Source organism: Bombina bombina, chromosome 5, assembly GCF_027579735.1.
Source record: "Bombina bombina isolate aBomBom1 chromosome 5, aBomBom1.pri, whole genome shotgun sequence".
Lineage (NCBI taxonomy): Eukaryota > Metazoa > Chordata > Amphibia > Anura > Bombinatoridae > Bombina > Bombina bombina.
This window is the reverse complement of record NC_069503.1, coordinates 840,374,776-840,446,864: the sequence shown is the minus strand read 5'-3', so window position 1 is coordinate 840,446,864 and position 72,089 is coordinate 840,374,776.

Genomic DNA, 72,089 nt, shown 5'->3' with positions numbered 1-72,089 from the left:
TTTACTGGACTGGGCACATTGCAGTCTTTGCAGAAGAGTGGTATTTAGTTGAGCAACCACACAGGAGGGAGTAATGATGTGTTCAATAGGAGCTTCAGAAGAATTACTTGAGTGAGGGAACTGACGGGAAAGGGCTACTGCCTTCTTGTTCTTGGTCTCAGGAAGATAAGAGACCACAAAGATAAAATGGGAAAAGAACAAGGCCCACCTGGCCTGTCGAGGATTGAGTCGATGAGCAGTCTCTAGGTAACTCAGATTCTTGTGGTCGGTGAGAATCTGAATAGGATTGGTGGTGCCCTCTAACCAATGACACCATTCAGTCAAGGCTATCTTAATGGCTAAGAGTTCACGATTACCCACATCGTAATTCCTCTCTGCAGGAGTATAGTGTTTAGAGAAAAAGGCTACAGGGTGTGACTTGGAAGTCAAGGGATCCCTTTGGGTTAGAACTGCTCCAGCCCCTATCTCGGAGGCATCAACCTCTAAAGTGAACTGTAGGTCAGGATCAGGATGGTGGAGCACAGGAGCAGAACAGAAAACGTTCTTCAGATGAGAGAAGGCATTAATGGCTTCAGGAGGCCAATGTTTACAGTCTTTGTTCCGTTTTGTCAATTCAGTGAGTGGAGCGACTGTTTGAGAAAAGTTCTTTAAAAACTTGCGGTACTAATTAGAGAACCCCAAGAATCTCTGTAATTCATTTAATGAAGTAGGTTGAGGCCATTCTAGAAATGCGGTGAGTTTAGCAGGATCCATGGCAAAACCCTCCTTCGAGATGATATAACCTAGGAACTGGATCTGGACTTGGTCAAACTCACATTTTTCTAGCTTGGCTACCAAAGAATTGTCTCTGAGACGTTAAAGTACCTGTCTCACATGCTTATGATGCTCCTCCAGAGTGGAAGAGAAAACAAGGATGTCATCCAGATAGACGATGATAGTGCGGTTGAGGAGGGCACGGAAGACATTGCTGACAAATGCCTGGAAGACTGCTTGCTGGGGCGTTACACAGTCCAAAGGGCATTACAAGGTATTCGTAATGACCTTGTCTTGTGTTGAAGGCGGTCTTCCATTTGCTGCCTGGGAAGATACAAATCAGGTTATATGCCCCATGTAAGTCTAGCTTGGTGAAGGAGTGAGCATCCTAGAGTGAGTGATACAGTTCGGTGATCAAAGGAATGGGATAGTGATTCTTAATAGTTATGTTGTTCATGGCCCTGTAGTCAATGCAGGGTATGAGTCCACCATCCTTCTTATTGACGAAAAAGAAGCCTGCCCCAGCAGGAGAGGAGGAAGAGCGAGTTAAACCTTTAGCTAGGTTCTCTTGGATGTACTCCTCCATAGATTTGGGTTTAGCTTTGGAGGGTGGATAAGTCCTCCCTTTAGGAAGTGGGGCTCCAGGAAAGAGGTCGATCTTGCAGTTATAAGGACGGTGGGGTGGCAGCATTTCGGTTGCTTTTTTCTCAACACACATCTGCGAAGTCCACATATACTGAGGGAAGGTTTGGAGGAGTCTTTATACTGGCTATGGGAATGCAGAGCAGAGGAGTAACTTTAGCAAGGCAGGAGTGAAAACAGGAGGTACCCCAGGAGGCCAGTTCTCCTTCCGACCAGTCGAACTGTGGATTGTGTATCCGAAGCCAAGGAAGACCAAGGATGACAGGCTGTGCTGGGGAATGAATGACCTTGAACTGCAGCTGTTCGGTATGAAGGACTTCCACAGTCAGGGTCAGGGGTGCTGACTCAAAATGGATCAACCCTGAACCAAGGGGGGTGCCATCCAGAGTAGTTATTTTGAGACAATGTCTTTTCTGCGGAAGAGGCAAGCCAGCTTGAATCATAAAACGGTGATCCAGAAAATTTCCAGCTGACCCCTTAATCAATGAAGGCTTGAGTGTGGACAGTATTCTGAAGGACGGTAAGGGTAACAGGTACCAGAAGCCGAGAGGAGTCAGGGGATTTAGTAGAGATCATGCTTAGAGGTACCCCAGTGTTATCCCCTAAGCATTGGCTTTTCCTGGACGAATGTCACAGTTCTTTAGTTGGTGGGAGATAAAACCGCAATAAAAGCATAGTCTCAATCTCCTCCTTCTCTGTCTTTCAGACTCTTAGGGTTTAAAGGAGGAAAGATCCATGGGTTCTTCTACAGAGGTGGTTGGAGAAGTTGAAGGGGTAGAGGATACTGCAGAAACCGGACGAATAGAAGGACGGAAGGGAAGGACTCTCTGAGTTCTGTCTCTCTCAGCTTGTCTTTCCTGGAAGCGAGAGTATAGACTGATGCAAAGTGTTATAAAGTCATCCAAAGAAGAGGGAATATCACGATAGGTGAGTTCATCTTTGATACTTTCATGCAGACTCCTCCAAAAGGCTGCCTTGAGGGCACTGCCATCCCAACTGGTCTCTTGTGTCAAAGTGCGAAACTCGATGGCAAATTGTGCCACAGTTCTATTGCCCTGGTGGAGCTCTAGGAGAAAAAATTCTGCAGCAGAAGTACGGCCAGAAGTCCCAAACACAGAAGCAAGTGCAGAAATGAAGACATCAGCGTCATTCAGGAGTGGAGCGTTCTGTTCCAAAAGGGGAGAGACCCAGGCTTGGCCCTTGTCTTTCAGTAAGGAAATGATAAAGGTGACCCTTGACTGGTGAGACTGAAGATCATTGCGGAAGTGCAGCCTGCATTGGTTAAGAAAACCCCTGCAATCAGTAGTACCCTTATACTTGTCAGGCAATGGTATCCGGGATATACTTTCAGAAGCAGAGGAAGAAGCCGCAGTACCAGGAGCAGAGACTGGTGGTACAACAACAGGGGCGTTATTCCTCGTTGTAACTAGTAAAGAGAGTTGAGCGGTTATAGCCTCTAGCTTGGAATCCATATTCTGCAACTGTGTGGTATGGGTTCCCAACATCTGTCCCTGAAGATAAACTGCTCCTGCCACCTCATCTGGCTCCATGGCCCAAGTATAATGTAATGTTCATGGGATACTCCACTATCAGTCCGAACTCTGCCAGTAGTCTTCTTATCCCGGCGTTGAGCCGGAATGATAGGGAATATCCCAGAGCAGAGAAAGTTTGCAAGACGAGAAAAGTTGCACTCACCACAGGCAGGATAGTCTTCAGCGGAAACGGTAAAGCAGTCCAAAGGTAAACCACTAGAATGGTCAGGCAGGCAGGGTTTGGCAACGGTAAAGCAGTCCAAGGGTAAACCCCTAGAATGGTCAGGCAGGCAGAGTTTGGCAACAGAGAGGCAATCCAGAACAATAGGGGTTAATCAAGAGAGTAGTCAGACAAGCAGAGTTCAGTAGCAGTATATAAATCCAGCAAATTAGGGGTTAATCAGGCAGAGTAGTCAGATAGACAGAGTTCAGTAGCAGTATATCAATCCAGCAATTCAGGGGTTCAACAGGCAGGGTTCATCAACAATAAAGCAAATAACAGTAATGATCTAGCACACCCAGGAGCACACAAAGTAACACCTATACATGGGCAGTGATAGATCGATTTGAAAACACTTACATAGGAGCAGGATTCACGCCACAGGCGTCAGGACCGGCATCGGAAAGAGAGAGGAGCGTGCGGCGATGACGTCAGCGCTGCACGCATCAGGACCCGACACAGCCCCTGGCAACGAGCAGGGAAGGAGAAGCCGCGCCCCTAGCAATGGATAGAGTGGCGCGGCATGACACATATATTATAGTATTGTGTACAGGAATAGCATATAATGTCTTGCATATCTATAGAGACAGAAGTCCTGCCTATGTAAAAATCTTAATGTATGCTGCTGAACATAAAATAAACATAAACAGCTTCTAGAGATTTGCATATAATAATAGTGTCCATAACCGTACAATGCTTTATTGACTAACAAAGAAGTATTAATAGCGCAGATAGTTATAATAAATGATAATGGTATATGTCATTATGTTCAATATATATTTACACATATTATAGTAAATTGTGTACACTGTAGATCACATAAGAATGTGCTGAGGTGTACAGCTGCTTAAAGGTCTTTCAAAAAACACCTGCATAGAGGATGTTATCAAATCTGAATCCTTAGGTTATCAGCAGAGAGTTTAATAATAGTATAAATCTCAATAATAATATCCACAAAATGAGCTGACATAGCCTTGCTTGCTACTCTTATCTTCAGTGGTAAAGTGGGTAGGTCCTGAGCAACATAGACAATATATGATTCCTTAGAGGAAGAAAAAAGGCTGTGGCTCAATTACATGCTCAATTTGAGGTAAATAACTCTCAAAGGGTGTATTGACCTGAGATATTGGAACAAGCTTGTAAAACAAATGTAATGCATGTACATGGAGGGTTATCAGTAAATGATTCCTCTAATGTGCTAACATTTATATTTATATAAATAGGGACATAAATTTGTTCCATATTGTGCAATAGCAGAGTATGTATAAACACAGACATACACATAAACAATAATTGGTAGAGAAAAATCTACACTAAACATAACTCCTTTGACACTATTATTTTGAAACTGCATTAAATGTTCCCAGACTCCAGACCCCAAGTAACTTTCCTGGCCGCTCTAGTAAGGGGAAGTGCTTAAATTTTTTTTATTACTCATTAAAAAGTTTATAAATTACTGCCCTCCCTATAATTTCCTTAGTTGGTTTTTGCCTAGTAACAGCAGGGAATAGGAAGCTGAGGAGTCAGGGCTACCACCTGGAGAAAAACCAGTACCTCAGCGAAGGCTAGAAAGGCATTTTGAGTGTAAAATGTGCAGCAAGCATAATAAATACTTTTCCCTCCTAAAAACATGCTGTCCTGCCTAACCAGAGTTTCCTCTATTGATCAGCTAACTGCACTGAGCAGTCAGCAGTTTTCTTAAAGCGCAAGGCACCTATTTTATAAAAAGTGCCATAAATATTCCCCTAGAGCAGCCAGAGGGCTGTAAAAGGCAACAGTGTTACCTGGCTATGTCCCTGATAAGAATATGGTAGGTAGGGACCTGAAAAAAATGAAAAATGTGTGTCATAAGGAGGGCAAACTATGCTGTAACTGTGTCAAATAGTCTCTGGGCTGTGTGTGTGTTCTATGTAAAGTCACATACCTTATGCAGCACCCCTCCACTGGCTTACCAGGTATGTCAAATCCTTGTCAATGCAGCTGCAGCAGTACCCAGTAGAGAGCCCATCCAGTGCAGGTATCGGGTACCGCAGATTAATGCAGTAGGGAATACCTGTGTCCCTCAGGGGGAGGCTAAGGACAAGTCCCTGTAACACCTGAGGGTAGTTATGGCTGAAGCCCCATAGGGAAATTCTGTTCACACAAAGTATTCATATGTCCCTGTATAATTTTTCTGCTGTGAAGTTTCTCTTCTGTCTTCTTTGTGAATGATAATTCCCAGGGATTATGGGTCTCACATTGGTCTGAGCTCCCAAATTTAAATGCATAAGCAAGCAGATGGAAACACAACTATTCTAAACCAACTCCTAAGAGGCGAAGAACAAAACTAAGAGAGAGATGGGAGGTGGAAGGGATTTTAAACTCTGAAATGGATTCTTGACCTCCTCCTAGTGGCGGGAAATATATCCCATATGTTATGGAGGACTGTGTACCATGATAATTTTACAAAAGAGATATGCGCACACTAAACACAGGTAAGCTTTTAAAAATAAACTTAAGCAAAAACATAAAGCATAATTAGAAATACATAAAAAAGTTTTTGAAAGGGGAAATGATCTAATATATAACTGTCCCAAGGTCATAAACATGTTTAAAAATATATATATATATCAATAACCTAAAAGGCTTATAACGTGCCAGATAATAAGAAAAAAACCATATAGAACTTACCATTATGCACCCTACCACTGGCGGAAACCAGTAGGAAGCCAAAACCAGTGCTGAAACATAACAGCATAGGATCTGGAATAGGAGTATATCAACAAACCTACAGGAAGAGGCAAAGGACAAGTCCCTGTGACATCCACGGAAGGCTTGTAGCTAAATCCCAATGGGTGAAAAAATGTGCCACTACCTATACTCCAAATACATCCCTCTGCTAAAAACTGTACTCGGAGAAGAAATGGGCCTCAACTCAATCTGAGAAACCCTCTCACTGAAGAATCAAACTGCACATCTTAATTCTTCACCTTTCTCCAGCGGAGGCAAAGGCTTGGGGGTTGGGAATCTTTGCTTCCTCCAAGTGGCAGGTAAAGGAAATGGTGGCGTTTGTTACGGTTTTGCATATATTTGGGTCTTTGTATGCCCTCAATGAAGGGGCTTCTTCAAAGCAATGGGGATTCATTTAGTGGGCCATGGTAACTAAAATTATGCTTACCTGATAATTAGATTTTCTTCTTGATAGTGAGAGCCCACGATAACATTCATAACCTGTGAGAATACTATTCCTGGCCACCAGAAGGAGGCAAACACACCCCAAACAAGGCTATAAATATCCCTCCCACTTCCCCTTTCCTCCAGTAGTTCAGCTGAGGATAAGGAAAAGTATACAAGGGGTACAGAGGTGCATAAAACGACTGCTGCCACTACACATTTAACAATCAGGCGGGGTTGTGGACTCTCACTGCCAAGAAGGAATTTAAATTATCAGTCAAGCATAATTTTAGTTTCCTTCAATTGGCAGTGAGAGTCCATGATAACATTCATAACCTGTGGGAATACTATTCCTGGCCACCAGGAGGAGGCAAACACACCCCAAACAAGGCTGATATGAAGATATGCAACCTTTAAGTCTATAGTGGACATGAACTGACCCTCTTTAACTAGGGGAAGAATGGATGTTATTGTTTCCATCTTGAAGGTGGGAAGCTGTACGTATTTTTTGAGTCCCAGAATAGGGCGGTATGTGCCCTTGTTTTTTGGGAACCACAAAGAGGTTGGAGTGGAACCCTTTTTCTCTTTCTGCTGGGGGAACGGGAACCACTAGTCCCATAGTTAGGAGGTTGTCCACGCAATGGATCAGAGTCGCTCTCTTTACTGGATTTCCCGAGACTCTTGACAGCAATAGACGGCCCCTCAGAGGATGGGCCCGAAAACCTTTTCTGTATCCCTAGCGAACAATATCCAGAACCCAAAGGGTCCTGGACAGAGTGAGACCATTCCCTCTGAAAGAAGGAGAGTCTGCCCCCTACACAACCTGCTCCCAGGTTGGGTGTGAACCTGTTATGCTGACTTATTGTCTTGAGAATCTACTTGGGCTGCCTGTTTTTATTCCACCCTTGGGTGGGTTTCCAGGTCGCCATAGGGGACTCCATCTTGGGCATCTCCGCGCCCCTCTGATTCCTGTTCGGACTAAAGGAATGAAAACGCTCCGCTGAACAATTCTTAGGCTTAGACTTCTTATTCTGTGGTAGGAAAGCTCCCTTGCCACCTGTAACTGTAGCAATAATAGAGTGCAGTCCCGGACCAAATAGAAACTTGCCCTTAAAGGACAAGGATAAAAGCAGAGACTTAGAAACGTTGTCCGCAGACCACGACTTAAGCCATAGAGCACTCTTGTCTATAAATGCAAAACTGGCATTCTTAGCATTGATACAAATAATCTGGAGAATAGCATCCCTGACAAAGGCATTTGCCAGTTTCAGAGATTTGATATGATCATGAATCTCCTCTATAGGAGTCTCCATGGATACACACCAGAACTTAGCTGCCACAGTGAGTTCAGCGATTCCCAGGGCAGGGTGAAACAGGGTGCCATACTGGAGAAAGAGACACCTGATGTGTCCCTTAAGTATTCTATCTAGGGGATTATTAAAAGACGTGCTGTTCTTAAGCGGGATTGTAGTGTGCTTGTCCAATGTGGAGATAGCACCATCCACCTTAGGGACACTGTTCCAGATCTCCACATTGGGCCTCTGGAACAGGAAAGGATCTCTTAAAGGCCATCCATGGAGCAAAAGGGGTCCCAGCTTTTCCCATTCCTAAAACATGATCTCTGCAATAATCTTGGGTACCGGGAAGACCTCCAAAATCTTTGGCCTTTGCCTAAAAGCTGATACCAGTTTTGAAGCTGGTCCTCCTCAGATGGCTTAGCCGCCAGAACCCCCAAGGTCGACAGAACCTTCTTCAGCAAGAGCGGAAACTGATTCAATTTTAATCTAATCGTGCCCTTCTCAGAGTGCTGTTCCAACTCAGCATCAGAATGGTCAGAGGAAGACATTTCTCTTACAGAGCTAAACAAAGGTTTGTCTTCAAAAGGATGCCTAAAACAATCGGTTGTGGCCTCTGTTGTTGCACCAGGCACCAACCAATTCCCAAACAGCACCTTCTTCCTGTGATATTTGTTGCCAGTAGAACAGAGGAGACTGCTTTTCCTCTCAAATATCAAAGTATAAGTCTCCACAGCACCAAAACTTATGAAGAAATCTTAGAAGTTTATTCTTGTCTCAGGTACAAACATATGTGACGTTTTGGGAGCCATTCCCTTAATCATGCATAAGCTAGACAGGTGTGCACTGAACCTTTATAGGGGAAAAGGAAATTTATGCTTACCTGATAAATGTATTTCTTCTACGATATGACAAGTCCACGGATTTCATCCTTACTTGTGGGATTTATCCTCCTGCTAACAGGAAGTGGCAAAGAGCACCACAGCAGAGCTGTATATATAGCTCCTTCCTTCTCTCCACCTCCAGTCATTCGACTGAAGTTAGGAAGAGAAAGGAAAAGCCAAAGGTGCAGAGGTGACTGAAGTTTAAAAAATATAATCTAAACCTGTCTTAAAAAAATAACAGGGTGGGCCGTGGACTCGTCATATCGTAGAAGAAAAATTTATCAGGTAAGCATAAATTTCCTTTTCTTCTACAAGATATGACGAGTCCACGGATTTCATCCTTACTCGTGGGATACAATACCAAAGCTACAGGACACGGATGAAAAGGGAGGGACAAGACCGGGACCTAAACAGAAGGCACCACTGCTTGAAGAACCTTTCTCCCAAAACCAGCCTCAGAAGAAGCAAAAGTATCAAATTTGTAAAATTTGGAAAAAGTGTGAAGAGACAACCAAGTCACAGCCTTGCAAATCGGTTCAACAGAAGCATCATTTTTAAATGCCCATGAGGAAGCCACAGCCCTAGTAGAATGAGCCGTAATTCTTTCAGGAGGCTGCTGTCCAGCAGTCTCATACGCCAGACGGATGATACTCTTCAGCTAAAAAGAAAGAGAGGTAGCCGTAGCTTTCTGACCCCTGCGCTTTCCAGAAAAAACAATGAATAATGAAGATGATTGACGGAAATCCTTAGTAGCCTGCAAGGAAAACTTCAGGGCACGGACCACGTCCAAGTTATGCAACATACGCTCCTTCTTAGAAGAAGGGTTAGGACATAATGAAGGAACAACAATTTCATGATTAATATTCTTATTAGAAACAACCTTAGGAAGGAAACCAGGTTTGGTACGTAAAACCACCTTATCAGAATGGAAGATAAGATAAGGCGAATCACATTGTAAGGCTGAAAGCTCAGAAACTCTACGAGCAAAAGAAATAGCAACCAAAAACAAAACTTTCCAAGATAACAACTTAATATCTATGGAATGCATGGGTTCAAACGGAACCCCTTGAAGAACATTAAGAACTAAATTCAAACTCCAGGGTGGAGCAATAGGTCTAAACACAGGCTTAATTCTGGTTAGAGCCTGACAAAAAGACTGAACGTCTGGAACATCTGCCAAATGTTTGTGTAGCAAAATTGACAAAGCAGAAATTTGTCCCTTTAAGGAACTCGCTGATAACCCTTTCTCCAATCCTTCTTGGAGAAAAGACAGAATCCTAGGAATCCTAACTCTACTCCATGAGTAGCCTTTGGATTCACACCAAAAAACATAATTTATGCTTACCTGATAAATTTGTTTCTCTTGTAGTGTATCCAGTCCACGGATCATCCATTACTTATGGGATATTAACTCCTCCCCAACAGGAAGTGCAAGAGGATTCACCCAGCAGAGCTGCTATATAGCTCCTCCCCTAACTGCCATTACCAGTCATTCGACCGAAAACATGCAGAGAAAGGAAAACCATAGGGTGCAGTGGTGACTGTAGTTTAATGGAAAAATTACCTGCCTTAAAGTGACAGGGCGGGCCGTGGACTGGATACACTACAAGAGAAACAAATTTATCAGGTAAGCATAAATTATGTTTTCTCTTGTTAAGTGTATCCAGTCCACGGATCATCCATTACTTATGGGATACCAATACCAAAGCTAAAGTACACGGATGACGGGAGGGACAGGCAGGCTCTTTATACGGAAGGAACCACTGCCTGAAGAACCTTTCTCCCAAAAACAGCCTCCGAAGAAGCAAAAGTGTCAAATTTGTAAAATTTGGAAAAAGTATGAAGAGAAGACCAAGTTGCAGCCTTGCAAATCTGTTCAACAGAAGCCTCATTCTTAAAGGCCCAAGTGGAAGCCACAGCTCTAGTAGAATGTGCTGTAATTCTTTCAGGAGGCTGCTGTCCAGCAGTCTCATAGGCTAACCGTATTATGCTACGAAGCCAAAAGGAGAGAGAGGTAGCCGAAGCTTTTTGACCTCTCCTCTGACCAGAATAAACGACAAACAGGGAAGACGTTTGTCGAAAATCCTTAGTTGCCTGTAGATAAAATTTCAGGGCACGGACTACATCTAGATTGTGTAGCAGACGTTCCTTTTTCGAAGAAGGATTAGGACACAAAGATGGAACCACAATCTCTTGATTGATATTCCTGTTAGTGACCACCTTAGGTAGGAACCCAGGTTTAGTACGCAGAACTACCTTGTCTGAATGAAAAATCAGATAAGGAGAATCACAATGTAAGGCAGATAACTCAGAGACTCTTCGAGCCGAGGAAATCGCCATTAAAAACAGAACTTTCCAAGATAACAACTTGATATCAATGGAATGAAGGGGTTCAAACGGAACCCCCTGTAAAACATTAAGAACTAAGTTCAAACTCCATGGTGGAGCAACAGTTTTAAACACAGGCTTGATCCTAGCTAAAGCCTGACAAAAAGCTTGAACGTCCGGAACTTCTGACAGACGTTTGTGTAAAAGAATGGACAGAGCTGAAATCTGTCCCTTTAAGGAACTAGCGGATAAACCCTTTTCTAAACCTTCTTGTAGAAAAGACAATATCCTCGGAATCCTAACCTTACTCCATGAGTAACTCTTGGATTCGCACCAATATAAGTATTTGCGCCATATCTTATGGTAAATCTTTCTGGTAACAGGCTTCCTAGCCTGTATTAAGGTATCAATAACTGACTCAGAATAACCACGTTTTGATAAAATCAAGCGTTCAATTTCCAAGCAGTCAGCTTCAGAGAAATTAGATTTTGATGTTTGAAGGGACCCTGGATCAGAAGGTCCTGTTTCCGAGGTAGCGACCAAGGTGGACAGGATGATATGTCCACTAGATCTGCATACCAAGTCCTGAGTGGCCATGCAGGCGCTATTAGAATCACTGATGCTCTCTCCTGTTTGATTCTGGCAATCAATCGAGGAAGCATCGGGAAGGGTGGAAACACATAAGCCATCCCGAAGGTCCAAGGTGCTGTCAAAGCATCTATCAGAACCGCTCCCGGATCCCTGGATCTGGACCCGTAACGAGGAAGCTTGGCGTTCTGTCGAGACGCCATGAGATCTATCTCTGGTTTGCCCCAACGTCGAAGTATTTGGGCAAAGACCTCCGGATGAAGTTCCCACTCCCCCGGATGAAAAGTCTGACGACTTAAGAAATCCACCTCCCAGTTCTCCACCACTCCCGGGATGTGGATTGCTGACAGGTGGCAAGAGTGAGACTCTGCCCAGCGAATTATCTTTGATACTTCCATCATTGCTAGGGAGCTTCTTGTCCCTCCCTGATGGTTGATGTAAGCTACAGTCGTGATGTTGTCCGACTGAAACCTGATGAACCCCCGAGTTGTTAACTGGGGCCAAGCCAGAAGGGCATTGAGAACTGCTCTCAATTCCAGAATGTTTATTGGTAGGAGACTCTCCTCCTGATTCCATTGTCCCTGAGCCTTCAGAGAATTCCAGACAGCGCCCCAACCTAGTAGGCTGGCGTCTGTTGTTACAATTGTCCAGTCCGGCCTGCTGAATGGCATCCCCCTGGACAGATGTGGCCGAGAAAGCCACCATAGAAGAGAATTTCTGGTCTCTTGATCCAGAGTCAGAGTAGGGGACAAGTCTGAGTAATCCCCATTCCACTGACTTAGCATGCACAATTGCAGCGGTCTGAGATGTAGGCGTGCAAAGGGTACTATGTCCATTGCTGCTACCATTAAGCCGATCACCTCCATGCATTGAGCTACTGACGGGTGTTGAATGGAATGAAGGACACGGCATGCATTTTGAAGCTTTGTTAACCTGTCTTCTGTCAGGTAAATCTTCATTTCTACAGAATCTATAAGAGTCCCCAAGAAGGGAACTCTTGTGAGTGGAAAGAGAGAACTCTTCTTTTCGTTCACCTTCCATCCATGCGACCTTAGAAATGCCAGTACTAACTCTGTATGAGACTTGGCAGTTTGAAAGCTTGAAGCTTGTATCAGAATGTCGTCTAGGTACGGAGCTACCGCAATTCCTCGCGGTCTTAGTACCGCCAGAAGAGCACCCAGAACCTTTGTGAAGATTCTCGGAGCCGTAGCCAATCCGAATGGAAGAGCTACAAACTGGTAATGCCTGTCTAGAAAGGCAAACCTTAGATACCGGTAATGATCTTTGTGAATCGGTATGTGAAGGTAAGCATCCTTTAAATCCACTGTGGTCATGTACTGACCCTTTTGGATCATGGGTAAAATTGTCCGAATAGTTTCCATTTTGAACGATGGAACTCTTAGGAATTTGTTTAGGATCTTTAAATCCAAGATTGGCCTGAAAGTTCCCTCTTTTTTGGGAACCACAAACAGATTTGAGTAAAACCCTTGTCCTTGTTCCGACCGCGGAACCGGATGGATAATTCCCATTAATAAAAGATCTTGTACGCAGCATAGAAACGCCTCTTTCTTTATTTGGTTTGTTGACAACCTTGACAGATGAAATCTCCCTCTTGGGGGAGAGAATTTGAAGTCTAGAAGGTATCCCTGAGATATGATCTCTAACGCCCAGGGATCCTGGACATCTCTTGCCCAAGCCTGGGCGAAGAGAGAAAGTCTGCCCCCCACTAGATCCGTTCCCGGATCGGGGGCCCTCGATTCATGCTGTCTTAGGGGCAGCAGCAGGTTTCCTGGCCTGCTTGACCTTGTTCCAGGACTGGTTAGGTCTCCAGCCTTGTCTGTAGCGAGCAACAGCTCCTTCCTGTTTTGGTGCAGAGGAAGTTGATGCTGCTCCTGCTTTGAAATTACGAAAGGAACGAAAATTAGACTGTCTAGCCTTAGGTTTGGCTCTGTCTTGAGGCAGGGCATGGCCTTTACCTCCTGTAATGTCAGCGATAATTTCTTTCAACCCGGGCCCGAATAAGGTCTGCCCTTTGAAAGGTATATTAAGCAATTTAGATTTAGAAGTAACGTCAGCTGACCAGGATTTTAGCCACAGTGCTCTGCGTGCCTGAATGGCGAATCCGGAATTCTTAGCCGTAAGTTTAGTTAAATGTACTACGGCATCTGAAATAAATGAGTTAGCTAACTTAAGGGCTTTAAGCTTGTGCGTAATCTCATCTAATGGAGCTGATTCAAGTGTCTCTTCCAGAGACTCAAACCAAAATGCTGCTGCAGCCATGACAGGCGCAATGCATGCAAGAGGTTGCAATATAAAACCTTGTTGAACAAACATTTTCTTAAGGTAACCCTCTAACTTTTTATCCATTGGATCTGAAAAGGCACAGCTATCCTCCACCGGGATAGTGGTACGCTTAGCTAAAGTAGAAACTGCTCCCTCCACCTTAGGGACCGTTTGCCATAAGTCCCGTGTGGTGGAGTCTATTGGAAACATCTTTCTAAATATCGGAGGGGGTGAGAACGGCACACCGGGTCTATCCCACTCCTTAGTAACAATTTCAGTAAGTCTCTTAGGTATAGGAAAAACGTCAGTACTCGCCGGTACCGCAAAATATTTATCCAACCTACACATTTTCTCTGGTATTGCAACTGTGTTACAATCATTCAGAGCCGCTAACACCTCCCCTAGTAATACACGGAGGTTTTCCAGCTTAAATTTAAAATTTGAAATATCTGAATCCAGTTTGTTTGGATCAGAACCGTCACCCGCAGAATGAAGCTCTCCGTCCTCATGTTCTGCAAATTGTGACGCAGTGTCTGACATGGCCCTAATATTATCAGCGCACTCTGTTCTCACCCCAGAGTGATCACGCTTACCTCTTAGTTCTGGTAATTTAGCCAAAACTTCAGTCATAACAGTAGCCATATCCTGTAATGTGATTTGTAATGGCCGCCCAGATGTACTCGGCGCTACAATATCACGCACCTCCCGAGCGGGAGATGCAGGTACTGACACGTGAGGCGAGTTAGTCGGCATAACTCTCCCCTCGTTGTTTGGTGAAATATGTTCAATTTGTACAGATTGACTTTTATTTAAAGTAGCATCAATACAGTTAGTACATAAATTTCTATTGGGCTCCACTTTGGCTTTAGCACATATAGCACAGATATCTTCCTCTGAATCAGACATGTTTAACACACTAGCAAATAAACTAGCAACTTGGAAATACTTTTCAAGTAATTTACTATAATATGAAAACGTACTGTGCCTATAAGAAGCACAGAAAAAGTTATGACAGTTGAAAATTAATAAACTGAAAAGTTATAGCATCAAATCTTTGTAAAAAAAAAAACACAATTTTAGCAAAGGATTGCTCCCATTAGCAAAGGATAACTAACCCTGATAGCCTCCCCCTCACACATAACAGTGAGAGAGATCAGTAAACTGTCATAAATTAAATAAAACGACTGCCAAGTGGAAAAAAATAGTGCCCAAAACATTTTTTCACCCAGTACCTCAGAAAATTAAACGATTTTACATGCCAGCAAAAAACGTTTAACATTAATAAATTGAGTGTTATTAAAAAGCCTGTTGCTAGTCCCTGCAAATTAGGCTAAAGTTTTATGCATACAGTATAATTCCAGTGAAGTGCCATTCCCCAGAATACTGAAGTGTAAAATATACATACATGACAGCCTGATACCAGTTGCTGCTACTGCATTTAAGGCTGAGTTTACATTATATCGGTATGGCAGAATTTTCTCATCAATTCCATTGTCAGAAAATAATAAGCTGCTACATACCTCTTTGCAGATTAATCTGCCCGCTGTCCCCTGATCTGAAGTTTACCTCTCCTCAGATGGCCGAGAAACAGCAATATGATCTTAACTACTCCGGCTAAAATCATAGAAAAACTCAGGTAGATTCTTCTTCAAATTCTACCAGAGAAGGAATAACACACTCCGGTGCTATTATAAAATAACAAACTTTTGATTGAAGGTATGAAACTAAGTATAATCACCACAGTCCTCTCACACATCCTATCTATTCGTTGGGTGCAAGAGAATGACTGGTAATGGCAGTTAGGGGAGGAGCTATATAGCAGCTCTGCTGGGTGAATCCTCTTGCACTTCCTGTTGGGGAGGAGTTAATATCCCATAAGTAATGGATGATCCGTGGACTGGATACACTTAACAAGAGAAAAGATATTTACGCCATATCTTATGATAGATCTTTCTAGTGACAGGCTTACGTGCCTGAATCAAAGTATCAATGACCGAATCAGAGAACCCCCGCTTAGATAAAATCAAGCGTTCAATCTCCAAGCAGTCAGTTGCAGAGAAACTAGATTTGGGTGTTGGAAGGGTCCCTGAATGAGAAGGTCCTGCCTCAATGGAAGCTTCCACAGTGGCAGAGAGGACATGTCCACTAGATCGGCATACCAAGTCCTGCAAGGCCACGCAGGCGCGATTAGAATTACTGAAGCCCTCTCCTGTTTGATCCGAGCAATCACCCGAGGCAGGAGAGCAAACGGTGGAAACACATAAGCTAGGTTGAACGACCAAGGCACTGCCAAGGCATCTATCAGTTCGGCCTGAGGATCCCTTGACCTGGATCCGTATCTTGGAAGCTTGGCATTCTGATGAGATGCCATCAGATCCAACTCTGAGGATCAGAGTGGCAAAGACCTCCGGATGGATCTCCCACTCCTCCGGATGAAACGTCTGTCTGCTTAAAAAGTCTGCTTCCCAGTTGTCCACTCCTGGGATGTAGATTGCTGACAGATAACAAGAGTGGGCCTCCGCCCACCGAATTATCTTGGATACTTCTGTCATCGCCAAGGAACTCCTTGTTCCTCCCTGATGATTGATGTAAACTACAGTCGTGATGTTGTCCGACTGAAAGCGAATGAATTTGGCCGAAGCCAACTGAGGCCATGCCTGAAGCGCATTGAATATCGCTCTCAATTCCAGAATATTAATTGGAAGAAGTGACTCCGACTGAGTCCACACACCCTGAGCCTTCAGGGAATTCCAGACTGCACCCCTAGAAGGCTGGCGTCCGTTGTCACTATAACCCATGAGGGTCTGTGAAAGCATAACCCTTGGGACAGATGATCCTGAGACAACCACCAAAGAAGAGAGTCTCCGGTCTCCTCGTCCAGAGGGGATAAATTTGCATAATCTCCATTCCACTGTCTGAGCATGCACAGTTGCAGTGGTCTGAGATGAAATCGAGCAAACGGAATGATGTCCATTGCCGCCACCATCAATCCAATTACCTTCATGCACTGAGCCACTGATGGCCGAGGATTGGACTGAAGGGCTCGGCAAGTATTGAAAATCATTGACTTCCTGACCTCCGTCAGAAAAATCTTCATGGATATAGAATCTATCAGAGTTCCCAAGAAGGGAACCCTTGTTTGTGGAATCAGTGAACTTTTTTCCTAGATTCACTTTCCATCCGTGAGTTCTCAGAAAGGACAACACTGTGTCTGTATGAGATCTTGTCCAATGATAAGTCGACGCCTGGATCAGAATATCATCCAGATAAGGCACTACTGCAATGCCCCGCGGCCTGAGAACCGCCAGAAGGGACCCTAGGACCTTCATGAAGATCCTGGGTGCTGTGGCCAGTCCGAAGGGAAGAGCCACAAACTGAAAATGGTTGTCCAGGAAGGCTAACCTTAGGTACTGATGATGATCCTTGTGGATAGGAATATGAAGGTATGCATCCTTCAAGTCCACGGTAGTCATGTATTGACCCTCCTGGATCATTGGTAAAATTGTTCGAATTGTTCGAATAGTCTCCATCTTGAAGGATGGGACTCTGAGAAACTTGTTTAGACTTTTGAGATCTAAAATGGGTCTGAACGTTCCAACTCTTTTGGGAACCACGAAAAGATTTGAGTAAAACCCCTGTCCCTGTTCCAGCCTTGGAACGGGACGAATTACTCCCATAGTAGAGAGGTCTTTTACACAACGTAAGAACGCCTCTCTTTTTATCTGGTCTACAGACAATCGTGAAAGAAGAAATCTTCCTCTTGGGAGAACATTTTTGAATTCCAGTTGATACCCGTGGGTCACGATATCCAGAGCCCAGGGGTCCTGAACATCTCTTGCCCAAGCCTGGGCAAAGAGAGAAAGCCTGCCCCCTACTAGATCCAGTCCCGGATCGGGGGCAGCCCCTTCATGCTGTCTTGGTAGTAGCAGCGTGCTTCTTGGGTTGTTTACCCTTGTTCCAAGCCTGGTTGGGTCTCCAGACGGACTTGGTCTGAGCAAAATTTCCTTCTTGTTTCGTGGAAGAAGAGGAAGAAGAGGGTACTCCTTTAAAGTTCCGAAAGGAACGAAAATTATTTTGTTTACCTCTCATCTTAGCAGTCTTATCCTGAGGTAGAAGATGACCCTTACCTCCAGTAATGTCAGAAATGATTTCCTTCAACTCAGGCACGAATAGGGTCTTACCCTTGAAAGGAATAGCCAAGAGCTTTGACTTAGATGACACATCAGCAGACCACGATTTTAACCATAACGCTCTACGCGCTAAAATGACAAATCCTGCATTCTTAGCCGCCAACTTAGCAATTTGAAAGGCGGCATCTGTGATAAAAGAATTAGCCAGCTTGAGAGCCTTAATTCTATCTAAAATATCCTCTAAAGGAGTCTCAGTCTTAAGAGACTCTTCTAAGGCATCAAACCAGAAAGCCGCCGCAGTAGTAACTGGTACAATGCAGGCTGTCGGTTGTAAAAGGAAACCCTGATGAATAAATAACTTTTTTGAAAGACCGTCCAATTTCTTATCCATAGGGTCTTTGAAAGCACAGCTGTCCTCAATAGGAATAGTTGTACGCTTAGCCAGGGTAGATATAGCTCCCTCCACCTTAGGGACTGTCTGCCAAGAGTCCCAAACGGTGTCAGATATGGGATACATTTTCTTAAAATTAGGAGGAGGAGAGAACGGTATACCCGGTCTGTCCCATTCCCTCTTGATAATCTCCGAAATTCTCTTAGGAACCGGAAAAACATCAGTGTAAGCAGGTACCTCTAAGTATTTGTCCATTTTACACAATTTCTCTGGTGGCACCATAATAGGGTCACAGTCATCCAGAGTCGCTAAAACCTCCAGAAGTAACAGGCGGAGGTGTTCCAGCTTAAATTTAAAGGACATGACGTCAGAATCTGTCTGAGGTAACACACTTCCCGATTCCGAAAGTTCTCCCTCAGACAAAAGTTCCCTGACCCCCAACTCAGATCCCTGTGAGGGTACATCGGAAATAGCCAACAAAGCATCAGAGGACTCAGTATTCACATTGATTCCTGTCCTACTGCGTTTGCCCTGTAACACTGGTAACTTAGATAATACCTCTGTAAGGGTAGTTGACATAACTGCAGCCATATCCTGCAGAGTAAATGAATTAGACGTGGTTGAGGAACTCGGTGTCGCTTGGGTGGGCGTTAAAGGTTGTGACACTTGGGGAGAATTTGGCGGCATATCCTGATTCTCTTCAGACTGAGAATCATCCTTAGGCACACTTTCTTTACATAAAATATGCTTTTTACATTGTAAGGCCCTTTCAGTACAAGAGGTACACAAAGTAAGAGGGGGTTCCACAATGGCATCTAAACACATAGAACAAGGAGTTTCCTCAAGTTCAGACATGTTAAACAGACTAGCAATAGCCACAATAGTCGTTTTTAACCTTAATTATTGATTCAAAGAATTTTCAAAAAAAAAAAAAAAAAGTACTGCGCCTTTAAATAATAAAAGCGCAACAATTTTTCTGTATCTCACAAAAAACGATTTTCCAGCAATAAAAACTATAATAAGAAGCTCAAATTAGCTCAATAATATTGCACAATTTTGAAGAAAATGCTAAATCACATTTTAAAGCGTCTTTATTTGTATACCAAGTTTAAAAAAAAAAAAACACGATATCAGCTGTGGCGCCTACCTGCCCCCAGGGTACTCAAGTCTGTGCCAATAATGATCCGGTGATTGAAAAACTAACTTGGGCCCCACCGGAGCTAGGGCTTTGCTGCCTTATAGTGAAGAGAAAACTGCGCGTCTGAGCAAGCAAAATAGGTCCCCTAATTTATAGCCAAAGCGGCTACCCAAACAGCCATCTTTCTAGGCAAAGTAATAAAAAAAAAAAATTTATGCTTACCTGATAAATTTATTTCTCTTGTGGTGTATCCAGTCCACGGATCATCCATTACTTGTGGGATATTCTCCTTCCCAACAGGAAGCTGCAAGAGGATCACCCACAGCAGAGCTGTCTATATAGCTCCTCCCCACTACTGCCCACCCCCAGTCATTCGACCGAAGACAAGCAAGAGAAAGGAGAAACTATAGGGTGCAGTGGTGACTGTAGTTTAAAAATAAAAAACACCTGCCTTAAAATGACAGGGCGGGCCGTGGACTGGATAAACCACAAGAGAAATAAATCAGGTAAGCATAAATTTTGTTTTCTCTTGTAAGGTGTATCCAGTCCACGGATCATCCATTACTTGTGGGATACCAATAACAAAGCTATAGGACACGGATGAAGGGAGGGACAAGGCAGGCGCTTAAACGGAAGGCACCACTGCCTGTAAGACCTTTCTCCCAAAAATAGCCTCCGAAGAAGCAAAAGTATCAAATTTATAGAATTTAGAAAAAGTATGAAGCGAAGACCAAGTCGCCGCCTTAAAATCTGTTCAACAGAAGCCTCATTTTTAAAAGCCCATGTGGAAGCTACCGCTCTAGTAGAATGAGCTGTAATTCTTTCAGGAGGCTGCTGGCCAGCAGTCTCATAAGCTAAGCGTATTATACTCCTTAGCCAAAAAGAAAGAGAAGTTGCCGAAGCCTTTTGGCCTCTCCTCTGTCCAGAATAGACAACAAACAATGCAGATGTTTGACGAAAATCTTTAGTAGCTTGTAAATAAAACTTTAAAGCACGAACCACGTCAAGATTGTGTAAAAGACGTTCCTTCTTAGAAGAAGGATTAGGACACAGTGAAGGTACAGCAATCTCCTGATTGATATTTTTATTAGATACCACCTTATGTAGAAACCCAGGTTTGGTACGTAACACTACCTTATCTGCATGGAAAATGAGATAAGGGGAATCACATTGTAAAGCAGATAACTCCGAAACTCTTCGAGCCGAGGAGATAGCTACTAAAAACAGAACTTTCCAAGATAAGAGCTTAATATCTATGGAATGCAAAGGTTCAAACGGAACCCCTTGAAGAACCTTAAGAACTAAATTTAAACTCCATGGTGGAGAAACAGGTTTAAACACAGGCTTGATTCTAACCAGAGCCTGACAAAATGCCTGAACATCTGAAACCTTAGCCAGACGTTTGTGCAAAAGAATAGACAGAGCAGAAATCTGTCCCTTTAAGGAACTAGCTGACAAATCCTTCTCCAATCCTTCTTGGAGAAAGGATAATATCTTAGGAATCCTGACCTTACTCCAAGAGTAACCCTTGGATTCACACCAATGAAGATATTTACACCATATCTTATGATAGATTTTTTGATAAAATCAAGCGTTCAATCTCCAAGCAGTCAGACGCAGAGAAATTAGATTTGGATGGTTAAAAGGACCCTGAAGTAGAAGGTCCTGTCTCAGCGGCAGAGTCCATGGTGAAAAGGATGACATGTTCACCAGATCTGAATACCAAGTCCTGCGTGGCCACGCAGGTGCTATCAAAATCACTGATGCTCTCTCCTGCTTGATCTTGGCAATCAGACGAGGGAGCAGAGGAAACGGTGGAAACACATAAGCTAGGTTGAAGGACCAAGGCGCTGCTAGAGCATCTATCAGTGCTACCTTGGGATCCCTGGACCTGGACCCATAACGAGGAAGCTTGGCGTTCTGACGAGATGCCATGAGATCCAGTTCTGGTTTGCCCCAAAGTTGAATCAACTGTGCAAATACCTCCGGATGGAGCTCCCACTCCCCCGGATGAAAAGTCTGTCGACTTAGAAAATCCGCCTCCCAGTTCTCTACTCCTGGGATATGGATAGCTGATAGATGGCAAGAGTGAATCTCTGCCCATAGAATTATCTTTGAAACCTCCAACATTGCTAGGGAACTCCTTGTTCCCCCTTGATGGTTGATGTTAGCTACAGTCGTGATGTTGTCCGACTGAAATCTGATGAACCTGACCGCAGCAAGCTGAGGCCAAGTCTGAAGAGCGTTGAATATCGCTCTTAGTTCCAGAATGTTTATCGGAAGGAGGGCCTCCACCGGAGTTCATGATCCCTGAGCCTTCAGGGAGTTCCAGACTGCACCCCAGCCCAGAAGGCTGGCATCTGTTGTTACTATTGTCCAATCTGGGCTGCGGAAGGTCATATCCTTGGACAGATGGACTCGAGATAGCCACCAGAGAAGAGAATCCCTGGTCTCTTGATCCAGATTTAGTAGAGGGGACAAATCTGTGTAATCCCCATTCCACTGACTGAGCATGCAGAGTTGCAGCGGTCTGAGATGTAGACGGGCAAACGGCACTATGTCCATCGCCGCTACCATTAAGCCGATTACTTCCATACACTGAGCCACAAGGGCGAGAAGTAGAATAAAGAACACGGCAGGAATTTAGAAGTTTTGACAACCTGGCCTCTGTCAGGTAAATCTTCATTTCTACAGAGTTCCCAGGAAGGAAACTCTTGTGAGAGGGGATAGAGAACTCTTTTCTTCGTTCACTTTCCACCCATGAGACCTCAGGAAAGCCAGAACAATGTCCGTATGGGACTTGGCAATTTGAAAATTCGACGCCTGTATCAGAATGTCGTCTAGGTAAGGGGCTACTGCTATACCCCGCGGCCTTAGGACCGCCAAGAGTGACCCCAGAACCTTTGTAAAGATTCTTGGTGCCGTGGCTAACCCAAAGGGAAGAGCCACAAACTGGTAATGCCAGTCTAGGAAGGCGAACCTGAGAAACCGATGATGATCTCTGTGTGTCGGAATGTGAAGATAAGCATCCTTTAAATCCACGGTAGTAATATACTGACCCTCCTGGATCATAGGACGGATGGTTCGAATAGTCTCCATCTTGAAGGATGGAACTCTGATAAATTTGTTTAGGATCTTGAGATCTAAGATTGGTCTGAAGGTTCCCTCTTTCTTGGGAACCACAAACAGATTTGAATAGAAGCCTTGCCCCTGTTCCTCCTTTGGAACTGGGTGGATCACTCCCATAACTAGGAGGTCTTGAACACAATGTAAGAATGCCTCTCTCTTTATCTGGTTTGCAGATAATTGTGAGAGGTGAAATCTTCCTTTTGGGGAAGAAGCTTTGAATTCCAGAAGGTATCCCTGAGACAAAATTTCCAACGCCCAGGGATCCTGGACATCTCTTGCCCAAGCCTGGGCGAAGAGAGAAAGTCTGCCCCCTACTAGATCCGTTACCGGATCGGGGGCTGATCTTTCATGCTGTCTTAGAGGCAGCAGCAGGCTTCTTGGCCTGCTTTCCTTTGTTCCAAACCTGGTTAGGTCTCCAGACCGGCTTGGACTGGGCAAAATTTCCCTCCTGTTTTGTATTAGAGGAAGTTGAAGCTGCACCACTCTTGAAATTTCGAAAGGCACGAAAATTAGGCTGTTTGGTCCATAATTTGCTGGACCTATCCTGAGGAAGGGCATGACCTTTTCCTCCAGTAATATCAGAAATGATCTCCTTCAGCCCAGGCCCGAATAGGGTCTGCCCCTTGAAGGGAATGTTGAGAAGCTTAGACTTTGAAGTAACGTCAGCTGACCAGGATTTAAGCCATAGCGCCCTACGCGCCTGAGTAGCAAAACCTGAGTTCTTAGCCGTTAGTTTGGTTAAATGAACAACGGCATCAGAAACAAATGAATTGGCTAGCTTAAGGGCTTTAAGCTTGTCAAGGATATCATCCAATGGGGTTTCTACCTGTAGAGCCTCTTCGAGAGACTCAAACCAGAAGGCCGCAGCAGCAGTGGCAGGGGCAATGCATGCAAGGGGCTGGAGAATAAACCCTTGTTGTTGTTTTTTTTTTTAAAGGTAACTCTAATTTTTTGTCCATTGGATCTAGAAAAGCACAACTGTCCTCGACAGGGATAGTGGTACGCTTAGCTAGAGTAGAAACTGCTCCCTCCACCTTAGGGACCGTCTGCCATAAGTCCCGTGTAGCGGCATCTATGGGAAACATCTTTTTAAAAACAGGAGGGGGAGAGAACAGTACACCTGGTCTATCCCATTCCTTAGTAATAATTTCAGAAAACCTTTTAGGGATTGGAAAAACATCAGTGTAAGTAGGTACTGCATAGTATTTATCCAATCTACATAATTTCTCTGGGACTACAATAGTGTCACAGTCATCCAGAGTTGCTAAAACCTCCCTGAGCAATATGCGGAGGTGTTCAAGCTTAAATTTAAATGTAGACATAAAAGAATCAGAGTGAAGTATCTTCCCTGAATCAGAAAAATCACCCACAGATTGAAGCTCCCCTGCTTCAGCTTCAGTATAATGTGAAGGTGTATCAGACCTAGCTACTAAAGCATCAGAGAGCTCTGTATTTATTTTATTCCCAGAGCTGTCTCGCTTTCCTTGCAATCCTGGCAGTTTAGATAATACCTCTGTAAGGGTATGATTCATAACTGCTGCCATGTCTTGCAAGGTATACGCAATGGACACGCTGGAAGTACTAGGTGTCCCCTGAGCGGGATTTATAGAATCTGACACATGGGGAGAGTTAGCTGGCATAACTTCCTCCCTGTCAATTTCTTCTGGTGATAAATTTTTTAAAGCCAGAATATGGTCTTTATAATTTATAGTAAAATCAGTGCATTTGGTACACATTCTAAGAGGGGGTTCCACAATGGCGTCTAAACATAATGAACAATGAGTTCCCTCTATGTCAGACATGTTTAAACAGACTAGTAATGAGACCAGCAAGCTTGGAAAACACTTTAATAACTGTGAACAAGCAAAAAATAAAAACAATCACAGAAACTGCTAAAACAGTGAAAAAAGCAGTAAATCTTAAGAAATTTTTACAGTGTGTATAATAGGCTAAAAGAGCATTGCACCCACTTGCAAATGGATGATTAACCCCTTAGTTTCAAAAACGGATCAAAAAAACAATATAAACGTTTTTTTAAACAGTCACAACAAACTGCCACAGCTCTGCTGTGGCCCTACCTGCCCATACAACGACTTTGGAAGGCACAAAAACCCTTTAGAGAGGTCCTAAATGTTCAGGGGACTCCTTCAGGGAAGCTGGATGTCTCAAGCTGCAAAAACGAAAATAGGCCCCTCCCAATCTGTACTAACAGTGAGAGGGCCTTAAAAAACTATCCCTAGGCAAAATCTAGACAGCCATGTGGAAAAAACTAGGCCCCAGAATAAAGTTTTAGCACCAATAAGTAAAAAAAAAAAAGTTTATCTATTCAGTAATGTGAGTAAATAATAAAAATATTACCCTTTACAGCAAGCATGATACCAGTCGTTATTAAATCACTGTAATCAGGCTTACCTTAAATAAATCCGGTATTGTCAGTATTTTCTAGCATATTCATTTCTCTAGAAAAATTTAAAACTGCACATACCTCAGAGCAGGAGACCCTGCACGCTATTCCCCCAGCTGAAGTTACCCATCTCTTCAGTAATGTGTGAGAACAGCAATGGATCTTAGTTACAACCTGCTAAGATCATCAAAGACCACAGGCAGACTCTTCTTCAACTTTCTGCCTGAGGCTAAAATAGTACAACTCCGGTACCATTTGAAAATAACAAACTTTTGATTGAAGATAAACTACATTAATGCACCACATCTCTCTAGCTACTTCCATTGTCGAGAGCTGCAAGAGAATGACTGGGGGTGGGCAGTTAGGGGAGGAGCTATATAGACAGCTCTGCTGTGGGTGATCCTCTTGCAGCTTCCTGTTGGGAAGGAGAATATCCCACAAGTAATGGATGATCCGTGGACTGGATACACCTTACAAGAGAAATAGAACAGTCTCTCAACCGCCTCTCCCAGTGTCAAGTCCATATCACATAACATATAGTAATTTCAGTACCACCATCAACCATATAGGTCTACTGCTTACCCCTTCCCCAGTAGGGAATAATGTCAGCCAGTTCTGATATAACAAGTCTCCCCAGAAGTAAAGGACTGAACATACCTCAATGCTGCTTGTAGCATGACACCATTCTCCACACTGAAGATTTTTCTTGCACTACCTTCAGAAGCTCTGTGGGAACCAGAATGGATCTTAGATACTGTTTGCTAAGATCATCAACATCAGGGCAGAAATTAATGTCTCCATTCCTCTTGGGAATCCAGACTGACGATTTCTCCCTGAGGAAAATAATACTCACTGGCACTATTTTAAAATAAAAAAAAATCTTGATTGAAGAATCTAAACTAACACCTCACTTTACCTCTTCCTATTACTAACACAGGCAAAGAGAATGACTGGAGGTGGAGGGAAGGGAGTAGCTATATATACAGCTCTGCTGTGGTGCTCTTTGCCACTTCCTGTTAGCAGGAGGATAAATCCCACACGTAAGGATGAAATCTGTGGACTCGTCATATCTTGTAGAAGAAAACTTAAAGGGACACTAAACCCCAATTTATTTCTTTCGTGATTCAAATAGAGCATGCAAATTTAAGCAACTTTCTAATTTACTCCTATTATCAATTTTCCTTTGTTCTCTTGCTTTCTTTATTTGAAAAAGAAGGCATCTAAGCTATTTTTTTGGTTCAGCACCACGGAAAGCACGTGTTTATTGGTGGGTGAATTTATCCACAAATCAGCAAGAACAACACAGCGTGTTCACCAAAAATGGGCCGGCATCTAAACTTACATTCTTGCATTTCAAATAAAGAGAATGAAGAGAATTTGATAATAGGAGTAAATTAGAACGTTGGTTAAAATTGCATGCTTTATATGAATCACAAAAGAAAAAATTTGGATTCAGTGTCACTTTAACCCTTCATAAAAACATACAATTTACATTACTATAGCGCCACCTGGCTGACATTACAATCTAGTGCATCAATGTCAATGAGAATGTCTTTTCAATACTATGATAATACTAATGAATAATTCTAAAGTGCAAACAAGTAAAAAATACCTATACCAGACTAGAGCTGCAAGATGCTAACCTTAAAGAAACACAGTATAATCTAATTCCCTATACCAATACCATAGTATTAAGCTTATGGATCCAAAAGGACTCTTTTTGTTTCAATAGCTGTTCCCTATTGCCTCCTTTGCATAACCTACCTATACCATCGATAATTTGCCATCTAAGCTGGCTTATATTGTGCCCAGCCTTTAAAAAATGACTGGATATTGGGGCATTAAGATCCCCACAACGAATATTAGACCTGTGTTGACTCATCCTATCTCTTACCTTTCTAGTCGTCTAACCCAAATAAATCCTCGAACAGGGACACTTTATTAGGTATATGACATAAGATGAGTGACACGTGTAATGTTCCTTAATCCTAAACTTTCTCCCAGTTAGGGGATGAAGAAAATATTTGCCTTTAATAACCGCACTGCAACTGGCACACCCCAAACATGGGAACATGTCTGTATTTTTAGATGTGATATAGGTTTGGCAGGGTACTTTTCTGGGGCCCACATCACTCTTGACTAACATATCTCTTAAGTTGGGGACCCTTCTATAGGCCATCATAGGGAGGTCTTTAAAGGCCATAATGTCAGGATTGCAATCTCTTAAAACATTCCAATGCTTATATACAATCTTGGAGATATCCTTGCTATATGGGTTATGTTGAGTAACACATACTATACGTTGTGGCTTTTTTTCTTTTCGAAGATACACTATCATTTAAGTCACCTAGTTTGCAATGCATTGGGTTTTCATTATTTTGAGGATATTGATTAGATTATATAACTATCTACAAAATTATGTCAGAGTTAATCTATCAAGTTGTTACCCTTGGCTATATCGGATGACATATCAATACTGAGCCCATGCACCCTGTATAACAGGTCTAAATATATTAAAGAGGAATTACTGTTTGTCAGGATGCTAAGCGCTGATTAAGCAAAATTCAAAACATTAAACAATCAAACTTTAAACAGTCTGAGCACTTCTTTAAGGCTCCGCTTATATCCTAGGGACAGGGATACAGTTCAGCCAACACCCGTAGCCACCAGGGGTTAGCCACCAGCTAACTAATGTAACGCTACAATACTTTGAACTAACTTGCCATAAGTCAAAACTATGCCATCCTGTGAGTCCAAATGGATTGCCAAACAGCACAAGAACAGACACAAACGGACACAAAGATTGTCAAGAGAGATGTGGATGGCTTTAAATCCAGACTGCAGGAATAATTTTTCCACAATCAGTAGCAGAGCTTCAAAATCCTGCTGCCATCTTGGTATGCCGCCCACCGGAAGCCAGAATAACACATTTATTACATAAATGAGTCTGAGATTAAAACCTCAGCTTATAAACAATATAAACACTTAAAACTAAAGAAAAAGTATACTCAAATGACCCAACTTCTAAGGCAGATTTAGGTTCCATAACTGCAAGGAACTTATACAGAAGTTAAGTGAAGAAAAATACAAGCAAACAGCTAAATGGTTATATTCCCATTACAAAAAAAAAGTCTTAAATAAAAGGAAACACTTACCCCTTCTAAAAAGAACAAAAAAACAAAATTTATGCTTACCTGATAAATTTATTTCTCTTGTGGTGTATCCAGTCCACGGATCATCCATTACTTGTGGGATATTCTCCTTCCCAACAGGAAGCTGCAAGAGGATCACCCACAGCAGAGCTGTCTATATAGCTCCTCCCCTAACTGCCAACCCCCAGTCATTCGACCGAAGACAAGCCAGAGAAAGGAGAAACTATAGAGTGCAGTGGTGACTGTAGTTTAAAAATAAAAAACACCTGCCTTAAAATGACAGGGCGGACCGTGGACTGGATACACCACAAGAGAAATAAATCAGGTAAGCATAAATTTTGTTTTCTCTTGTAAGGTGTATCCAGTCCACGGATCATCCATTACTTGTGGGATACCAATACCAAAGCTATAGGACACGGATGAAGGGAGGCACAAGGCAGGCGCTTAAACGGAAGGCACCACTGCCTGTAAGACCTTTCTCCCAAAAATAGCCTCCGAAGAAGCAAAAGTATCAAATTTATAGAATTTAGAAAAAATATGAAGTGAAGACCAAGTCGCCGCCTTACAAATCTGTTCAACAGAAGCCTCATTCTTAAAAGCCCATGTGGAAGCTACAACTCTAGTAGAATGAGCTGTAATTCTTTCAGGAGGCTGCTGGCCAGCAGTCTCATAAGCTAAGCGTATTATACTCCTTAGCCAAAAAGAAAGAGAAGTTGCCGAAGCCTTTTGGCCTCTCCTCTGTCCAGAGTAGACAACAAACAATGCAGATGTTTGACGAAAATCTTTAGTAGCTTGTAAATAAAACTTTAAAGCACGAACCACGTCAAGATTGTGTAAAAGACGTTCCTTCTTAGAAGAAGGATTAGGACACAGTGAAGGTACAGCAATCTCCTGATTGATATTTTTATTAGATACCACCTTATGTAGAAACCCAGGTTTGGTACGTAACACTACCTTATCTGCATGGAAAATGAGATAAGGGGAATCACATTGTAAAGCAGATAACTCTGAAACTCTTCGAGCCGAGGAGATAGCTACTAAAAACAGAACTTTCCAAGATAAGAGCTTAATATCTATGGAATGCAAAGGTTCAAACGGAACCCCTTGAAGAACCTTAAGAACTAAATTTAAACTCCATGGTGGAGAAACAGGTTTAAACACAGGCTTGATTCTAACCAGAGCCTGACAAAATGCCTGAACATCTGAAACCTTAGCCATACGTTTGTGCAAAAGAATAGACACAGCAGAAATCTGTCCCTTTAAGGAACTAGCTGACAAATCCTTCTCCAATCCTTCTTGGAGAAAGGATAATATCTTAGGAATCCTGACCTTACTCCAAGAGTAACCCTTGGATTCACACCAATGAAGATATTTACACCATATCTTATGATAGATTTTTTGATAAAATCAAGCGTTCAATCTCCAAGCAGTCAGACGCAGAGAAATTAGATTTGGATGGTTAAAAGGACCCTGAAGTAGAAGGTCCTGTCTCAGCGGCAGAGTCCATGGTGAAAAGGATGACATGTTCACCAGATCTGAATACCAAGTCCTGCGTGGCCACGCAGGTGCTATCAAAATCACTGATGCTCTCTCCTGCTTGATCTTGGCAATCAGACGAGGGAGCAGAGGAAACGGTGGAAACACATAAGCTAGGTTGAAGGACCAAGGCGCTGCTAGAGCATCTATCAGTGCTACCTTGGGATCCCTGGACCTGGACCCATAACGAGGAAGCTTGGCGTTCTGACGAGACGCCATGAGATCCAGTTCTGGTTTGCCCCAAAGTTGAATCAACTGTGCAAATACCTCCGGATGGAGCTCCCACTCCCCCGGATGAAAAGTCTGTCGACTTAGAAAATCCGCCTCCCAGTTCTCTACTCCTGGGATATGGATAGCTGATAGATGGCAAGAGTGAATCTCTGCCCATAGAATTATCTTTGAAACCTCCAACATTGCTAGGGAACTCCTTGTTCCCCCTTGATGGTTGATGTTAGCTACAGTCGTGATGTTGTCCGACTGAAATCTGATGAACCTGACCGCAGCAAGCTGAGGCCAAGTCTGAAGAGCGTTGAATATCGCTCTTAGTTCCAGAATGTTTATCGGAAGGAGGGCCTCCACCGGAGTCCATGATCCCTGAGCCTTCAGGGAGTTCCAGACTGCACCCCAGCCCAGAAGGCTGGCATCTGTTGTTACTATTGTCCAATCTGGGCTGCGGAAGGTCATATCCTTGGACAGATGGACTCGAGATAGCCACCAGAGGAGAGAATCCCTGGTCTCTTGATCCAGATTTAGTAGAGGGGACAAATCTGTGTAATCCCCATTCCACTGACTGAGCATGCAGAGTTGCAGCGGTCTGAGATGTAGACGGGCAAACGGCACTATGTCCATCGCCGCTACCATTAAGCCGATTACTTCCATACACTGAGCCACGAGGGCGAGAAGTAGAATAAAGAACATGGCAGGAATTTAGAAGTTTTGACAACCTGGCCTCTGTCAGGTAAATCTTCATTTCTACAGAGTTCCCAGGAAGGAAACTCTTGTGAGAGGGGATAGAGAACTCTTTTCTTCGTTCACTTTCCACCCATGAGACCTCAGGAAAGCCAGAACAATGTCCGTATGGGACTTGGCAATTTGAAAATTCGACGCCTGTATCAGAATGTCGTCTAGGTAAGGGGCTACTGCTATACCCCGCGGCCTTAGGACCACCAAGAGTGACCCCAGAACCTTTGTAAAGATTCTTGGTGCCGTGGCTAACCCAAAGGGAAGAGCCACAAACTGGTAATGCCAGTCTAGGAAGGCGAACCTAAGAAACCGATGATGATCTCTGTGTGTCAGAATGTGAAGATAAGCATCCTTTAAATCCACGGTAGTAATATACTGACCCTCCTGGATCATAGGACGGATGGTTCGAATAGTCTCCATCTTGAAGGATGGAACTCTGAGAAATTTGTTTAGGATCTTGAGATCTAAGATTGGTCTGAAGGTTCCCTCTTTCTTGGGAACCACAAACAGATTTGAATAGAAGCCTTGCCCCTGTTCCTCCTTTGGAACTGGGTGGATCACTCCCATAACTAGGAGGTCTTGAACACAATGTAAGAATGCCTCTCTCTTTATCTGGTTTGCAGATAATTGTGAGAGGTGAAATCTTCCTTTTGGGGAAGAAGCTTTGAATTCCAGAAGGTATCCCTGAGACAAAATTTCCAACGCCCAGGGATCCTGGACATCTCTTGCCCAAGCCTGGGCGAAGAGAGAAAGTCTGCCCCCTACTAGATCCGTTACCGGATCGGGGGCTGATCTTTCATGCTGTCTTAGAGGCAGCAGCAGGCTTCTTGGCCTGCTTTCCTTTGTTCCAAACCTGGTTAGGTCTCCAGACCGGCTTGGACTGGGCAAAATTTCCCTCCTGTTTTGTATTAGAGGAAGTTGAAGCTGCACCACTCTTGAAATTTCGAAAGGCACGAAAATTAGGCTGTTTGGTCCATAATTTGCTGGACCTATCCTGAGGAAGGGCATGACCTTTTCCTCCAGTAATATCAGAAATGATCTCCTTCAGCCCAGGCCCGAATAGGGTCTGCCCCTAGAAGGGAATGTTGAGAAGCTTAGACTTTGAAGTAACGTCAGCTGACCAGGATTTAAGCCATAGCGCCCTACGCTCCTGAGTAGCAAAACCTGAGTTCTTAGCCGTTAGTTTGGTTAAATGAACAACGGCATCAGAAACAAATGAATTGGCTAGCTTAAGGGCTTTAAGCTTGTCAAGGATATCATCCAATGGGGTTTCTACCTGTAGAGCCTCTTCGAGAGACTCAAACCAGAAGGCCGCAGCAGCAGTGGCAGGGGCAATGCATGCAAGGGGCTGGAGAATAAACCCTTGTTGTTGTTTTTTTTTTTAAAGGTAACTCTAATTTTTTGTCCATTGGATCTAGAAAAGCACAACTGTCCTCGACAGGGATAGTGGTACGCTTAGCTAGAGTAGAAACTGCTCCCTCCACCTTAGGGACCGTCTGCCATAAGTCCCGTGTAGCGGCATCTATGGGAAACATCTTTTTAAAAACAGGAGGGGGAGAGAACAGTACACCTGGTCTATCCCATTCCTTAGTAATAATTTCAGAAAACCTTTTAGGGATTGGAAAAACATCAGTGTAAGTAGGTACTGCATAGTATTTATCCAATCTACATAATTTCTCTGGGACTACAATAGTGTCACAGTCATCCAGAGTTGCTAAAACCTCCCTGAGCAATATGCGGAGGTGTTCAAGCTTAAATTTAAATGTAGACATAAAAGAATCAGAGTGAAGTATCTTCCCTGAATCAGAAAAATCACCCACAGATTGAAGCTCCCCTGCTTCAGCTTCAGTATAATGTGAAGGTGTATCAGACCTAGCTACTAAAGCATCAGAGAGCTCTGTATTTATTTTATTCCCAGAGCTGTCTCGCTTTCCTTGCAATCCTGGCAGTTTAGATAATACCTCTGTAAGGGTATGATTCATAACTGCTGCCATGTCTTGCAAGGTATACGCAATGGACGCGCTGGAAGTACTAGGTGTCCCCTGAGCGGGATTTATAGAATCTGACACGTGGGGAGAGTTAGCTCGCATAACTTCCTCCCTGTCAATTTCTTCTGGTGATAAATTTTTTAAAGCCAGAATATGGTCTTTATAATTTATAGTAAAATCAGTGCATTTGGTACACATTCTAAGAGGGGGTTCCGCAATGGCGTCTAAACATAATGAACAATGAGTTCCCTCTATGTCAGACATGTTTAAACAGACTAGTAATGAGACCAGCAAGCTTGGAAAACACTTTAATAACTGTGAACAAGCAAAAAATAAAAACAATCACAGAAACTGCTAAAACAGTGAAAAAAGCAGTAAATCTTACGAAATTTTTACAGTGTGTATAATAGGCTAAAAGAGCATTGCACCCACTTGCAAATGGATGATTAACCCCTTAGTTTCAAAAAAAGATCAAAAAAACAATATAAACGTTTTTTTAAACAGTCACAACAAACTGCCACAGCTCTGCTGTGGCCCTACCTGCCCATACAACGACTTTGGAAGGCACAAAAACCCTTTTAGAGAGGTCCTAAATGTTCAGGGGACTCCTTCAGGGAAGCTGGATGTCTCAAGCTGCAAAAACGAAAATAGGCCCCTCCCAATCTTTACTCACAGTGAGAGGGCCTTAAAAAACTATCCCTAGGCAAAATCTAGACAGCCATGTGGAAAAAACTAGGCCCCAGAATAAAGTTTTATCACCAATAAGTAAAAAAAAAAAACGTTTATCTATTCAGTAATGTGAGTAAATAATAAAAATATTACCCTTTACAGCAAGCATGATACCAGTCGTTATTAAATCACTGTAATCAGGCTTACCTTAAATAAATCCGGTATTGTCAGTATTTTCTAGCATATTCATTTCTCTAGAAAAATTTAACATACCTCAGAGCAGGAGACCCTGCACGCTATTCCCCCAGCTGAAGTTACCCATCTCTTCAGTAATGTGTGAGAACAGCAATGGATCTTAGTTACAACCTGCTAAGATCATCAAAGACCACAGGCAGACTCTTCTTCAACTTTCTGCCTGAGGCTAAAATAGTACAACTCCGGTACCATTTGAAAATAACAAACTTTTGATTGAAGATAAACTACATTAATGCACCACATCTCTCTAGCTACTTCCATTGTCGAGAGCTGCAAGAGAATGACTGGGGTGGGCAGTTAGGGGAGGAGCTATATAGACAGCTCTGCTGTGGGTGATCCTCTTGCAGCTTCCTGTTGAGAAGGAGAATATCCCACAAGTAATGGATGATCCGTGGACTGGATACACCTTACAAGAGAAATAGAACAGTCTCTCAACCGCCTCTCCCAGTGTCAAGTCCATATTGCTCACATAACATATAGTAATTTCAGTACCACCATCAACCATATAGGTCTACTGCTTACCCCTTCCCCAGTAGGGAATAATGTCAGCCAGTTCTGATATAACAAGTCTCCCCAGAAGTAAAGGACTGAACATACCTCAATGCTGCTTGTAGCATGACACCGTTCTCCACACTGAAGATTTTTCTTGCACTACCTTCAGAAGCTCTGTGGGAACCAGAATGGATCTTAGATACTGTTTGCTAAGATCATCAACATCAGGGCAGAAATTAATGTCTCCATTCCTCTTGGGAATCCAGACTGACGATTTCTCCCTGAGGAAAATAATACTCACTGGCACTATTTTAAAATAAAAAAAAATCTTGATTGAAGAATCTAAACTAACACCTCACTTTACCTCTTCCTATTACTAACACAGGCAAAGAGAATGACTGGAGGTGGAGGGAAGGGAGTAGCTATATATACAGCTCTGCTGTGGTGCTCTTTGCCACTTCCTGTTAGCAGGAGGATAAATCCCACACGTAAGGATGAAATCTGTGGACTCGTCATATCTTGTAGAAGAAAACTTAAAGGGACACTAAACCCCAATTTATTTATTTTGTGATTCAAATAGAGCATGCAAATTTAAGCAACTTTCTAATTTACTCCTATTATCAATTTTCCTTTGTTCTCTTGCTTTCTTTATCTGAAAAAGAAGGCATCTAAGCTATTTTTTTGGTTCAGCACCACGGAAAGCACGTGTTTATTGGTGGGTGAATTTATCCACAAATCAGCAAGAACAACACAGCGTGTTCACCAAAAATGGGCCGGCATCTAAACTTACATTCTTGCATTTCAAATAAAGAGAATGAAGAGAATTTGATAATAGGAGTAAATTAGAACGTTGGTTAAAATTGCATGCTTTATATGAATCACAAAAGAAAAAATTTGGATTCAGTGTCACTTTAACCCTTCATAAAAACATACAATTTACATTACTATAGCGCCACCTGGCTGACATTACAATCTAGTGCATCAATGTCAATGAGAATGTCTTTTCAATACTATGATAATACTAATGAATAATTCTAAAGTGCAAACAAGTAAAAAATACCTATACCAGACTAGAGCTGCAAGATGCTAACCTTAAAGAAACACAGTATAATCTAATTCCCTATACCAATACCATAGTATTAAGCTTATGGATCCAAAAGGACTCTTTTTGTTTCAATAGCTGTACCCTATTGCCTCATTTGCATAACCTACCTATACCATCGATAATTTGCCATCTAAGCTGGCTTATATTGTGCCCAGCCTTTAAAAAATGACTGGATATTGGGGCATTAAGATCCCCACAACGAATATTAGACCTGTGTTGACTCATCCTATCTCTTACCTTTCTAGTCGTCTAACCCAAATAAATCCTCGAACAGGGACACTTTATTAGGTATATGACATAAGATGAGTGACACGTGTAATGTTCCTTAATCCTAAACTTTCTCCCAGTTAGGGGATGAAGAAAATATTTGCCTTTAATAACCGCACTGCAACTGGCACACCCCAAACATGGGAACATGTCTGTATTTTTAGATGTGATATAGGTTTGGCAGGGTACTTTTCTGGGGCCCACATCACTCTTGACTAACATATCTCTTAAGTTGGGGACCCTTCTATAGGCCATCATAGGGAGGTCTTTAAAGGCCATAATGTCAGGATTGCAATCTCTTAAAACATTCCAATGCTTATATACAATCTTGGAGATATCCTTGCTATATGGGTTATGTTGAGTAACACATACTATACGTTGTGGCTTTTTTTCTTTTCGAAGATACACTATCATTTAAGTCACCTAGTTTGCAATGCATTGGGTTTTCATTATTTTGAGGGTATTGATTAGATTATATAACTATCTACAAAATTATGTCAGAGTTAATCTATCAAGTTGTTACCCTTGGCTATATCGGATGACATATCAATACTGAGCCCATGCACCCTGTATAACAGGTCTAAATATATTAAAGAGGAATTACTGTTTGTCAGGATGCTAAGCGCTGATTAAGCAAAATTCAAAACATTAAACAATCAAACTTTAAACAGTCTGAGCACTTCTTTAAGGCTCCGCTTATATCCTAGGGACAGGGATACAGTTCAGCCAACACCCGTAGCCACCAGGGGTTAGCCACCAGCTAACTAATGTAACGCTACAATACTTTGAACTAACTTGCCATAAGTCAAAACTATGCCATCCTGTGAGTCCAAATGGATTGCCAAACAGCACAAGAACAGACACAAACGGACACAAAGATTGTCAAGAGAGATGTGGATGGCTTTAAATCCAGACTGCAGGAATAATTTTTCCACAATCAGTAGCAGAGCTTCAAAATCCTGCTGCCATCTTGGTATGCCGCCCACCGGAAGCCAGAATAACACATTTATTACATAAATGAGTCTGAGATTAAAACCTCAGCTTATAAACAATATAAACACTTAAAACTAAAGAAAAAGTATACTCAAATGACCCAACTTCTAAGGCAGATTTAGGTTCCATAACTGCAAGGAACTTATACAGAAGTTAAGTGAAGAAAAATACAAGCAAACAGCTAAATGGTTATATTCCCATTACAAAAAAAAAGTCTTAAATAAAAGGAAACACTTACCCCTTCTAAAAAGAACAAAAAAACAAAATTTATGCTTACCTGATAAATTTATTTCTCTTGTGGTGTATCCAGTCCACGGATCAACCATTACTTGTGGGATATTCTCCTTCCCAACAGGAAGCTGCAAGAGGATCACCCACAGCAGAGCTGTCTATATAGCTCCTCCCCTAACTGCCAACCCCCAGTCATTCGACCGAAGACAAGCCAGAGAAAGGAGAAACTATAGAGTGCAGTGGTGACTGTAGTTTAAAAATAAAAAACACCTGCCTTAAAATGACAGGGCGGACCGTGGACTGGATACACCACAAGAGAAATAAATCAGGTAAGCATAAATTTTGTTTTCTCTTGTAAGGTGTATCCAGTCCACGGATCATCCATTACTTGTGGGATACCAATACCAAAGCTATAGGACACGGATGAAGGGAGGCACAAGGCAGGCGCTTAAACGGAAGGCACCACTGCCTGTAAGACCTTTCTCCCAAAAATAGCCTCCGAAGAAGCAAAAGTATCAAATTTATAGAATTTAGAAAAAATATGAAGTGAAGACCAAGTCGCCGCCTTACAAATCTGTTCAACAGAAGCCTCATTCTTAAAAGCCCATGTGGAAGCTACAACTCTAGTAGAATGAGCTGTAATTCTTTCAGGAGGCTGCTGGCCAGCAGTCTCATAAGCTAAGCGTATTATACTCCTTAGCCAAAAAGAAAGAGAAGTTGCCGAAGCCTTTTGGCCTCTCCTCTGTCCAGAGTAGACAACAAACAATGCAGATGTTTGACGAAAATCTTTAGTAGCTTGTAAATAAAACTTTAAAGCACGAACCACGTCAAGATTGTGTAATAGACGTTCCTTCTTAGAAGAAGGATTAGGACACAGTGAAGGTACAGCAATCTCCTGATTGATATTTTTATTAGATACCACCTTATGTAGAAACCCAGGTTTGGTACGTAACACTACCTTATCTGCATGGAAAATGAGATAAGGGGAATCACATTGTAAAGCAGATAACTCTGAAACTCTTCGAGCCGAGGAGATAGCTACTAAAAACAGAACTTTCCAAGATAAGAGCTTAATATCTATGGAATGCAAAGGTTCAAACGGAACCCCTTGAAGAACCTTAAGAACTAAATTTAAACTCCATGGTGGAGAAACAGGTTTAAACACAGGCTTGATTCTAACCAGAGCCTGACAAAATGCCTGAACATCTGAAACCTTAGCCATACGTTTGTGCAAAAGAATAGACACAGCAGAAATCTGTCCCTTTAAGGAACTAGCTGACAAATCCTTCTCCAATCCTTCTTGGAGAAAGGATAATATCTTAGGAATCCTGACCTTACTCCAAGAGTAACCCTTGGATTCACACCAATGAAGATATTTACACCATATCTTATGATAGATTTTTTGATAAAATCAAGCGTTCAATCTCCAAGCAGTCAGACGCAGAGAAATTAGATTTGGATGGTTAAAAGGACCCTGAAGTAGAAGGTCCTGTCTCAGCGGCAGAGTCCATGGTGAAAAGGATGACATGTTCACCAGATCTGAATACCAAGTCCTGCGTGGCCACGCAGGTGCTATCAAAATCACTGATGCTCTCTCCTGCTTGATCTTGGCAATCAGACGAGGGAGCAGAGGAAACGGTGGAAACACATAAGCTAGGTTGAAGGACCAAGGCGCTGCTAGAGCATCTATCAGTGCTACCTTGGGATCCCTGGACCTGGACCCATAACGAGGAAGCTTGGCGTTCTGACGAGACGCCATGAGATCCAGTTCTGGTTTGCCCCAAAGTTGAATCAACTGTGCAAATACCTCCGGATGGAGCTCCCACTCCCCCGGATGAAAAGTCTGTCGACTTAGAAAATCCGCCTCCCAGTTCTCTACTCCTGGGATATGGATAGCTGATAGATGGCAAGAGTGAATCTCTGCCCATAGAATTATCTTTGAAACCTCCAACATTGCTAGGGAACTCCTTGTTCCCCCTTGATGGTTGATGTTAGCTACAGTCGTGATGTTGTCCGACTGAAATCTGATGAACCTGACCGCAGCAAGCTGAGGCCAAGTCTGAAGAGCGTTGAATATCGCTCTTAGTTCCAGAATGTTTATCGGAAGGAGGGCCTCCACCGGAGTCCATGATCCCTGAGCCTTCAGGGAGTTCCAGACTGCACCCCAGCCCAGAAGGCTGGCATCTGTTGTTACTATTGTCCAATCTGGGCTGCGGAAGGTCATATCCTTGGACAGATGGACTCGAGATAGCCACCAGAGGAGAGAATCCCTGGTCTCTTGATCCAGATTTAGTAGAGGGGACAAATCTGTGTAATCCCCATTCCACTGACTGAGCATGCAGAGTTGCAGCGGTCTGAGATGTAGACGGGCAAACGGCACTATGTCCATCGCCGCTACCATTAAGCCGATTACTTCCATACACTGAGCCACGAGGGCGAGAAGTAGAATAAAGAACATGGCAGGAATTTAGAAGTTTTGACAACCTGGCCTCTGTCAGGTAAATCTTCATTTCTACAGAGTTCCCAGGAAGGAAACTCTTGTGAGAGGGGATAGAGAACTCTTTTCTTCGTTCACTTTCCACCCATGAGACCTCAGGAAAGCCAGAACAATGTCCGTATGGGACTTGGCAATTTGAAAATTCGACGCCTGTATCAGAATGTCGTCTAGGTAAGGGGCTACTGCTATACCCCGCGGCCTTAGGACCACCAAGAGTGACCCCAGAACCTTTGTAAAGATTCTTGGTGCCGTGGCTAACCCAAAGGGAAGAGCCACAAACTGGTAATGCCAGTCTAGGAAGGCGAACCTAAGAAACCGATGATGATCTCTGTGTGTCGGAATGTGAAGATAAGCATCCTTTAAATCCACGGTAGTAATATACTGACCCTCCTGGATCATAGGACGGATGGTTCGAATAGTCTCCATCTTGAAGGATGGAACTCTGAGAAATTTGTTTAGGATCTTGAGATCTAAGATTGGTCTGAAGGTTCCCTCTTTCTTGGGAACCACAAACAGATTTGAATAGAAGCCTTGCCCCTGTTCCTCCTTTGGAACTGGGTGGATCACTCCCATAACTAGGAGGTCTTGAACACAATGTAAGAATGCCTCTCTCTTTATCTGGTTTGCAGATAATTGTGAGAGGTGAAATCTTCCTTTTGGGGAAGAAGCTTTGAATTCCAGAAGGTATCCCTGAGACAAAATTTCCAACGCCCAGGGATCCTGGACATCTCTTGCCCAAGCCTGGGCGAAGAGAGAAAGTCTGCCCCCTACTAGATCCGTTACCGGATCGGGGGCTGATCTTTCATGCTGTCTTAGAGGCAGCAGCAGGCTTCTTGGCCTGCTTTCCTTTGTTCCAAACCTGGTTAGGTCTCCAGACCGGCTTGGACTGGGCAAAATTTCCCTCCTGTTTTGTATTAGAGGAAGTTGAAGCTGCACCACTCTTGAAATTTCGAAAGGCACGAAAATTAGGCTGTTTGGTCCATAATTTGCTGGACCTATCCTGAGGAAGGGCATGACCTTTTCCTCCAGTAATATCAGAAATGATCTCCTTCAGCCCAGGCCCGAATAGGGTCTGCCCCTAGAAGGGAATGTTGAGAAGCTTAGACTTTGAAGTAACGTCAGCTGACCAGGATTTAAGCCATAGCGCCCTACGCTCCTGAGTAGCAAAACCTGAGTTCTTAGCCGTTAGTTTGGTTAAATGAACAACGGCATCAGAAACAAATGAATTGGCTAGCTTAAGGGCTTTAAGCTTGTCAAGGATATCATCCAATGGGGTTTCTACCTGTAGAGCCTCTTCGAGAGACTCAAACCAGAAGGCCGCAGCAGCAGTGGCAGGGGCAATGCATGCAAGGGGCTGGAGAATAAACCCTTGTTGTTGTTTTTTTTTTTTAAAGGTAACTCTAATTTTTTGTCCATTGGATCTAGAAAAGCACAACTGTCCTCGACAGGGATAGTGGTACGCTTAGCTAGAGTAGAAACTGCTCCCTCCACCTTAGGGACCGTCTGCCATAAGTCCCGTGTAGCGGCATCTATGGGAAACATCTTTTTAAAAACAGGAGGGGGAGAGAACAGTACACCTGGTCTATCCCATTCCTTAGTAATAATTTCAGAAAACCTTTTAGGGATTGGAAAAACATCAGTGTAAGTAGGTACTGCATAGTATTTATCCAATCTACATAATTTCTCTGGGACTACAATAGTGTCACAGTCATCCAGAGTTGCTAAAACCTCCCTGAGCAATATGCGGAGGTGTTCAAGCTTAAATTTAAATGTAGACATAAAAGAATCAGAGTGAAGTATCTTCCCTGAATCAGAAAAATCACCCACAGATTGAAGCTCCCCTGCTTCAGCTTCAGTATAATGTGAAGGTGTATCAGACCTAGCTACTAAAGCATCAGAGAGCTCTGTATTTATTTTATTCCCAGAGCTGTCTCGCTTTCCTTGCAATCCTGGCAGTTTAGATAATACCTCTGTAAGGGTATGATTCATAACTGCTGCCATGTCTTGCAAGGTATACGCAATGGACGCGCTGGAAGTACTAGGTGTCCCCTGAGCGGGATTTATAGAATCTGACACGTGGGGAGAGTTAGCTCGCATAACTTCCTCCCTGTCAATTTCTTCTGGTGATAAATTTTTTAAAGCCAGAATATGGTCTTTATAATTTATAGTAAAATCAGTGCATTTGGTACACATTCTAAGAGGGGGTTCCGCAATGGCGTCTAAACATAATGAACAATGAGTTCCCTCTATGTCAGACATGTTTAAACAGACTAGTAATGAGACCAGCAAGCTTGGAAAACACTTTAATAACTGTGAACAAGCAAAAAATAAAAACAATCACAGAAACTGCTAAAACAGTGAAAAAAGCAGTAAATCTTACGAAATTTTTACAGTGTGTATAATAGGCTAAAAGAGCATTGCACCCACTTGCAAATGGATGATTAACCCCTTAGTTTCAAAAAAAGATCAAAAAAACAATATAAACGTTTTTTTAAACAGTCACAACAAACTGCCACAGCTCTGCTGTGGCCCTACCTGCCCATACAACGACTTTGGAAGGCACAAAAACCCTTTTAGAGAGGTCCTAAATGTTCAGGGGACTCCTTCAGGGAAGCTGGATGTCTCAAGCTGCAAAAACGAAAATAGGCCCCTCCCAATCTTTACTCACAGTGAGAGGGCCTTAAAAAACTATCCCTAGGCAAAATCTAGACAGCCATGTGGAAAAAACTAGGCCCCAGAATAAAGTTTTATCACCAATAAGTAAAAAAAAAAACGTTTATCTATTCAGTAATGTGAGTAAATAATAAAAATATTACCCTTTACAGCAAGCATGATACCAGTCGTTATTAAATCACTGTAATCAGGCTTACCTTAAATAAATCCGGTATTGTCAGTATTTTCTAGCATATTCATTTCTCTAGAAAAATTTAACATACCTCAGAGCAGGAGACCCTGCACGCTATTCCCCCAGCTGAAGTTACCCATCTCTTCAGTAATGTGTGAGAACAGCAATGGATCTTAGTTACAACCTGCTAAGATCATCAAAGACCACAGGCAGACTCTTCTTCAACTTTCTGCCTGAGGCTAAAATAGTACAACTCCGGTACCATTTGAAAATAACAAACTTTTGATTGAAGATAAACTACATTAATGCACCACATCTCTCTAGCTACTTCCATTGTCGAGAGCTGCAAGAGAATGACTGGGGTGGGCAGTTAGGGGAGGAGCTATATAGACAGCTCTGCTGTGGGTGATCCTCTTGCAGCTTCCTGTTGAGAAGGAGAATATCCCACAAGTAATGGATGATCCGTGGACTGGATACACCTTACAAGAGAAATAGAACAGTCTCTCAACCGCCTCTCCCAGTGTCAAGTCCATATTGCTCACATAACATATAGTAATTTCAGTACCACCATCAACCATATAGGTCTACTGCTTACCCCTTCCCCAGTAGGGAATAATGTCAGCCAGTTCTGATATAACAAGTCTCCCCAGAAGTAAAGGACTGAACATACCTCAATGCTGCTTGTAGCATGACACCGTTCTCCACACTGAAGATTTTTCTTGCACTACCTTCAGAAGCTCTGTGGGAACCAGAATGGATCTTAGATACTGTTTGCTAAGATCATCAACATCAGGGCAGAAATTAATGTCTCCATTCCTCTTGGGAATCCAGACTGACGATTTCTCCCTGAGGAAAATAATACTCACTGGCACTATTTTAAAATAAAAAAAAATCTTGATTGAAGAATCTAAACTAACACCTCACTTTACCTCTTCCTATTACTAACACAGGCAAAGAGAATGACTGGAGGTGGAGGGAAGGGAGTAGCTATATATACAGCTCTGCTGTGGTGCTCTTTGCCACTTCCTGTTAGCAGGAGGATAAATCCCACACGTAAGGATGAAATCTGTGGACTCGTCATATCTTGTAGAAGAAAACTTAAAGGGACACTAAACCCCAATTTATTTATTTTGTGATTCAAATAGAGCATGCAAATTTAAGCAACTTTCTAATTTACTCCTATTATCAATTTTCCTTTGTTCTCTTGCTTTCTTTATCTGAAAAAGAAGGCATCTAAGCTATTTTTTTGGTTCAGCACCACGGAAAGCACGTGTTTATTGGTGGGTGAATTTATCCACAAATCAGCAAGAACAACACAGCGTGTTCACCAAAAATGGGCCGGCATCTAAACTTACATTCTTGCATTTCAAATAAAGAGAATGAAGAGAATTTGATAATAGGAGTAAATTAGAACGTTGGTTAAAATTGCATGCTTTATATGAATCACAAAAGAAAAAATTTGGATTCAGTGTCACTTTAACCCTTCATAAAAACATACAATTTACATTACTATAGCGCCACCTGGCTGACATTACAATCTAGTGCATCAATGTCAATGAGAATGTCTTTTCAATACTATGATAATACTAATGAATAATTCTAAAGTGCAAACAAGTAAAAAATACCTATACCAGACTAGAGCTGCAAGATGCTAACCTTAAAGAAACACAGTATAATCTAATTCCCTATACCAATACCATAGTATTAAGCTTATGGATCCAAAAGGACTCTTTTTGTTTCAATAGCTGTACCCTATTGCCTCATTTGCATAACCTACCTATACCATCGATAATTTGCCATCTAAGCTGGCTTATATTGTGCCCAGCCTTTAAAAAATGACTGGATATTGGGGCATTAAGATCCCCACAACGAATATTAGACCTGTGTTGACTCATCCTATCTCTTACCTTTCTAGTCGTCTAACCCAAATAAATCCTCGAACAGGGACACTTTATTAGGTATATGACATAAGATGAGTGACACGTGTAATGTTCCTTAATCCTAAACTTTCTCCCAGTTAGGGGATGAAGAAAATATTTGCCTTTAATAACCGCACTGCAACTGGCACACCCCAAACATGGGAACATGTCTGTATTTTTAGATGTGATATAGGTTTGGCAGGGTACTTTTCTGGGGCCCACATCACTCTTGACTAACATATCTCTTAAGTTGGGGACCCTTCTATAGGCCATCATAGGGAGGTCTTTAAAGGCCATAATGTCAGGATTGCAATCTCTTAAAACATTCCAATGCTTATATACAATCTTGGAGATATCCTTGCTATATGGGTTATGTTGAGTAACACATACTATACGTTGTGGCTTTTTTTCTTTTCGAAGATACACTATCATTTAAGTCACCTAGTTTGCAATGCATTGGGTTTTCATTATTTTGAGGGTATTGATTAGATTATATAACTATCTACAAAATTATGTCAGAGTTAATCTATCAAGTTGTTACCCTTGGCTATATCGGATGACATATCAATACTGAGCCCATGCACCCTGTATAACAGGTCTAAATATATTAAAGAGGAATTACTGTTTGTCAGGATGCTAAGCGCTGATTAAGCAAAATTCAAAACATTAAACAATCAAACTTTAAACAGTCTGAGCACTTCTTTAAGGCTCCGCTTATATCCTAGGGACAGGGATACAGTTCAGCCAACACCCGTAGCCACCAGGGGTTAGCCACCAGCTAACTAATGTAACGCTACAATACTTTGAACTAACTTGCCATAAGTCAAAACTATGCCATCCTGTGAGTCCAAATGGATTGCCAAACAGCACAAGAACAGACACAAACGGACACAAAGATTGTCAAGAGAGATGTGGATGGCTTTAAATCCAGACTGCAGGAATAATTTTTCCACAATCAGTAGCAGAGCTTCAAAATCCTGCTGCCATCTTGGTATGCCGCCCACCGGAAGCCAGAATAACACATTTATTACATAAATGAGTCTGAGATTAAAACCTCAGCTTATAAACAATATAAACACTTAAAACTAAAGAAAAAGTATACTCAAATGACCCAACTTCTAAGACAGATTTAGGTTCCATAACTGCAAGGAACTTATACAGAAGTTAAGTGAAGAAAAATACAAGCAAACAGCTAAATGGTTATATTCCCATTACAAAAAAAAGTCTTAAATAAAAGGAAACACTTACCCCTTCTAAAAAGAACAAAACAACAAAATTTATGCTTACCTGATACATTTATTTCTCTTGTGGTGTATCCAGTCCACGGATCAACCATTACTTGTGGGATATTCTCCTTCCCAACAGGAAGCTGCAAGAGGATCACCCACAGCAGAGCTGTCTATATAGCTCCTCCCCTAACTGCCAACCCCCAGTCATTCGACCGAAGACAAGCCAGAGAAAGGAGAAACTATAGAGTGCAGTGGTGACTGTAGTTTAAAAATAAAAAACACCTGCCTTAAAATGACAGGGCGGACCGTGGACTGGATACACCACAAGAGAAATAAATCAGGTAAGCATAAATTTTGTTTTCTCTTGTAAGGTGTATCCAGTCCACGGATCATCCATTACTTGTGGGATACCAATACCAAACCTATAGGACACGGATGAAGGGAGGCACAAGGCAGGCGCTTAAACGGAAGGCACCACTGCCTGTAAGACCTTTCTCCCAAAAATAGCCTCCGAAGAAGCAAAAGTATCAAATTTATAGAATTTAGAAAAAATATGAAGTGAAGACCAAGTCTCCGCCTTACAAATCTGTTCAACAGAAGCCTCATTCTTAAAAGCCCATGTGGAAGCTACAACTCTAGTAGAATGAGCTGTAATTCTTTCAGGAGGCTGCTGGCCAGCAGTCTCATAAGCTAAGCGTATTATACTCCTTAGCCAAAAAGAAAGAGAAGTTGCCGAAGCCTTTTGGCCTCTCCTCTGTCCAGAGTAGACAACAAACAATGCAGATGTTTGACAAAAATCTTTAGTAGCTTGTAAATAAAACTTTAAAGCACGAACCACGTCAAGATTGTGTAATAGACGTTCCTTCTTTGAAGAAGGATTAGGACACAGTGACGGAACAGCAATCTCCTGATTGATATTCTTATTACATACCACCTTAGGTAGAAAACCAGGTTTGGTACGTAACACTACCTTATCTGCATGGAAAATGAGATAAGGGGAATCACATTGTAAAGCAGATAACTCCGAAACTCTTCGAGCCGAGGAGATAGCTACTAAAAACAGAACTTTCCAAGATAAGAGCTTAACATCTATGGAATGCAAAGGTTCAAACGGAACCCCTTGAAGAACTTTAAGAACTAAATTTAAACTCCATGGCGGAGCAACAGGTTTAAACACAGGCTTGATTCTAACCAGAGCCTGACAAAACGCCTGAACATCTGGAACATCAGCCAGAAGTTTGTGCAAAAGAATAGACAGAGCAGAAATCTGTCCCTTTAAGGAACTAGCTGACAAACCCTTCTCCAATCCTTCTTGGAGAAAGGATAATATCCTAGGAATCCTGACTTTACTCCATGAGTAACCCTTGGATTCACACCAATGAAGATATTTACATTTATGATAGATTTTCCTGGTGACAGGCTTTCACGCCTGTATTAAGGTATCAATGACCGACTCGGAGAAACCACGCTTTGATAAAATCAAGCGTTCAATCTCCAAGCAGTCAGACACAGATAAATTAGATTTGGATGGTTGAAAGGACCCTGAAGTAGAAGGTCCTGTTTCAGCGGCAGAGTCCATGGTGGAAAGGATGACATGTTCACCAGATCTGCATACCAAGTCCTGCGTGGCCACGCAGGTGCTATCAAAATCACCGAAGCTCTCTCCTGCTTGATCTTGGCAATCAGACGAGGGAGCAGAGGAAACGGTGGAAACACATAAGCCAGGTTGAAGGACCAAGGCGCTGCTAGAGCATCTATCAGTGCTGCCTTGGGATCCCTGGACCTGGATCCGTAACAAGGGAGCTTGGCGTTCTGACGAGACGCCATGAGATCCAGTTCTGGTTTGCCCCAAAGTTGAATCAACTGTGCAAATATCTCCGGATGGAGTACCCACTCCCCCGGATGAAAAGTCTGTCAACTTAGAAAATCCGCCTCCCAGTTCTCTACTCCTGGGATATGGATAGCTGATAGATGGCAAGAGTGAATCTATGCCCATAGAATTATCTTTGAAACCTCCAACATTGCTAGGGAACTCCTTGTTCCCCCTTGATGGTTGATGTAAGCTACAGTCGTGATGTTGTCCGACTGAAATCTGATGAACCTGACCGCAGCAAGCTGAGGCCAAGTCTGAAGAGCATTGAATATCGCTCTTAGTTCCAGAATGTTTATCGGAAGGAGTGCCTCCTCCTGAGTCCACGAGCCCTGAGCCTTCAGGGAGTTCCAGACTGCACCCCAGCCCAGAAGGCTGGCATCTGTTGTTACTATTGTCCAATCTGGCCTGCGGAAGGTCATACCCTTGGACAGATGGACCCGAGATAGCCACCAGAGAAGAGAATCCCTGGTCTCTTGATCCAGATTTAGTAGAGGGGACAAATCTGTGTAATCCCCATTCCACTGACTGAGCATGTCGAATTGCAGCAGTCTGAGATGTAGGCGGGCAAACGGCACTATGTCCATTGCCGCTACCATTAAGCCGATTACTTCCATACACTGAGCCACTGAAGGGCGAGAAGTAGAATAAAGAACACGGCAGGAATTTAGAAGTTTTGGCAATCTGGCCTCTGTCAGGTAAATCTTCATTTCTACAGAATCTATCAGAGTTCCTAGGAAGGAAACTCTTGTGAGAGGGGATAGAGAACTCTTTTCTTCGTTCACTTTCCTCCCATGAGACCTCAGGAATGCCAAAACAATGTCCATATGGGACCTGGCGATTTGAAAATTTGACGCCTATATCAGAATGTCGTCTAGGTAAGGGGCTACTGCTATACCCCGCGGCCTTAGGACCGCCAGGAGTGACCCCAGAAACTTCGTAAAGATTCTTGGTGCCGTAGCTAACCCAAAGGGAAGAGCCACAAACTGGTAATGCCTGTCTAGGAAGGCGAACCTGAGAAACCGATGATGATCTCTGTGTATCGGAATGTGAAGATAAGCATCCTTTAAGTCCACAGTACTCATATATTGACCCTCCTGGATCATAGGTAGGATGGTTCGAATAGTCTCCATCTTGAAGGATGGGACCCTGAGAAATTTGTTTAGGATCTTGAGATCTAAGATTGGTCTGAAGGTTCCCTCTTTCTTGGGAAGCACAAACAGATTTGAATAGAAGCCTTGCCCCTGTTCCTCCTTTGGAACTGGGTGGATCACTCCCATAACTAGGAGGTCTTGAACACAATGTAAGAATGCCTCTCTCTTTATCTGGTTTGCAGATAATTGTGAGAGATGAAATCTACCTTTTGGGGAAGAAGCTTTGAAGTCCAGAAGATATCCCTGGGACACAATTTCCAACGACCAGGGATCCTGGACATCTCTTGCCCAAGCCTGGGCGAAGAGAGAAAGTCTGCCCCCTACTAGATCCGTTACCGGATCGGGGGCTGATCTTTCATGCTGTCTTAGAGGCAGCAGCAGGCTTTTTGGCCTGCTTTCCTTTGTTCCAAGCCTGGTTAGGTCTCCAGACCGGCTTGGACTGGGCAAAATTTCCCTCTTGTTTTGTATTAGAGGAAGTTGAGGCTGCGCCACTCTTGAAGTTTCGAAAGGCACGAAAATTAGTCTGTTTGGTCCATAATTTGTTGGACCTATCCTGAGGAAGGGCGTGACCTTTTACTCCAGTAATATCAGAAATTATCTCCTTCAGTCCGGGCCCAAATAGGGTCTGCCCCTTGAAGGGAATGTTGAGAAGCTTAGACTTTGAAGTAACGTCAGCTGACCAGTATTTAAGCCATAACGACCTACGCACTTGAATAGCAAAACCTGAGTTCTTAGCCGTTAGTTTGGTTAAATGAACAACGGCATCAGAAACAAATGAATTGGCTAGCTTAAGAGCTTTATATATAAGTATATCATCCAATGGGGTTTCTACCTGTACAGCCTCTTCCAGAGACTCAAACCAGAAGGCCGCAGCAGCAGTGACAGGGGCAATGCATGCAAGGGGCTGGAGAATAAAACCCTGTTGAATAAACATTTTCTTAAGGTAACCCTCTAACTTTTTATCCATTGGATCTAGGAAAGCACAACTGTCCTCGACGGGGATAGTTGTACGCTTAGCTAGGGTAGAGACTGCTCCCTCCACCTTAGGGACCGTTTGCCACAAGTCCCATGTAGCGGCATCTATGGGAAACATCTTTTTAAAAACAGGAGGGTGAGAGAACGGTACACCTGGTCTATCCCATTCCTTAGTAATAATTTCTGAAAACCTCTTAGGTACTGGAAAAAATCAGTGTAAACAGGCACTGCATAGTATTTATCCAATCTACACAATTTCTCTGGGACTATAATGGTGTCACAGTCATCCAGAGTAGCTAAAACCTCCCTGAGCAACACGCGGAGGTGTTCAAGCTTAAATTTAAATGTAGACATATCAGAATCAGGTTGAAGTATCTTCCCTGAGTCAGAAAAATCACCCACAGATAGAAGCTCTCCTTCCTCAGTTTCTGCATATTGTGAGGGGATATCAGACATAGCTACTAAAGCGTCAGAGAGCTCTGTATTTTTCCTAGCCCCAGAGCTGTCTCGCTTTCCTTGTAACCCTGGTAGTTTGGACAATACCGCTGTAAGGGTATGATCCATAAAAGCCGCCATGTCTTGTAAGGTAAACGCTATGGGCGCGCTAGATGTACTTGGCGTCCCTTGAGCGGCGTCCCTTGAGCGGGAGTTATAGGTTCTGACACGTGGGGAGAGTTAGTCGGCATAACTTCCCCCTTGTCAGTTTCCTCTGGTGATAAATCTTTTAAAGCCAGAATATGATCTTTATAACTTATAGTAAGATCAGTGCATTTGGTACACATTCTAAGAGGGGGTTCCACAATGGCTTCTAAACATAATGAACAAGGAGTTTCCTCTATGTCAGACATGTTTAACAGACTAGTAATGAGACCAGCAAGCTTTGAAAACACTTTAATTAATGTGAAAAAGCAGAATATAAAAAACGGTACTGTGCCTTTAAGGGAAAAAAAAAACAAACACAAAAACTGCAAAAAAGTGAAAAAAGCAGTTAACTCTATGAAATTTTAACAGTGTATGTACTAGACTAAAATAGCATTACACCCACTTGCAAATGGATGATTAACCCCTCAGGCTCAAAAACGAATAAAAAAAATGGTAAAACCGTTATAACAGTCACAGGCAAACTGCCACACCTCTACTGTGGATCCTACCTTCCCATAAAACGACTTTTGTAGTCACAAAAACCCTTTACAGAGGTCCAATATGTTAGGGGACTCCTTCAGGGAAGCTGGATGTCTCAGAGTGTAAAAACTACTGCACAATTATAGCGCGAAAATAGGCCCCTCCCACCATCCACTCAAAGTCAGAGGGCCTAAAAAACTACTCCTCAAATAACAGCCATGTGGAAAAACTAGGCCCCAAAGAAAGATTTATCACCCTTAGTAAAAAACGTTCCTTATAAATCCTGTAAACGTTTAACATACTAAGCCATAAGAGCAAGTAACATGAAAATTACCCTTTACTGCAAGCATGATGCCAGTCGTTATTAAATCACTGCAATCAGGCTTACCTCAAATATATCAGGCACTGTCTAGACTTCTTATCATCTCTCTAGAAAAAAATATACTGAACATACCTCAAAGCAGTTAATTCTGCAGGCCGTTCCCCCCGCTGAAGTTTTCCCATACTCTTCAGTTATGTGTGAGAACAGCAGTGGATCTTAGTTCCAACCTGCTAAGATCATCAAAAACCTCAGGCAAAACACTTCTTCTAATTTCTGCCTGAGGTAAAAACAGTACAAATCCGGTACCATTTTAAAATAACAAACTTTTGATTGAAGATAAACTACACTAAGTCACCACATCTCTCTAGCTACTTCCCTTGTCGAGAGCTGCAAGAGAATGACTGGGAATTGGCAGTTAGGGGAGGAGCTATATAGACAGCTCTGCTGTGGGTGATCCTCTTGCAGCTTCCTGTTGGGAAGGAGAATATCCCACAAGTAATGGATGATCCGTGGACTGGATACACCTTACAAGAGAAAAATGTATACATTCAAAAATTATAAAAGTAGAGATGCGTTAGAACACAGTTTACTTGCTATCTAATTAGTGTAAATAAGAAAATAGATGCGCCCCAAAAGCGGACGTGTATCAACATGCGTGTGTCAAAAGAAGCACACACTAAAAAAAAAAAAAACAGTGCACATTTAAAAATACAAGCGTACAAAAAAGTATGCGGCCAAAAACATGACACAAAATTATAAATATTTAATAATAAAGGAGAATTATCTAAAAAACACAATTTATGCTTACCTGATAAATTTATTTCTCTAGTGGTGTATCCAGTCCACGGATCATCCATTACTTATGGGATATTCTCACTCCCAACAGGAAGTTGCAAGAGGACCCACAGCAAAGCTGTTATATAGCTCCTCCCCTCACTACCATATCCAGTCATTCGACCGAAAACAAGCAGAGAAAGGAGAAACCATAGGGCGCAGTGGTGACTGTAGTTTAAATTTAAAATTAACCTGCCTTAAAATTACAGGGCGGGCCGTGGACTGGATACACCACTAGAGAAATAAATTTATCAGGTAAGCATAAATTGTGTTTTCTCTAGTAAGGTGTATCCAGTCCACGGATCATCCATTACTTATGGGATACCAATACCAAAGCTAAAGTACACGGATGAAGGGAGGGACAAGGCAGGTACTTAAACGGAAGGTACCACTGCCTGTAAAACCTTTCTCCCAAAAATAGCCTCCGAAGAAGCAAAATTATCAAATTTGTAGAATTTTGAAAAAGTATGAGGCGAAGACCAAGTCGCCGCCTTGCAAATCTGTTCAACAGAAGCCTCATTTTTAAAGGCCCAAGTGGAAGCCACAGCTCTAGTAGAATGAGCTGTAATCCTTTCAGGGGGCTGCTGTCCAGCAGTCTCATAGGCTAAGCGTATTATGCTTCTTAGCCAAAAAGAAAGAGAGGTTGCCAAAGCCTTTTGACCTCTCCTCTGTCCAGAGTAAACAACAAACAAAGCAGATGTTTGTCGAAAATCTTTAGTAGCTTGTAAGTAAAACTTTAAAGCACGAACCACGTCCAAATTGTGTAATAGACGTTCCTTCTTTGAAGAAGGATTAGGACACAAGGATGGAGTAACAATATCTTGATTGATATTCTTGTTAGATACCACCTTAGGTAAAAACCCAGGCTTGGTACGCAGGACTACCTTATCAGAATGAAAAATCAGATAAGGAGAATCACATTGTAAGGCAGAGAGCTCAGACACTCTACGAGCCGAGGAAATAGCTACCAAAAAGAGAACTTTCCAAGATAAAAGCTTTATATCTATGGAATGAAGAGGTTCAAACGGAACTCCTTGAAGAACCTTAAGAACCAAATTTAAGCTCCATGGTGGAGCAACAGGTTTGAACACAGGCTTGATTCTGATTAAAGCCTGACAAAAGGCCTGAACGTCTGGAACGTCTGCCAGACGCTTGTGTAACAGGATAGACAGAGCAGAAATCTGTCCCTTTAAGGAACTAGCTGATAAACCTTTTTCCAAGCCTTCTTGGAGAAAAGATAATATCCTGGGAATCCTGACCTTACTCCATGAGTAACCCTTGGATTCGCACCAATAAAGATATTTACGCCATATCTTATGGTAAATTTTCCTAGTGACAGGCTTTCGTGCCTGTATTAAGGTATCAATGACTGACTCGGAGAAGCCACACTTTGATAAAATCAAGCGTTCAATCTCCATGCAGTCAGTCTCAGAGAAATTAGATTTGGATGGAGGAAAGGACCCTGAAGTAGAAGGTCCTGTCTCAGAGCCAGAGTCCATGGTGGCAATGATAACATGCCCACTAGATCTGCATACCAGGTCCTGCGTGGCCACGCAGGCGCTATTAGAATCACCAATGCTCTCTCCTGCTTGATCTTGGCAATCAGTCGAGGGAGCAGAGGAAACGGAAACACATAAGCCAGGTTGAAAGACCAGGGCGCTGCTAGAGCATCTATCAGCGTCGCCTTGGGGAACCTGGACCTGGATCCGTAACAAGGAAGTTTGGCGTTCTGTCGAGACGCCATAAGATCCAGTTCTGGTTTGCCCCAGCGATGAATCACTTGTGCAAACACCTCCGGATGGAGTTCCCACTCCCCCGGATGAAAAGTCTGTCGACTTAGAAAATCCGCCTCCCAGTTCTCCACACCTGGGATATGGATAGCTGATAGGTGGCAGGAGTGAAACTCCGCCAAGCGAATTATCTTTGAGACTTCTAACATCGCTTGGGAACTTCTTGTTCCCCCTTGATGGTTGATGTAAGCCACAGTCGTGATGTTGTCCGACTGAAATCTGATGTACCTCAGAGACGCTAACTGAGGCCAAGCCTGAAGAGCATTGAATATCGCTCTTAGCTCCAGAATATTTATTGGAAGGAGAGACTCCTCCTGAGTCCACGATCCCTGAGCCTTCAGGGAGTTCCAGACTGCACCCCAACCTACATTTTTTGTATGTGTTGTTTCGCTTTTATCTATTAAACTTACCACATTTTTTTCGAAGTGGCTCGCTGGATTTTCTTTCTCTTACCCCAACCTAGAAGGCTGGCATCTGTTGTTAAACAAACAGTTACCGGTATCAGCGCTTTAGTCCTGGTGGTTAGTAGAAGGCAAACAATAAGCCGGTAATTGTTATTAGGAAATTGGAGGTGCAAGAATCAACAGGATGGCTGGTATGGACAACCCAGCTGATGAACCCGGAACCTCTGCAGTTCAGATCCGGGTGTGCTGCTGCCCGTAGTGGAAGGTGTGTGCTCTCAGGTAACACCCGGTCAGGAACAGAAACTAGGACAAAGTAGAAGACAGGCGCAGCCCAATTCAAGTGCAGGGTAATTTATTGAGACATAAATGCAAGTACACAATACATACTCACAAACGTTTAGAAGATAAAACAGCAAAATAGGTTAAAATGATCCCTCCAGTCGGGTAGTCGTATTTATAGCCCAGGCACAAACATCTCAGTCGGATAATGCGAGGTCTGGGTGAGAGGAGCTGGAACTGTAATTGCTCCTGGTGGTATAGTACAGAAAACTCTACGTACGTTTCGTCTGAGTCCGCTCAGACTTTTTCAAGAGTATAATCAAAATGGTAATAAGCTGACTACCTCACAGGGCTCAGACCTGCTTTATAAAAGAGAGCCACTGTGGGTGGTAAAAGGATTCTCAGCCAATCAAAGACATTGCTAATTGTGCAAACTAATTATGTAAGGCTGAGTCCAATACCAATTGAACGAAGTCCTGATTGTTGCTACTATTGCACACAGTGACTAAAAAACATGTAATAAAAATATTTATAACAGTACCAATTGTATTAGAATGATTATTTAAAAGTATTATTGGCATCTGTTGTTACAATTGTCCATTCTGGCCTGCGAAAGGTCATACCTTTGGACAGATGGACCCGAGATAGCCACCAGAGCAGAGAATCTCTGGTCTCTTGGTCCAGATTCAGTTCAGGGGACAAATCTGTGTAATCCCCATACCACTGACTGAGCATGCATAGTTGCAGCGGTCTGAGATGTAAGCGTGCAAACGGCACTATGTCCATTGCCACCACCATTAAGCCGATTACTTCCATACACTGAGCCACCGAAGGTCGCGTAATGGAATGAAGAACCCGGCAGGAATTTAGAAGCTTTGATAACCTGGACTCCGTCAGGTAAATTTTCATCTCTACTGAATCTATCAGAGTCCCTAGAAAGGAAACTCTTGTGAGTGGGGATAGAGAACTCTTTTCCTCGTTCACTTTCCACCCATGCGATCTCAGAAATGCCAGTACTACGTCCGTATGAGACTTGGCAATTTGGAAGTTTGACGCCTGTATCAGGATGTCGTCTAAATAAGGGGCTACTGCTATGCCCCGCGGCCTGAGGACCGCTAGAAGAGACCCTAGAACCTTCATGAAGATTCTTGGGGCTGTAGCCAACCCGAAGGGAAGAGCTACAAACTGGTAATGCCTGTCTAGAAAGGCAAACCTGAGAAACCGATGATGATCTTTGTGTATCGGAATGTGAAGGTAAGCATCCTTTAGATCCACTGTAGTCATATATTGACCCTCCTGGATCATAGGTAGGATGGTACGAATAGTTTCCATCTTGAATGATGGAACTCTGAGGAATTTGTTTAAGATCTTTAGATCCAAAATTGGTCTGAATGTTCCCTCTTTCTTGGGAACCACAAACAGATTTGAGTAAAAACCCTGTCCTTGTTCCTCTTTTGGAACTGGGTGGATCACTCCCATAACTAGGAGGTCTCGTACACAGTGTAAGAATGCCTCTCTCTTTATCTGGTTTGCAGATAACTGTGAAAGGTGAAATCTCCCTATGGGGGGAGAAGCTTTGAAGTCCAGAAGATACCCCTGGGATATAATTTCCAATGCCCAGGGATCCTGAACATCTCTTGCCCACGCCTGGGCGAAGAGTGAAAGTCTGCCCCCCACTAGATCCGTTACCGGATAGGGGGCCGTTCCTTCATGCTGTCTTAGAGGCAGCAGCAGTTTTTTTTAGCCTGCTTACCTTTGTTCCAGGTCTGGTTTGGCCTCCAGACCACCTTGGACTGAGCAACAGTTCCCTCTTGTCTTGCATTAGAGGAGGTTGATGCCGCACTTGCCTTGGAGTTTCGAAAGGCACGAAAATTAGACTGTTTGGCCCTGGATTTGGACCTGTCCTGAGGAAGGGCGTGACCTTTACCTCCAGTGATATTAGCAATAATCTCCTTCAAACCAGGCCCGAATAAGGTCTGCCCCTTGAAGGGAATGTTAAGCAGCTTAGACTTTGAAGTCACGTCAGCTGACCATGATTTAAGCCATAGCGCTCTGCGCGCTTGTATAGCAAAATCAGAATTCTTAGCCGTTAGTTTAGTTAAATGAACAATGGCATCAGAAACAAAAGAATTGGCTAGCTTAAGTGCCCTAAGTTTGCCAAGTATGTCATCCAATGGAGTAGCTACCTGTAAGGCCGCTTCCAGAGACTCAAACCAGAACGCCGCAGCAGCAGTGACAGGGGCAATGCATGCAAGGGGCTGAAGGATAAAACCTTGTTGACAAAATATTTTCTTAAGGTAACCTTCTAATTTTTTATCCATTGGATCTAAAAAAGCACAACGGTCCTCGACAGGGATAGTAGTACGCTTTGCTAAAGTAGAAACTGCTCCCTCCACCTTAGGGACTGTCTGCCATAAGTCCCGTGTGGTGGCGTCTATAGGAAACATTTTTCTAAAAATAGGAGGGGGAGAGAACGGCACACCTGGTCTATCCCATTCCTTATTAATAATTTCTGTAAACCTTTTAGGTATTGGAAAAACATCAGTACACACCGGCACTGCAAAGTATTTATCCAGTCTACACAATTTCTCTGGCACTGCAATTGTGTCACAGTCATTCAGAGCAGCTAAAACCTCTTTAAGTAACACGCGGAGGTGTTCAAGCTTAAATTTAAATGTAGAAATATCAGAATCAGGGATTCTCCCTGAATCAGAAGCATCACCCACAGACTGAAGTTCTCCTTCCTCAGCTTCAGCATATTGTGAGGCAGTATCAGACATGGTTCTTAAAGCGTCAGTATGCTCTGTATTTCGTCTAACCCCAGAGCTATCTCGCTTACCTCTAAGTTCAGGTAGTCTGGCTAATACCGCTGACAGTGTATTATCCATGACTGCCGCCATGTCTTGTAAAGTAAACGCTATGGGTGCCCTTGATGTACTTGGCGCCATTTCAGCGTGAGTCCCTTGAGCGGGAGTCAAAGAATCTGACACGTGGGGAGAGTTAGTCGGCATAACTTCCCCCTCGCTAGATTCCTCTGGTGATACATTTTTTAAAGACATAATATGATCTTTATTGCTTAGAGTGAAGTCAGTACAATTGGTACACATTCTAAGAGGGGGTTCCACCATGGCCTTTAAACATAATGAATAAGGAGTTTCCTCTATGTCAGACATGTTTATACAGACTAGCAAGCTTGAAAAACACTTTAATTCAAGTTAACAAGCAATATAAAAAAAACGGTACTGTGCCTTTAAGGGAAACAAATTTTGTCAAAATTAGGCTAACAGAGCATTGCACCCACTTGCAAATGGATGATTAACCCCTTAGTTCAAAAAACGAATAAAAAAAACGACATAGACGTTTTTTAACAGTCCCAGCAAAGTGCCACAGCTTTACTGTGGCTCCTACCTTCCCCAATAAACGATTTTAGGCTCTTTAGAGATGTCCTGTAGCATGCAGGGTACTCTTGAGGAAAACTGGATGTCTCAGTCTGTAATTATAACTGCGCAAAAAAGCGCTACAATAGGCCCTTCCCACTCATATTACAACAGTGGAAAGCCTCAGGAAACTGTTTCTAGGCAAAAATACAGCCAGCCATGTGGAAAAAATTAGGCCCCAATAAGTTTTATCACCAAGCATATATAAAAAACGATTAAACATGCCAGCAAACGTTTTATATAGCATATCTATAAGGGTATTACCCCTGACAATAAGCATGATACTAGTCGTTATTAAATCACTGTATTCAGGCTTAACTTACATTTATCAGGAATCAGCAGCATTTTCTAGCATTTCCAATCCTAGAAAAAATCATAACTGCACATACCTGATAGCAGAATAAACTGCACGCCATTCTCCCTCTGAAGTTACCTCACTCCTCAGACATGTGTGAGAACAGCAATGGATCTTAGTTACAACCTGCTAAGATCATAGAAAACTCAGGCAAATTCTTCTTCTATCTCTGCCTGAGAACAAATAGCACAACTCCGGTACTATTTAAAATAACAAACTTTTGATTGAAGTTAATAAACTAACTATTTTTCACCACTTTCCTCTTACTACCTCCATGCACGTTGAGAGTTGCAAGAGAATGACTGGATATGGTAGTGAGGGGAGGAGCTATATAACAGCTTTGCTGTGGGTCCTCTTGCAACTTCCTGTTGGGAGTGAGAATATCCCATAAGTAATGGATGATCTGTGGACTGGATACACCTTACTAGAGAAATATATAACTGTCCAAAGTTCATATACATATCTAATAAATATATATAACAATAACCTAACAGGGTTATAGAGTGCCAAATATAACTTTTAAAAAATAAAGTACTTACCAATACGCACTCTGCTACTGGAGCAGTAAGCCAAATGCAGTGCTGAAACATAACAGCAGAGGACCTGGAATAGGAGTATATTGATGAACCAACAGGAGGAGGCAAAGGACAAGTCCCTGCAATATCCGTGACTAAATCCCAATAGGTGAAATATATGCCACTATCAAAACTCCAGATACATCACTCCAACAATCACTATACTCAAGGGAAATGGGCCTCAACTCAGTCTGAGAACCCCTGTCACTGAAGAATCAAATGCACATCTTCGTTCTTCAACCTACTCCAGTGGAGGAAAAAAGACTGAGTTGCCAGAGAGGGGAGTTCCTGGTGTTTGGGGATCTTTGCCTCCTCCTATTGGTAGGCAACAGTAATTCCCAGGAGTAATGGATCATGGACTCTCATCACCTGTTTAAAAGAAATAATTTTTTTGTTTATGGGAATTAATATATTCCATAACTTGGAAGTATGATAGCTAATGTGTAACTGGGAATCAATATTCTTCTTTAAGTTCCGTCATAGGTTTCAAGGTCTTTGATTTGAGAATCTTGAAGATTGGGATATTGAGCAAAAAGCCAGTTATATTTGTGTTTGGGAATATCTAGTATAGCGACAATTTGGGTTCCCCAGCAAGTGGGTCAAAGAAAAGGTGGTGGTCGATATCAAAAGGCTTCTATGAAAGATCTTATCCCATACCTTTAAGGAGGATGATATCAAAGAGTCATGGGTCTATCTTTGTAAATAAGGCCAAACCTCCGTGCCAGTTCCATATACATACTAGATGAGAAGCTTGGTAATAGAGGAACAAATTGGGGATTACCAATCCTCCCCTCCTTTTTGTGTCTGTAAGATAAGGGCTTAGCCATTCTAGCCCTATGATTATTCCAAATTAACTTGTTTATAAGATTGAGTTTGAGCCTCTTCAAAAAATTTATGAGGGAGCAATATTGTAATTGTTTGATAGAGATACAAAAATTTGGGAAGCATAGACATTTTTACGGCTGTGATCCGGCCGAGCCAGGATAATGGTTTAGCATACCAAGTTTTCTTTCCCCATTTTTAATATTGAGCACCCACAGATTTTTTTATTTGCTATATGCATTTAATAAACTTGTATTTTTTTATGGAAGCTCCACTTCTCACTTTATATTTTTTCAATAGTTTGTGAGCTGTTAGTTATGTTTAGAATGTTGTGCTAAGATTTGGTTAACATAAAAAATTATGTAACAAGTAATTACTGTGTTTTATTATTGGTAACCTTTAACTACTTACTATTTCTACGCTCGTATTCTTTCACAAGATCATTGATATCAACAGAAGGATTTTCTAGAAACAAATCATCAAAAAGAATTTCTTCAGATATAGCATTTGTTATGCAGCTAATGTAATGGTGTACAATAATCTACATCATGATAAGTAGACATATCTGAATAGAAATGTGTTGCACTGCATTAAAACATGTTGGGTAGATTAATTCTATCTCAGACAAAGGTTTATTTAATTTAAAATGACACTGAACCCAAATTTTTCATGATTCAGACAAAGCATGCAATTTTAAGCAACTTTCTAATTTACTCCTTTTATCAATTTTTCTTCATTCTCGTGCTATCTTTATTTGAAAAGCAAGAATGTAAGTTTAGAAGCCGGCCCATTTTTTATTCACAACCTGGGTTGTGCTTGCTGATTGGTGGCTTAAAGCACCCACCATTAAACAAGTGCTGTCCAGGGTTCTGAACCAAAAATCGGCTGGCTCATTAGCCTTCTTTTTCAAATAAAGATATCAAGAGAAGGAAGAAAAATAATATAAAGATAATAGGAAAAAATTAGAAAGTTGCTTAAAATCGCATGCTCTATCTGAATCATGAAATATTTTTTTGGGGTTAAGTATCCCTTTAAATGTAATTAGCATGGTTGCTACATAAATGACACATTGCTCAAATGGGAAACCATAGTATTTTTAAATACAGAATCATTTTGAAAGTGCTTAAAGAGACGGTAAACTGTAAAACTGGTTTCTCCTTAATATGTTTCGAATGATACATGTTGAAGAGTAGAAAATGAATGGGCTGATTTAGGAAAATGTTTGTATATGAAATAACTGTTTTTGCTCTTTGAAATCACAACCTATTAAAATGGGATTAGCTTTGAAGCAGAGCAGACCTCTTTATCACTCTATAAACACAAAGGCTTCATTATCTTATAACAGTCTGTATATACAAAGTTCAATTCTCAAAATCTTTTCAGCATGGATAGAAATTATCAGCTTATTTTACTGAACACTATACTGTACAGTAAGTGTCTCTTCTTCACAAAAAGAATATTAGTGAACTCCACTTAAAGTGATTGTAAACTTTAAAGTATTTACTGCCTAGTATATAAAATAATTATTAAAAACAGGGGCACTTTAATTGATTACATTTTTTTAAGATGCTTCATTTCTAAAATATTCACCATTTATAGATGGTAAACATTACGCAGTTCCTCCGCCCGCATCTCCTTCTTTATTTAGCTGAGCGATGACGAATCCGGCTTCATCCAATCGTTGCCTACTCCACTTGGCGTCCAGATTGTGGGGCACACAATGATTGGATAAAGCCAGATTCGTCACCGCTCAGTTTCACTCTGTGTTTCTAAAATTTTACATGCCAACAGGGAAAACAGATGACATGAGTCACAGAGAGACAGGGAAGCCATCATATATAATGGGAAAGTACCACATCTTCTAAAATAATTACAGGAGAAAAATAACGTATATTCAGAATGAGAAGAAATAGCTTAATAGAAATGTGTTGTACTGCATTAAAACATGCTGGGTAGATTATTCCTGTCTCAGACAAAGGTTTATTTAATTTAATGTACTTAGCATGGTTGCTAAATAAATGACACGTTGCTCTTTAGAATAATTTTAAAAGTGCTTAAAGAGATGGTAAACTGTAAAACTAATTTATTATTGTGTCAAAAGAGCACAGACTAAAAAAAAGTGTAAAAAATCTAGTTATGCACAGCTAAAATGATTACAGGAGAAAAATAACATATTCAGAATGAGATGAAAATATTTAGATATTGTATTAAAAGTCAACTTTTCTGATTCAGATAGGTCAATTTTAAAAAGACTCTTCAATTTACTTCTATTATCAAATTGACTTTGTTGTTGTGGTATAGTTTATTGAAAAACAAAATTTATGCTTACTGGATAAATTAATTTCTTTCAAGATGGTGAGAATCCACGAGACATCACATTACCCTCCAGAACAAAATGTGGAGAGGAAAACACCCCCAACATACCAGAGCTTTAAGTCCCTACAACTAATCCTAAATCCTCACTCATACATATAGCCAATTAGATGGAGGAAACATAAAAGCAGGAAAGACCAAGCAGGCCAAAAGAAGTGCAAAACAAGTACTACCGTAAACTGGAAAAAGAAGGGGCAGGGCTTGTGAACTCTCACCATCATGAAAAAAATGTATTTAACAGGTAACCATACATTTTATTTTCTTTGATCAGATGGTGAGAGTCCGCAAGACATTATGTGTGGGAATCTATACCAAAGTAATGAAGTCTATGAGACCACTATGTGATAGGATTGAAGCGGCATAAACATCAAAGTGATAAAACTTTTTAAAAGTATGCAAAGAAGACTAAGTAAGGTCCTCGAAAAAGCCAAGCGGTCATTGGCGAAATGTATGTCGGAACATGGAGACGTCACAAACCTAAACAACCGCACCATACAGATATTGTGACTATACGGTCTGTAATTTGTGGTGGTTCTTGCATTGGTGCATTCTCATGTATCTTGCCTGGTGAATTCACTTGTTTTTATGTAATAAAAATGTTATTTTTTATCCACTTCTAAGCTTCCATTCAGAGTTTGATTCCTTGTTTACGCCTCCATTAGGAGTTATAATCCTTGTCTCCATTCGGAGTCTCCCTGTACCTGTACATCTTGAGCTTGATTTTGAAGCTCTAGAGTATGTGAGTACCCTCTTCCACTTGCTCTTACCTGCAAATTGTTTACAGGACTTCACTATTTATATTTTTTCTCTTTTCCTGAGGTATCCTCCGGACCCATAACAATACCAGCTATATTTGGGACTTAATATATCCTTTTGTGCACTATGACATTGTTTTTTTTTTTATTATTTATTTTTTTATTGTTTGATTGTGATTCGACAAATTTATATATTGTTTTGCAAAGAGGAGTAAGTAGCTGCCTTACAATTCTGTTCCATAGAAAGGCCCAAGAAGTGGCAACTGCTCTTGTAGAATGAGCAGTTATTCATTCAGAAGGTGTCTTACCCACAACCAGGCATTCGGCAGAAGAAATGGCCAGGAGAAAAATAACCTTCCAGGATAAAGGTTTAAGGTCTAGACCATAGATTCAAAAGGAGGGGTTTGAAGAGCCATTAGTATCGGATTAAGACTCCATAGAGGAGAAACTGGGCAATTTAATAGTCTAATTTTAATCAGAGTCTGGCCATCTGGAATTTTGCGCAATTCTTTCATGGAATAAGACGGATAGAGCTGAAATCTGACCTCATGAGAGCACTAGCTAATAAGCCTTTTTCCAAATTATTCTGAAGTAACTTGAGAACTCTAGCAATTCCAGAGGAATTCCAGCAGTATCTCCTGTATGCACACCAGGATAAAAAAGTTTTCCACACCTTTGATAAATACGCCTGATGACAGGTTTCCTAGCCTGAATAAAGGAGGCAATAATGTTAACAGAAAAACCTCTGTGGCACAGAACTAAGCGTTTGATCACCAGGCCGTAAAATTCAACATTTTGAGATCATGATAGAAGAAAGGCCATTGAGAAAGAAGATCCTTTTTTAGTGTAAGCCTCCAATGCAGGCACAAGGACATTTGAATTAGATCTGTGAACCAAATCCTGCAAGGCCATGCAGGAGCTTTCAGAATTGCTGAGGCTTGTTCTTGTTTAAAGGGACACTGAACCCAAAATTTTGTTTTGTAATTCAGAAAGAGCATGCAATTTTAAGCAACTTTCTAATTTACTCCTATTATCAATTTTTCTTTGTTCTCTTGCTATCTTTATTTGAAAAAGAAGGCATCTATGCTTTTTTTTGGTTCAGTACTCTGGAAAGCAATTTTTTAATTGGTGGATGAATTTATCCACCAATCAGCAAGGACAACCCAGGTTGTTCACCAAAAATGGCCCGGTGTCTAAACTTACATTCTTGCATTTTAAATAAAGATACCAAGAGAATGAAGAAAATGTGATAATAGGAGTATATTAGAAAGTTGCTTAAAATTTCATGCTCAATCTGAATCATGAAAGAAAATGTTTGGGTACAGTGTCCCTTTAAGTCTGGATATAACTCTGGATAGCAACACAAATGGAAGAAAGATGTAAATCAGGTTGACAGTCCAGGGAATCTATTAGATCTTCCTGAAGATCCCAAGACCTGGCACAATATTGGGACAGCTTATGATTCAGATGAGAGGCCATGAGATCTAGCTCTGGCAAGTCCCAACATCTCACTATTTGGTTGAACACCTCCTGGCTCCCTGGGTGAAGATACTGGCCACTTAGAAAGTCTGCCTATCAATTCTTTACACCTGGCATGTGGATAGTTAAGATGGTAATGCTCTGCGCAATTGATAATTTGAGACACTTCCTTAATCACCATGAAACTGAGAGTTCTTGGTGATTGATGTAAGCTAGAAAAATATAAAGAAAAGCGACAGTTACCTAGCACTCTTTGAACAATAGAAATAATATATATAGAGTAATAGGGAGAATCACCCAGGTCAAGTTAATTAAAACATAACATTTATTTAGATTAAATTAATATATACAATAGAATGTATAGGGTGTGTGTGGTGTATTAAAACTTAGAGTAAAACTTGTAAAGAGGGAGACTAATATCCACATAAACAATAGATAACAGTACTATCCCCCACACAGTTCCATGGCAAACTAGTAAGAGAAGCTCAATGCCAGAAAATTAACTAAAAAACATAATTTATGTAAGAACTTACCTGATAAATTCATTTCTTTCATATTAGCAAGAGTCCATGAGCTAGTGACGTATGGGATATACATTCCTACCAGGAGGGGCAAAGTTTCCCAAACCTTAAAATGCCTATAAATACACACCTCACCACACCCACAATTCAGTTTAACGAATAGCCAAGAAGTGGGGTGATAAAAAAGGAGCGAAAGCATCAAAAATAAGGAATTGGAATAATTGTGCTTTATACAAAAAAATCATAAACACCACAAAAAAGGGTGGGCCTCATGGACTCTTGCTAATATGAAAGAAATGAATTTATCAGGTAAGTTCTTACATAAATTATGTTTTCTTTCATGTAATTAGCAAGAGTCCATGAGCTAGTGACGTATGGGATAGCAGATACCCAAGATGTGGAACTTCCACGCAAGAGTCACTAGAGAGGGAGGGATAAAATAAAGACAGCCAATTCCGCTGAAAAATTAATGCACTACCCAAATCAAGAGTTTCAATTTTTAAAATGAAAAAAACTGAAATTATAAGCAGAAGAATCAAACTGAAACAGCTGCCTGAAGTACTATTCTACCAAAATCTGCTTCTAAGAAGAGAAAACATCAAAATGGTAGAATTTAGTAAAAGTATGCAAAGAAGACCAAGTCATTGCTTTGCAAATCTGATCAACAGAAGCATCATTCTTAAAAAGCCCAGGAAGTAGAAACTGACCTAGTAGAATGAGCCGTAATCCTTTGAGACGGGATTAACCCGACTCTAAATAAGCATGATGAATCAAAAGCTTAAACCAAGATGCCAAAGAAATGTCAGAAGCCTTCTGACCTTTCCTAAAACCAGAAAAGATAACAAATAGACTAGAAGTCTGTCTGAAATCTGAATAGCTTCAACATAATATTTCAAAACTCTTACCACATCCAAAGAATGTAAGAATCTTACCAAAGAATTCTTAGGAATAAGACACAATGAAAAGACAATAATTCCTCCACTAATGTTGTTAGAATTCACAACTTTAGGTGAAAATTGAAATGAGGAAAAATCACCTTTTCCTGATGAAAAATCAGAACAAGGAGATTCACAAGAAAGAACAGATCATTTAAAACTGTTCTAGCTGAATAGAGGTCTAAAAAGAACAATGCTTTCCATAAAAGTAATTAATGTCCAAAGAAAGCATATGCTCAAACAGAAGAGCCTGTAAAGCCTTCAGAATCAAATTAAGACTCCAAAGAGGAGAAATTGACTTAATGACAGGCTTGATACGAACCAAAGCCTGAACAAAACAAAGAATATTAGAAAGATTTAGCAATTCTTACTGTGAAACAGCACAGGAAAAGCAGAGATTTGTCCTTTCAATGAACATGCAGACAAAACCTTATGAAGAGACTATAAAAACCCAGGAATTCTAAAAGAATGCCAAGAGAATTCATAAGAAGAGCATCATGAGATGTAAATCTTCCAAACTCGATAATAAATCCTATTAGACACAAAATTACGAGCCTGCAACATAGTATAGAAACTCCTATGACTAAGTACTAAGCATTAAATTTTCATACCATCACATTAATAATTTGAATTCCTGATGAAAAAAATGAAAGTTAAGATATAAGGTCTGGCTATAATGGAAGTAACCAAGATTGGCAACTGAACATCCGACCAAGAACTATATACCAAAACCTGTGTGGCCATGCTTAAGCCACCAGCCACACCAAAGATTGCTCTCTAATGATTTTGAAAATCACTTTTTAAAAAAAGAACCAGAGATGGAAAAATATAGGCAGATTGATAATTCCAAAGAAGTGTCAATGCATACACTACTTCCACCTGAGGATCCCCGAACCTGAATAGGCCCCTGGGAAGTTCCTTGTTTAGATGAGATGCCAATAGATCTATTACTGGAAGCCCTCACATCTGAAAAATTGAAAAACATATCTGGGTAAAAAGACCATTCTCCCGGATGTAAAGCTTGATTAACAGAGATAATCCGGTTCCCAATGTCTATACCTGGGAAAAAGACCACAGAAATTAGATAGGAGCTGAATTTAGCCCAAGCAAATATCCAAGATATTTCTGTCACAGCCTAAGAACTGATAGTCCCACCCTGATAATTGACATACGCCACAGTTGTGACAATGTCTGTCTGAAAACAATAAACGTCTCTTCTTCAAAAAGAAACCAAACTGAAGAACTCTGAAAATGGTAATCTCGCCTCCTGAGATTTCCAAACCCCTTGTGCTGACAGAGATCCTCAGACAGCCTCCCAATCTAAAAGACTCACATCTGCAGATCATGGTCCAGGTTGAAAGAACCGAAGAGACCTATAGATCAAAATGATGGTGATCTTAACCACCGAATCAAAGATAGTTAAACATTAGGATTCAAAGATATAAAAAGTGATATCCTAGAATCCCTGCACCATTCTTCAGCATAAGAAAACTGGAAAGGTTTCCTAAATGAGCAAAAGGAATCGAATCCAATGCTGCAGCTATGAAACCTAAAACTTCCATGCATATATAGCAACTTGAAGGAAATAATAGAGACTGAAAATTCCGACAAACGGAACCCAATAAACTTGTCACTTGTCTGTTAGAGACAAAAACATTGACACAATTAATCTGGAAACCTAAAAAAAGGTGACCCTTGTGTGAGAAATCAAGGAGCTTTTGATAAGAAGATCCTCTAACCATGTCTTGAAGAGACAACAAAGTTGAATCGTATGAGATTCCACAGAATGAAAAGACTGAACCAGTACCACCATACCGTCCAAATAAGGAACACTGAGAACCTTAGAAAAGATTCTTAGAGCTGTCGCTAGACCAGAAGGAAAAGCAACAAATTGGTAATACTTGTCAAAAAAACATAACTTATGCTTACCTGATAAATGTATTTCTCTTGTGGTGTATCCAGTCCACGGATCATCCATTACTTGTGGGATATTCTCCTTCCCAACAGGAAGTTGCAAGAGGATCACCCACAGCAGAGCTGCTATATAGCTCCTCCCCTAACTGCCATATCCATTCATTCGACCGAAACTAGCCGAGAAAGGAGAAACCATAGGGTGCAGTGGTGACTGTAGTTTAAAATTTAGACCTGCCTTAAAAGGACAGGGCGGGCCGTGGACTGGATACACCACAAGAGAAATAAATTTATCAGGTAAGCATAAATTATGTTTTCTCTTGTTAGGTGTATACAGTCCACGGATCATCCATTACTTGTGGGATACAAATACCAAAGCTAAAGTACACGGATGAAGGGAGGGACAAGGCAGGTACTTAAACGGAAGGGACCACTGCCTGTAGAACCTTTCTCCCAAAAATAGCCTCCGAAGAAGCAAAAGTATCAAATTTGTAAAATTTTGAAAAGGTATGAAGCGAAGACCAAGTCGCCGCTTTGCAAATCTGTTCAACAGAAGCCTCATTTTTAAAGGCCCAGGTGGAAGCCACAGCTCTAGTAGAATGAGCTGTAATCCTTTCAGGGGGCTGCGGTCCAGCAGTCTCATAGGCTAAGCGTATTACGCTCCGAAGCCAAAAAGAAAGAGAGGTTGCCGAAGCCTTTTGACCTCTCCTCTGTCCAGAGTAAACAACAAACAGGGAAGATGTTTGACGAAAATCTTTAGTCGCTTGTAAGTAAAACTTTAAAGCACGGACTACGTCCAAATTATGTAAAAGACGTTCCTTCTTTAAAGAAGGATTAGGACACAATGATGGAACAACAATCTCTTGATTGATATTCTTGTTGGAAACTACCTTAGGTAAAAACCCAGGTTTTGTACGCAGAACTACTTTATCTGTATGGAAAATCAGATAAGGAGAATCACATTGTAAAGCTGATAACTCAGAGATAGCCATCAAAAACAGAACTTTCCAAGATAAAAGTTTGATATCAATGGAATGAAGGGGTTCAAACGGAACTCCTTGAAGAACCTTAAGAACCAAGTTTAAGCTCCATGGAGGAGCAACAGGTTTAAACACAGGCTTAATTCTAACCAAAGCCTGACAAAATGCCTGGAGGTCTGGAACCTCTGCCAGACGCTTGTGCAAAAGGATAGACAGAGCAGAAATCTGTCCCTTTAAAGAACTAGCTGATAATCCTTTATCCAAACCCTCTTGGAGAAAGGACAATATCCTAGGAATCCTAACCTTACTCCATGAGTAATTCTTGGATTCACAGCAATGAAGATATTTGCGCCATATCTTATGGTAGATTTTCCTGGTTACAGGCTTTTGTGCCTGTATTAAGGTATCAATGACTGACTCGGAGAAGCCACGCCTTGATAAAATCAAGCGTTCAACCTCCAGGCAGTCAGTCTCAGAGAAATTAGATTTGGATGATTGAAAGGACCTTGTAGTAGAAGGACTTGTCTCAGAGGCAGAGGCCAAGGTGGAAAGGATGACATGTCCACCAGGTCTGCATACCAGGTCCTGCGTGGCCACGCAGGCGCGATCAAGATCACCGATGCTCTCTCCTGTTTGATTTTGGCAATTAGTCGAGGGAGCAGAGGAAACGGTGGAAACACATAAGCCAGGTTGAAGAACCACGGTGCTGCTAGAGCATCTATCAGCGTCGCTTCTGGGTCCCTGGACCTGGATCCGTAACAAGGAAGCTTGGTGTTCTGGCGAGACGCCATGAGATCCAATTCTGGTGTGCCCCAACGATGAACCAATTGAGCAAACACCTCCGGATGGAGTTCCCACTCCCCCGGATGAAAAGTCTGACGACTTAGAAAATCCGCCTCCCAGTTCTCTACACCTGGGATATGGATCGCTGATAGATGGCAAGAGTGAGTCTCTGCCCAGCAAATTATCTTGGAGACTTCTAACATCGCTAGGGAGCTCCTGGTCCCCCCTTGATGGTTGATGTAAGCCACAGTCGTGATGTTGTCCGACTGAAATCTGATGAACCTCAGGGTTGCTAACTGAGGCCAAGCTAGAAGAGCATTGAATATTGCTCTTAACTCCAGAATATTTATTGGGAGGAGTTTCTCCTCCTGAGTCCACGATCCCTGAGCCTTCAGGGAATTCCAGACTGCACCCCAACCTAGAAGGCTGGCATCTGTTGTTACAATTGTCCAATCTGGCCTGCGAAAGGTCATACCTTTGGACAGATGGACCCGAGATAGCCACCAGAGAAGAGAATCCCTGGTCTCTTGATCCAGATTTAGCAGAGGGGACAAATCTGTGTAATCCCCATTCCACTGACTGAGCATGCGTAATTGCAGCGGTCTGAGATGTAGGCGCGCAAATGGCACTATGTCCATCGCCGCTACCATTAAGCCGATCACTTCCATGCACTGAGCCACCGAAGGGCGCGGAATGTAGTGAAGAACACGGCAGGAATTTAGAAGCTTTGATAACCTGGACTCCGTCAGGTAAATTTTCATTTCTACAGAATCTATCAGAGTTCCTAGGAAGGAAACCCTTGTGAGGGGTGATAGAGAACTCTTTCCCTCGTTCACTTTCCACCCATGTGACCATGTGAGATTTGGCAATTTGGAAGTTTGACGCCTGTATCAGGATGTCGTCTAGATAAGGGGCCACTGCTATGCCCCGTGGTCTTAGGACCGCCAGAAGAGACCCCAGAACCTTTGTAAAAATTCTTGGGGCTGTAGCTAACCCGAAGGGAAGAGCCACAAACTGGTAATGCCTGTCTAGAAAGGCAAACCTTAGGAACCGATGATGATCTTTGTGAATCGGTATGTGAAGGTAAGCATCCTTCAAATCCACTGTGGTCATGTACTGACCCTCCTGGATCATAGGTAGGATTGTCCGAATAGTTTCCATTTTGAACGATGGAACTCTGAGGAATTTGTTTAAGATCTTTAGATCCAAAATTGATCTGAAGGTTCCCTCTTTTTTGGGAACCACAAACAGATTTGAATAAAATCCCTGTCCTTGTTCGATCTGTGGAACTGGATGGATCACTCCCATTATTAGGAGGTCTTGCACACAGCGTAAGAATGCCTCTTTCTTTATCTGGTTTACAGTTAATCTCGAAAGGTGAAATCTCCCTTGTGGGGGGGAAGCTTTGAAGTCCAGAAGATATCCCTAAGATATGATCTCCAACGCCCAGGGATCCTGAACATCTCTTGCCCACGCCTGGGCGAAGAGAGAAAGTCTGCCCCCTACTAGATCCGTTGCCGGATAGGAGGCCGTTCCTTCATGCTGTCTTAGAGGCAGCAGCAGGCTTTCTGGCCTGCTTGCCTTTGCTCCAGGCCTGGTTAGATTTCCAGGCCGGCTTGGATTGCGCAAAAGTTCCCTCTTGTTTTGTAGCAGAGGAAGTTGATGCTGCATCTGCCTTGAAGTTTCGAAAAGGCACGCAAATTAGACTGTTTGGCCCTTGATTTGGCCCTGTCCTGAGGAAGGGTATGACCCTTACCTCCAGTAATGTCAGCAATAATTTCCTTCAAACCAGGCCCGAATAGGGTCTGCCCCTTGAAGGGAATGTTAAGTAATTTAGACTTTGAAGTCACGTCAGCTGACCAAGATTTAAGCCATAGCACCCTACGCGCCTGGATGGCGAATCCAGAATTCTTAGCCGTTAGTTTAGTCAAATGAACAATGGCGTCAGAAACAAAAGAATTAGCTAGCTTAAGTGTTCTAAGCTTGTCAAGTATTTCAGTCAATGGAGTAGCTGTCTGAAAGGCCTCTTCCAGAGACTCAAACCAGAACGCCGCAGCAGCAGCAGTGACAGGAGCAATGCAAGGGGCATGCAAGGGGCTGCAGGATAAAACCTTGTTGAATAAACATTTTCTTAAGGTAGCCTTCTAATTTTTTATCCATTGGATCTGAAAAAGCACAACTGTCCTCGACAGGGATAGTGGTACGCTTTGCTAAAGTAGAAACTTCTCCCTCCACCTTAGGGACCATCTGCCATAAGTCCCGTGTGGTGGCGTCTATTGGAAACATTTTTCTAAAAATAGGAGGGGGGGAAACGGCACACCGGGTCTGTCCCACTCCTTAGTAATAATTTCTGTAAACCTTTTAGGTATTGGAAAAACGTCAGTACACACCGGCACCGCATAGTATTTATCCAGTCTACACAATTTCTCTGGCACTGCAATTGTGTCACAGTCATTCAGAGCAGCTAAAACCTCTCCAAGCAACACCCGGAGGTTCTCAAGCTTAAATTTAAAAGTAGACATATCTGAATCAGGTTTCCCCGAGTCAGAGACGTCACCCACAGACTGAAGCTCTTCCTCAGCTTCTGCATATTGTGACGCAGTATCAGACATGGGCCTTAAAACATCTGCGCGCTCTGTATTACGTCTAACCCCAGAGCTATCGCGCTTTCCTCTGAATTCAGGCAGTCTGGCTAATACCCCTGACAGGGTATTATCCATGATTGCCGCCATGTCCTGCAAAGTAATCGCTATGGGCGTATTTGATGTACTTGGCAGCATTTTAGCGTGAGTCCCTTGAGCGGGAGTCAAAGGGTCCGACACGTGGGGAGAGTTAGTCGGCATAACTTCCCCCTCGTCAGAATCCTCTGGTGATAATTCTTTTTTTTTTTTTTCAAAAATAGTTTTATTTTGCAGATAGAAAATTATACATTGTGTATGTACTTTTGTTGGAGTTACAACTCAATATGGCTTTACAGCTGTGTAGATTGTGCATACACAATGCTGTTAACAAATAAACATACAATAAGAAAGGTAAAGAACAATAAATCATATAATAACACATAAAACGAAAAACAACACACTGTGCTTCCTGGTGTCCCTCGTGTTTTCCCCCTCTAATACCTCTATACCAGTTTCCACCTCCCCTACCAATATCTCAGGTCATACGTTTTGGCGTTTTATGTCCTACGGGTATCAAAGTTATTCCTCAAGTATTCTTCCCAGAGAATCTTAATCTGTATGTACTTGTCTAACCTTCGCTGTTTAAGGTAATGGTATTCCTCTAGCTGTATGGAGCGGTTGCACTCCTGCACCCATAGCGCAATGGTCGGAATTACAGAACTTTTCCAGTTCTTGGCTATTAGTATCTTGATACTGTTACTTGCTATGTTAAATAATTTAG